The sequence below is a fragment of the Spinacia oleracea genome, chromosome 3 (genome assembly GCF_020520425.1).
Source record: "Spinacia oleracea cultivar Varoflay chromosome 3, BTI_SOV_V1, whole genome shotgun sequence".
NCBI classification, from domain to species: domain Eukaryota; kingdom Viridiplantae; phylum Streptophyta; class Magnoliopsida; order Caryophyllales; family Amaranthaceae; genus Spinacia; species Spinacia oleracea.
This window is the reverse complement of record NC_079489.1, coordinates 9680638-9741585: the sequence shown is the minus strand read 5'-3', so window position 1 is coordinate 9741585 and position 60948 is coordinate 9680638. Positions and strand designations below refer to the sequence as shown.

The following is a 60948-nucleotide window of genomic DNA, read 5'->3' as shown; positions in this document are numbered from 1 at the left end:
GCAAAATAAAGCCACACGTGCTTCTCACGTGCAAATCAATGGCCGAAAAAGCCCAGTCAATGCCGAAAACTTACTTTTGGTTGTCTTTCGCAAAACAAAATTACGTTAAGGTGTGATTTCACAAAAAAATATTATATAAGGTCCTTTCTCGCAAAAAAAAAAATACATTAAGGTGTGCTTTCACAAAAAAAGTTATATAAGGTCATTTCTCGCAAAATTTGGGTTATAAAAGGTCATTTTTAGCAAATTTGCCTAGTATATTATATAGATACTCTGTATTATGTAGTCCGTAATAGATTTTTATTGAGAGATAGTTAGAAAAAAAATATTTTAATTATTTTAAAAGAGAGGCCAATCAATGAGTGACATTTGTCATCACCACATTGATTTCCTCTCTTTTAGTATATTATATAGATGAAACCAAGTTAATCAATTAAAGTGGTCTTTTCGATAAGACGTTCTTACACAAAAGTTGCAGTTATACTTTTCTCCACTTTTCTATCTATTCCTATCATTTTCTATCGATCTATTTCCTATCATTGAACGATCAAACCCCTCAAACCCAACGAATTAAGATACAAAGTTGTGGGGATTAAAGACCTACATGTAATCTAATGGACTATTCTACGAAGTATTTTAGTATAGCCGTCGGTCTAGCCAACATTGCTGAACCTTGAAATTTCTATCTCAGTGTATAATTTTTGTCCTGTAGCAATTATTTGTGATCTTCTAGCTTTCGTGTATTCATAATTTCGTATGAATATATCATCCCGTTTTTTGTCCTTGGAATTATTTGTGATATTCTAGAAATTATTTGTATTTGTTTTTTTTGCGCAAGCATGGAGCATATATGCTTTTGTTAACTTCATTTCATTAAATTAATTTTAATTTTAATTTTTTTGAGGTTCAAACAGTTCCCAGATAATGAAATTGCTAACGTATCTTCAATATGTACGTTCTTAATTGGAATTGAACTAGCTTCTAACGTGTGCGATGCACAAGATTTCTCTTGATTTTAAAAGTACACTAAATACTAAGTAGTACGTAGTATATATGATATAAAAGAAGAAAATGAAAATGAACACTTAAAAGTTAAAACAATGGAAGACGACGAATTTGAAAATTGATATAATATTAATTGAAATTGGGATGTGAAACCAACAAAAATATACGTACAAAAGAAAGAAGAGGAAAAGATAAATAAAGAGTAACATTTGAGAGAGAAAATGAGGAGAGAAAGATCGATATAAGTGAGTAGGGAAGATAATTAACCTCAAGTCTTATATGTGACCAGCCACACCATCAATTTGATGTTGTGGAAGATCAACGGACACAACACTCTAAAAATCGAACGCCACTGCCGACACCCAAATTTTTTTTTTTGGCTCCGCCACTAATTACCTATCATTGAACGGTCAAACCCCTCAAATCAACGAATTAAGATACATAAGTTGTGGGGATTATAGACCTACATGTAATCTAGTGGACTATTCTACGAAGTACTTGAGTAAAGCCCTCGGTCTAGCCAACATTGCTGAACCCAACTTGAAAATTCTATCTTAGTGTGTAATTTTTGTTCTCTAGTAATTTTTTTGTGATCTTCTAGCTTTCGTGTGTTCATAATTTCGAATTAATATATTATCCCCTTTTTGTCCTTAAAATTATTTGTGATCTTCTAGAAATTATTGGTACCTTTTTTTGTGTGTGCAAGCATGGAGCATATATGCTTTTGTTATCTTCATTGCATTAAATTAACTAGTGTTTTACTCGGACGATGTCCCAATTACTACGTTGAACACCATATATGTGGTGTGCATTATGTAAGAAGTTGGTGTATATCATATGATTGGATGTATTTATCTATATTTATGCAATAAGGATCACATCTAATTAATGGTTGGCTAAGATGATAAGATATCGATTTTTCATGTGACAAGTTCCACGTTCGAATCTTATTACAAGAAATTTTTGATGTATGCTATATGTTTTTTTGGTGCAAATGAGCCACAAGGGCGGGGAGGAGAATCGATCCCATGATCACCTAAAACCGGGATGGAAGCTCTAACCAACTGAGCTATCCCATCACTCTCGATGTATGCTATATGTGGTATATATTCCTTGATAAGGAGATGATGTGACATATTAATTCTAGTGATTAGAGAGTTATACGTGGCACACATATATTATTAGAGACGTCTTTTAATATATTAGTATAAATTTTTTTGAGGTACAAACAGTTCCCAGATAAAAAAATGCTAAAGTGTCTTCAGTATTTACGTTCTTAATTGGAATTGAACCAGTTTTTAACCCGTGTGTGCACGCATTTTCACTTTCACTAAGTAGTCTATATGATATAAAAGAAGAAAATGAAATTGGAAACTTAAAACAATGGAAGATGATGAATTTGAAATTTGATATAAAATTCAATTAAAATTGGGATGTGAAACTAATATAAAAAGAAATACCCTCAAAGGATCAAATTTCTAAAATACCCTTGACGACAATCTTGAGATGAACTTCCTAAGCAATCTCGAGGCCCAAATCTTAGTCTCTAGAAGGCCCAGGGTTTCATACCCCCACAATTTCTCATATTTACTAACAATGCCCTCCTGCATTATTCATGGAATCAATCCTATAAAATACACTCCTTCTCTACTTTCTCTTTCTACAAGAATCTGAGTTGAGCGTTGGAGAGGGTTTTCTCGAAAACTCCGCGACCCAGCTCACGTGTGCCCCCGGTCAACGGAAACGGTGCACCTACTTGACGAAGCTTCCCCGAAATTTATTATTCTCATTTTCTTTGCAGAAACAATAATTATTTGAAAATGTATAACCAATGATGTACAAAAGAAAGAAATAAATAAATATAAATAAAGTACTTAATCTGTTTCATAAATATCGTACCATCATATATTTTTTACACTATTTACACTATACATTTGATCATCTTTTATGATTCATACCTAACAAAAATTGTAGTCATGTAAAATTTTGTTAGATTCATATCTCTATATATATTTTTTCTAAATATCAACTTTTTATAATTTTTACTTATACATAATTCGAGATATTATGAGTTAAAAAATATGTTGGAAATCATAAGGTCAACCACGGTGCAATATTTAAAGAGCGGAGGAAATATAACATTTAAGAGAGAAAATGAGGAAAGAAAGATCGATATAAGTGAGTAGGAAAAGATAGTTAAAGAGTAAATACGAAGTATAACAAAAAAGAATGGAGGTTCTCTTCAATTACGAATAGTTATTAAAATTTGAATTGAAACATCATTATAGAACGGAGGGAGTACGTACTAGTACAAATTACAAAAGACAGTGATGAATAATGTTTATCATTTGTTTTTAAGAAACTCCATAACTTTGGTATGAAAAGCAGAACAAGCAACACTAAAGCCTTGAAACCCTGCTGCTTTGGCTAAGGCCTGAAATTCCTTTTCTGTCCTCTCTTTCCCATTTGGTATAACCATCATTGTCGTATCGAACTGAAACATAAACTTGGCAGCATGGCTCAATTCAACTTCTTCTGGGAGGAAATACTCACAAACAATTACTTTACCGTCTTCCGGAATAGCATCATAGCAGTTCTTAAGGAATTTTATGCACTCCTCGTCACTCCAAGCATGACAAATCCACTGATATTCAACAATTTAGATATGATGAGAACGAAAAAGCTTTTAAATGTAACTTTTCAGGTATAGCTAGCTTGGTTAAATAAGATAAATACGTTAAACAGTAAGCCTTTAATAAAAAGTGTCAACTATATACGTAAGACTGTTGATATTAGAAAAGTAAGTACTCCTTATTTTATCTGACTAAAAATTAACTATTTACTATATAGTATTTGATTGGAGAGGATATTTAATAGTAGTAAAATATAACTATTTAATCACATTGAGTAAATATTTGATTAAAAGTAAAATTATTTAGTATAAAATTGGCTTTATAGGTACATATATGATGTTACCATACAGTCATACAGATTACGGACTACATTGTTGACCGTAACAACTACTTTTGTCAAAGAGGCCTTGACCGGCGGATTCACCTTCATAAAAACGGCATCAGCTCTAGGAACACTTGCAAACATGTCTCCGCCTACATGTTCAACACCTGTAGATCGAGCAAAATGTATACCCAAATTATTTGAGTACGATGTTTTAATTATATATATATATGTACGTAAAGATGGCCGTGGGCCAGTCTGACTCGAGTCTCCACCCGACCCGGCATGAAAATCCTAGTCCGGTAAATGCACGAATTAAGCACGACCTGGCACAAGGTCGAAGTCGTGGGCCATGGGTTGGAACTGAACCACATTTTTCTGGAAAAAGCAAAACAAGATACAACACAACCCGACTCAACACAATAAATTTAGTAAAATCAAGCTTATGCACGACGTCTCCGCCCGACGCGAGGGCATGTGCCCCATTTAGAAACCTTGACTCGACCCTAAACAAAGCGGGTTTGATGTGGGCCAGCCCCTCCAGACCCACAACCAGTGGGCTCGGCCCGGACAGGCTCACTACCATCTTTATCGTATGTTCATATATACTTTCTTACGTACCTGGACAGATTGGAGCGTCGTTAATGACATGAGGTAGATCGAAGTTGATACCCCTAATGTTGTGATACTTAGAGACTATCTTTTTAAGAGTAGCTCCATTTCCACCACCAACGTCAACCAAGGTTGAGAGACCATCAAATCCCTTATAGGTCCTAAGGATTTTGTCCATGGTAATTGTTGAGTGACTAGCCATTGCAAAGTTAAATTTAGCGTTCATATCTGGGTTTTGCCCGTTGTAGACATAGTGTGTCACACCATGTGCCCTTTCAAATGGATGCCCACCTTCCAAAATTGATGCCTTCAATTGATAGCTGCAGGAATCAAAATAACAGAACAATCGTTAGTTAAATTCAATTCCGATAAGTTGACTACTGCATGTATATGTTTGTGTCTCGTGTGTAAGTCTTTTGTGACTGCATTTTTATTTTTATTTTTATTTTTAATGTATAACGGAGGTATCCACCGCAAACAACAGTTTCTAACATTTGTATACCTTTTATTTTTATTGGTTGATATAATCTGATAGAGTATAAAATTAATATTGGGGTTTCAACAATGAGCTTATTTCAACCATGATCTTAATGTTTTGGTTGAGTTGGTCCTCTGACATAATCGACGACAAGAGCGACAATTGACACTGGCAAGTGGTACACAAATTGTTTAACATGAAATATATTTAGACTCGAGTTTAAGTTTCCGTATGTTTCAATAGAAATATTTTAAACGAAAATGATAAAGGTCGCAACATGCGACTTTTAAGCCGTGTCACAAGGATGACATGGCATGCTTATGTGTCATGATTTAAATTGGAAACTAAAATATTTAACTTATATAATATATTATACATGTTTCAAAAAAGGTAGAAACATCTTAATTTTCTAATTTGTTTCCTTATTTATATCGTCTACCTTATTTACATATTTTCATAGTAAAAATATTGAATTGATAGTAAAAATATTCTGATGACACATAGTCTACGTGGCGCCTATATGTACCAATTAAACTACGACACGTAAGATTGTGACACGTAAGAAAATGTTTTAAAATAATTGATTACGTACCTGCTATCAATAACAGGCTTGGAAATACTAGCCAAAGGAGCCAAGCTAACACCATTGTTATCCTTGATCATGAACTTACAAACGGGTGTTAACCCATATAGTCTCTCAACAGGACCATCAGGGAGGCTCCTGGTGGTGCAAGAGAGGACGGAATGGCTAGCTAAGAGGCGGAGCATGCGGTCCAACATGGTGGGCGCCTCCGGGTTCTTGGCCGGCAAGTGTGCCACCACCTCCTTGGCCGAAAAATGGCTTCCGAATGGACCGAGTTTCTTAATGATCTCGAGGACGTTGAGCTCGAGTACTGCTTGTAGTACAATTGGGGTTATGGAGGAATTTAGAAGGGATAGTGCAAACATTGAGCATGCATCTTCCTCTTCCTCTTCCTCGTCATATACTCTCCCTTCATTTTGGGTTTGCATACTATTAGGTGGAGACATTTTGAGGACAATTAATTTTTTGTTTTTTTGTTGGAGAAAAAAAATAAGTGTGTATTTTAACTAGGAACAAAGCTAGTTAGTTGTTAATAAGAAAATGTAATTGGAGCTGAGCAATATTTATAGTGTCAAGAACCAACACAAGTTGGTCAAGTCTTGAAAAACTTGTCTTAATACTTTTCTTACGTGCCATGTCATGTCAGCAATTCATTAATATTTGATTTATTAAGTTTTGTTAAGACTTTTCCAGACTTATTAAAAATTAGCTATTCACCCCCAAACTTATTTAAGACACCCCAATTAATACAACATCTTATTTTATTTTTTTATTTAACTTTTATATCGAGTCTTAGTTTTTCAAAACGTGATTTAAGACTTTGTTAAGACTAACCCACTTCAATGTTAAAAAAAAGATATGCTTGATCTTATGACCAGGTAAAACATATGTCACGTAAGCAAAATTCAAGTCTTAAGACTTGGGGCTGATGTTGCTCTAAGAGCATCATAAGTGCAGAATCTAAGACAATGTAACATCATGTAAATGGGGGGGCCCACATGTCTTAAGCCAAGGATGCATATTTTTGTCCATTGATGTGTTGGAATCTTAAGCAAGTCTCAATTGGAGTCTTGAAAATTCAAGACATGACTTGATACTTGTAGATGATTCAAGACATGACCCCCCTACCAAGTTCAGCCTCAATCAGCACCGAACAAACAGGCAATTAGTGTTAATTTTTGTCTCTAATTCTCTATTCCCCGCTTTATGCCGTAATTGCTTTTTCAGATTTACTTAAATATTTTTTTTGGTATATTTATCAGATGTCAATAAATAAATAAAAATCAGACGCATCACACAAACAAATTCAACAGATTCACGTCCGCGTGCGGGGTCGTTATTTGGGGCGAAAGTTAACTGAAATTGGTAATGACTAATGAACCAGTTGGAAAGGGGTCCACCGAGGCCCACATTTAAATATCCTAAGGCCTTAAGACCACCAAAATTGAAGGCCCAGACTTTTGGCCCATACTTCCGGCAAGTTTGGCAATTTGTCAAGTGGCAAGGTTGTGAATCTTTTTGAGTTTTTGGTTTCATACAGTTGGCAAATACTCCTCCCTCCATCTCTGTTTTTATTCTTTATGTTTTGTATAATGCACGCGATTTAACAATTTATTAATGTTGATAAAAATTCATCTTTTTCGGTATTTAAACAATGTAAATTGCGTTTATTGATAATTTTTTCACTTTTATCTAAAATATAAAATATAAAATTAAAAAAGTGGTATGTGTTTTGAAATATGAAACACATATCACGTGTATGTAAAATCTAGTATTTATGACTTTTCTCTACTTTTCTATCCATTTCTATCATTTTCTATCTATTTCCTATCATTGAACGATCAAACCCCTTAAATCCAACAAATTCTATCTATTTCCTATCACTGAACGATCAAACCCCTTAAAACCAACGAATTAAGATACACAAGTTGTGGGGATTAAAGACTTCGAAAATGATAAAGGTCGCAACATGCGACCTTTAAGCCGTGTCACAATGATGACATGGCATGCTTATGTGTTATGATTTAAATTGGAAACTAAAATATTTAACTTATATAATCTATTATATACCTTTCAGAAAAAGGTAGGAAAATCTTAATATTCTAATTTGTTTCCTTCTTTACATTGATTACCTTATTTATATATTTTTATAGTAAAAATATTGAATTGATAGTAAAAATATTCTGATGACGCATAGCCTACGTGGCGCAAATTTGTACCAATGAAACTGCGACACATAAGATTGCGATAACTAAATGTTGTCGCAACTTGCGACCTTTATCATCACCCTAAAGACTTACATGTAATCTAGTGGACTATTCTACGAAGTATTTGAGTATAGCCGTCGGTCTAGCCAACATCGCCGAACCTTGAAAATTCTATCTTAATGTATAATTTTTATTCTCTAGCCAACATCGCCGAACCTTAATGTACACGAAGTATTTTTTATTCTCTAGCAATTATTTGTGATCTTTAGCAATTATTATTTTTCGTGTATTCATAATTTCATATGAATATATCGTCCCGGTTTTGTCCTTGGAATTAATTGTGATCTCTAGCAATATTTTTTTAATTTTTTTGCAAGCATAATGGAGGATATATGCTTTTGTTATCTTCATTTCATTAAATTAATTTTAATTATAGTTTTTTTTAAGGTTCAAGCAGTTCCAATTTCAATTGATGACGAAATTGCTAGCGTGTCTTCAATGTGTATGTTCTTAATTGGAATTGAACTAGCTTTTAAAAACTCCGGTGATGCGAGTTTTTTTTCTTAATTTTAAAAGTTTACTAGATATGAAGCCCGTGCATCGCACGGATTAGTATGTTCTTCAATATATTTATTTTTGGCTTATAGGTTTAATTTGACTTATTTTATCTCATCAAATTCATTTTTACCATACGAATTTCGGCCAACTCAACATGAAAAACCACTTTGATTGAAAAAATTGCAAAGATTATTTTATTATTATTATTTTATTTTACTAAAAAAATTTAAAACAATTACTTGACGGTGTACGTTGATTTTATTAGTTATTGATTTTATTAGTATCTTCACATGAACCTAAAAAAAATGGTTATTTAATGAAAAAACAAACAATACATCACAACCTTATATCTAGTAATTCTAATTATTAGGTACAGAGTATATCTTAAAATACCACAACCTTACACTACAAAAAATTATACCATTAACGACGGGAAATCCCGTCGCTAAAGGCCAATAATGGTTGATTAATGACGGGATTTTCTGTCGCGAACCCGTCATAAAAAGGGGTCGTCGTTAACGCGTCATAAAAAAGGGCCGTCGTTAACCCGTCATTAAAGACATTTGCGACGGTTATTCCCGTCTTTGTTTGGTTGTTAGCCCGTCGTAATTAGGTTGTCGTTAAAGATACAATTATTGTAGGGTAATTATCATTTAAGTTACGATGCGAATAGATTTCATAATTAACAGAGCCAATATGATTCCGAATTAAGACAAATAATGAACCTCCATGTAAAAACTAATTTGAATTATATTTTAGCAAAGAAGAGGGAGGAAAACACAATACTCCACTTTTGGGGTCAAGGCTCGCCAATTTTGGTCTAGATTTGTTGCAGAGAGTAACTTGGACAGCACGTTATGCAAAACGGCCCGATTTGCAAAAATACCAATGAAAGAACACATAAGGAGGATAATAGTGGCAACCCATAAGGAGTAGTGCGGAGTAAACTGTACTGAAGGTCCCTAAACTTTGCCAAAAGGAGCAGTTAGGTCCCTCAAGTTTCAAAAGGAGCATTTAGGTCCCTCAAAATGGATGGAAAACGCTGCTTTTTGTTTTCCGTCACTAACGGCCGTTAAAATGAATATAATAATATTAAAAATTATTAAAATAAAAGGAGAATTAATATACACGTAGATTAATGATTGAAAACATATGATTTTGATGAAAATAAGCCTTTTCCAATTACTTAGAGGTTTCAACTTACTTTTTCAATGTGTACACGTGGAAACCTTCCAACTTCTCTCGTTTTTTCTGGTTCCTTCCTAATAATGTTTTGGCGGTAATTTTTTACTGTTCCCAACCCTATTTCCCCCCTTTTCACTTCCTATTTATATGGTCCCCCCCCCCCCCCCCATTTTCACTCTCAGTTGTCTTTTTGCCATTTACTCACTCAAACACTTAAGAAAATTTGAAGTTATTACTCTGAGTTTTCTGCAAAAATGGGCTCTTGAGTATCAGGAAAGAGGACTGCTGATAAGTGGGAATGTCGCACCCCCAAGAGAACAAGAATTTCCAGATGGGACGAAGGTATTTTCATTCAATTTGTCGGTTTTTTCAATAAATGTTTGTAGTTGAGCCATGATAAATTAGGGCTTTTTTGTTAAGTAACTTTTTCCCAAAATTGGTGCATGCATTATCTTGATTGTGGTGTTTTATATGTTAATTTAAACAATCGTGGGCTGATTTCGCATAATTTATCAATTGAAGTTGGAATTAGGGTTTCGTCCGTTTTTACTTTCCAATATTTAATTCGAATTGATGCTTGCATGTTCTTGAAAATGGTGTTTAATATGTTAAATTATACAATTGTTGCCTAATTTGGAATTAATTTAAACTAGATTTTGTAGTAATTAGGGTTTCACTTACTGTTTTTGATTCACTTAAATAAAAAACAGAGTTTGATTAATTCGAATTGATGCTTGCATGTTCTTGAAAATGGTGTTTATTTAAACTATTGTTTAATTTGGAAGTATTTTAATCTAGATTCCGTATAATAATTAGGGTTTACTTACTGTTTTATTGACTTTGGCCGTTACTTTGACTTTAGGAGACCTTGCTTTAAGGGAGGCACACCCCCTTTGTCATCATCAAGACATCCTCATCACCCAAATCTTCACCAAGCTGGACTGGGAGGGGCAGGCTGCTGTGCAGATGGTGTGCAAGCAGTGGCGTAGGTGGGCCAAGTTGCGGTACCGCCTCCCATACCACTACCCTCAAGGATGCTACCGCGCGTGGCTGCGGGAGTGGGTGATCATGGACATCATTGACAATGATGGCCGTGACTTCCACGCCTGGATGGACAAGGACATGACCGTCTACTTTGACGGCTTCCCCCTCCTTTTCAAGGAGGAGGAGTAGCTGGTGGTGGAGGCCATGCAGGGGTGGTGGTGGCGCTGGTGGTGGCCCCTCTTTTGTCAAGCTTATGATGATCCAGCTTGTTTATAGCTTTTTTTATTTTTAATTTTCAAGGACAATTACATTACTACTGTCATTGCAATTAGGTTTTTGTGAATGTGACAAATGTTGGTTTTTGGTATTTGTCACTGCTATGACAGTAGTTTATATCTAACCGTAGGCTTCTCCCTCAATAGTGGATTGAGGTTTGAAATGTTAGGGTTGAAGCCTACCCTTTTGTAAATGAATTCTGATTATGATGGATGGATGAATGAATGAATGCAATTTAACCTTTTGTTATCTCTTGTGTTGTTATTCAAGATTTGGTTTGGTTTGATTTCTTAAAGTTTTGTTTTTATAATTGATATTGTTTAACTTTGATCAGATGATGTTGATGATTTGACTTTGAACCCTTGCATATATGTGCATCATGGTGGTGAATGGGTTGTGCAAGGTGATATGGTTTATAGTGGGGGGAGGGTGGATGTCTTTGATTACATCCATGAGAATGCAGATGGCAAATATGTTAAGGAATTAGTCGATAGTTTAGGTTATAATGATATAGAGAAAGTACATTTCTGGGACCCTAGGAAAGAATTCAAGAATGGGATTAGGTTTTTAGGTTTTGATAGTAGTACTTGTGACCCTTTCTTAGCTTTACTCTTTGAATACAAAAGCATTCATATATACATTGAACATAAAATCAAACCTACCTACAACTTTAACCTAAACAGGAGTGGAGGAGGGGGAGGAGGGAGAGGTAGCTTCCTTGAGTTGTTGAATACTGATGTGGTTGACTTAAATTCTGATTATGTGGAACCACCTTTTACAGTACTCCCACCCAAACAACCTGAACCTCAACCTGAACCTCAACCTGAACCTCAAATTCAACCTCAAAATGTGCCTCAACCTGAAATTGATTATGATTCAGAGGGTACAGATGAGGATGATGATGAGTTAGCCACTGCTAGGTCTAAGATATCTGATGATATGAGAAGGGAAAAGGCTTATTTTGAGGAGTTAGTAATGCTGAAAAAACTAGCAGAAAGTAAAGTAGAAGGTGGTCTGAATTTGGGGGATGACTTTGATGGATACAGTGACTTAGACAGCCCTAGTGAGTCAGAAGATGAGGATGATGTTGGTTACTTAGTTGCACCATAACACCATAAGAGGGGGAGAGGGAAACAGAAGCAAAACAACACTGAAACTGAAGAGAGGGAAGCCAATTTTTATGTTGGGCAACAGTTTGAGAATCCAAAGACATTTAGGGAAGCAATCATAGATTATTCAATTGATAAAGGAAGAAACATTCCATTTTCTAAAAATGATTCCACTAGGGTTTGTGCAGAGTGTGAGCACAAAGATAAAGGTTGTAAATGGAGAATTTGGGCTTCATGGGAGAGAGGAAGAAGGTCATTTACAGTGAAAACATTTGTCAGTGAGCACACTTGTGGTAGGACACCTATCATTAAGAAGATGACTTCACATTGGATTGCAGAACACTACCAGAATCTGTTTAAGGTTAACCCTTACATGAGAGTGCAAGATATTCAGGAAACCATTTGGTTAGAAAAGGGTATAAGGGTGAGCAAACACAAGGCTGCCAGGGCTAGGAGAAGGGGTCAAGCACTCATTGTTGGTGAATACAAAGAGCAGTATGCATTACTCCCAAGGTATGCAGCTGAGATACTAAGAAGCAATCCAGGGAACACAGTGAAGTTGAAGTTGGATGCAAATGTGTTTGACAGACTGTATTTGTGTTTTGAGGCACTTAGGAAAGGGTTCTTGGCAGGATGCAGACCTTTCATATCACTTGATGGATGTTTCTTAAAGGGACCATTTGGGGGTCAATTGTTAGTAGCAGTAGGGAGGGATGGAAACAATCAAATGTTCCCTTTGGCTTGGGCTGTTTGTGAGGTTGAGAGCACTGACACATGGAGTTGGTTTCTAGAACTTCTAGCTACTGATTTAGGCACTAGTGAAGGAGCAGGGTACACTTTCATGTCTGACCAACAAAAGGGTTTACTTGCTGCTGTGTCAAATGTGTTTCCACAAGCTGAAAGTAGGGTGTGTGCAAAGCATGTGTACTGTAACTTTAGGGGAGTGTTTGGAGGTGGTTTAGAGTACAGAAAACAATTTTGGACTATTGCAAAAAGCAACACAGTAAATCACTTCAATGAAAACATTGAAGTAATGAGGGGTATTTCACATGAAGCTGCTGAAGACCTACTGAAAAGGAACTACAAGAAATGGTGTAGGGCATTCTACACTCCATTATCTTGTTGTGACAGTATAGACAACAACATGAGTGAGGTGTTTAATGCATACATCTTGAGTGCAAGGCACAAGCCTATTATTACCATGTTGGAAGATATCAGAGAGGGTTTGATGGAAAGACTGCATAAGAAAAGAGATTTCATTGGGAAAAAGGAGATAATGTTGTGTCCTAGGATCCAAATTCAGTTAGAGAAACACAAAATTTGGGCTAGGGGTTGGAATGCATACTGGGATGGTGGGTTTTGCTATGGAGTAAGAGAAGGTGCAACACAGGTTAAGTATGTGGTGGATCTGAACCAACATACTTGCAGTTGCAATGCATGGCAGGTGAGTGGGATTCCATGCAAACATGCAATTGTTGCTATATGGAATAAAGTAGACCACCCAGAACAATATGTCAATGCATATTTCTGCAAACAGACCTACATGAAGGCATATGAATTTTTGTTAGAGCCTTTAAATGGTCCTCAAGAGTGGCCTACTTCTGATAGCATTGTTGTGGCTCCAAAGGTGAAAAAGGTCAATGGAAGACCTAAAACAAAGAGGAGATATGGTGTTGGAGAGGTAACTGCATCTGGTAAGCTGAAGAGAACAGGTTGTTCTATGAAATGCAGCTTATGTGGTGTGATAGGCCACAACAAAAGGGGTTGCAAGAATGCCCCTAAGCAACAACAACACAGAAACAATCATGCTACTGCAGAGTAGACCACACCACAGCAACAACACCCAAGAACCAGTTCAGCTATACCAATGCACAATAGGGGTGTGGGTATTTATACCTACCCAAATGGGTATCAAAGAATAGCTACTGTAAGTCATTCAATATACTCAAATTCTTTCTTACATGTTACTTTACTGTACTGAAGCCAACTTGTTCCTAATTTGTTTTAATTAATGCAGCCTATATCACAACACTTCCCCACACCACAGAGGCAAAGACCTCCTGCAGCTTTCTATTCTGATCATGGGGGTGAGCAAACCATCTACTCCTTCCCTGCACATGACTTCCCATTGTCACAGACTCAACCAAGTCAAGGACACACAATATCAAGCCAAGCATTGCAGGATCTTGCAATGGCTAGAAGATTAGAAAAAAGACCATGAGGTTAGATTTTATTGAATTTAAAGTCTTCATTACATTTCATTAGTGCAGATCATTACATTTTACCTACCCACTTAACCCACTTAACTTAAAACAAACCAGATAAAAAAAAACAGAACCACTAGGATTACAACCCACACTTCACATTTCACACTAATAGGTCTTCTCATCTTGCTCATCACATAGTCTGCCTCCCTCTTCCTTGCATAATTGTTAGCTTCACTAAGTTTTGTCCTAAAACTATCAACTTCAGCAGCAAGGCTTTGTTTATCTTGCATTAACCCTAGTATGACAATTGTTTGCCAAGTTGTTGGTTCTTGTTCATCAATCCATCTAAAAAAAATGCAACCCCTTCTGTTTGTTTCAACATCATAATCTGGACAAGCAATGAACCTCCTTCCAGGATTTTCTTTTGTCCATGCCTTTTGAATGGATACTGTGAATCCACAGTAGCACCTCTTAGGGTGTTCATTATCACCATTGTTGAACAAAGAGATAGCCCTGTTCATCATTCTGCAAATAAATTACGTTTTAATAATTATTTCCTAAATATGTTTAATTATTGTTAAAATAAGCTAAGTTAAGATTTTAAAAAAATGGCAGAAAAATACCTTTTTGTTGAGAAGAGTCAGCTATGGTGGAGCAACAGAGAAAAAACACAGAGCAGAAGATGGAGAAGAAAGAATTTTGTTTTTTAAGTGTTTTATTGTTGTTTTGTTGTGCATGGAATGTTAAATACTCTGTTTTTTGAGAGCCTCAACGGCTATATTTTTGTAAAAAGCTAACTGAAATGAATTCCCCTTTATTTAATTATTGATAAATGGTAAATGTAACTGTTTTTTTATCGTTTAGTGCCTTTTATTTAGTTTCCTTTTAATTTAATTGAATTTTAACGGCCGTTAGTGACGGAAAACAAAAAACAGCGTTTTCCATCCAAACGCAGGGACCTAAATGCTCCTTTTGAAACTTGAGGGACCTAACTGCTCCTTTTGGCAAAGTTTAGGGACCTCCAGACCTATTTACTCGAGTAGTGCGCTATCTTTTTTTTTTTTTGGCAGTAGTGCGCTATCATAACGTAGATACCGATCATGAATTGAATGCCACCATGGTGCCATATAGGGATTGCATGAGTATATATACACCTCGATCGACCAATAAATATGACATACGGAGTATCATGGTTCGAAACCATGGACCATATCAAGCAGAACGCACCGGCATTTTTTTTTGTTTGACAAAAGCACAACACCAACATTGACGTACATACATTATATACTATAATAGTTATCTTTTTGGTAGAATTTTAATGTTATTGTAATTCTATCCCTAATTCTACCCCATATACTATTATTATCTTATTTTGACTCTTAGTAATGTTACATGTATTAGTTATATATTTGATGACGTGGAAATCCTACGTGGACGCTCTAAATGCTTTTGAAAAAACTCCCACATATATATATATATATATATATATATATATATATATATATATATATATATATATATATATATTTAGACTAGATTTTAGCCCGTGCGATGCACGGATTCTATTAAATTGTTAAGTTAAAATAAAAATGTTATATATATCAATTGTTATATTTTATATATTAGATTAGATAAGTGTTTGATGTTGGATTGAATATCATGTTAGATTTTTTTTTTAATTGTTAGAGTGGTTGATTTTGGATGAAGTTGTATATACATAGTATTTGTAATTATTTATCTACGTGACACTCTACTTTTTTTTTAATTCATAAATAATTTTGAAATCTTATTTTTCACCCGTCAAAACCACTAGATTTCCTACGTGGCGCTCTAATATTGAATTATTGTTTGATTGGATTGAATTTTATTTTAGACTAGATTTTAGCCCGTGCGATGCACGGATTCTATTAAATTGTTATATTTAAATAAAAATCCTATGTATATACCACTTTTATATACTCCCTCCGTATTTATTTAAGAGATACACTTGGTCGGACACGGGTATTAAGAAAAAGAATTGAATGAAATAAAGTAATAAAACAAGTGGGGTTGAGTAGATATTTTAATAAGTAAAACAAGTGGGGACTATGTCATTTTAAGGAATTAGGGTTGGGATGGGGTGTAAATATATTATTTAATTAGATGGTGGGGTTGATAAGTTGCTAAAAATGGCAAATGTATCTCTTAAATAAATACGGTCAGAAAAAGCAAGTGTATCTCTTAAATAAATACAGAGGGAGTATTAGATTAGATTAGTTTTTGATTTTGCATTGAATTTCATTTTAGATTATTTTTTTTATTATGAAAGTGTTTGTTTTTGGACGAAATTGTATATGCGTAATATTAATAGATAATTAATAAAAAATATCTACGTGAAAGTTAATCATTTCTTTACGTGGCACTTGACTTTTTTAATTCAAAATTAATTTTGAAATCTTACTTTTCATTGGCCGAAACCATTAGATTTTTCTATGTGGCGCTCTAATATTGGATTAATGTTTGATTTTAAATTGAATTGAATTTATTTTATTTTAGATTATTGTTTCATTTTGGATGAATTTATTTAGATTTATTTTTTAATTATTAAAGTGTTTGATTTTAGATGGAGTTGTATATATTAGTAATTAATTAATTAATTAAAATATCTATGTGGCACCTAATTAATTATCTACGTGGCAATCGATTTTTTTTCAATTATTAGAGTGTTTAATTTTCGATGGAGTTGTATATATTAATAATTAATTAATTAAAATCTCTACGTGGCACCTAATTAATTATCTACATGGCACTTGATTTTTTTAATTCAAAAAAAAGTTAGAAATCTTATTTTTAATTGGCCGAAACTATTAATAATCCTAAGTGGCGCTCTAATCTTTCAGCAAATATGCCTCCTTTATATATGTATATTAGATTAGTGTCTGATTTTGGATTGAATTTTATTTTAGATTAGTGTTTGATTTTGAATCAAATTTTATTTTAGAATTATTTTTTAATTATTAGAGTGTTTGATTTTGAATGGAGTTGTATACATTATTATTTATTAATTAAAATATCTATGTGGCACCTAATTAATTATCTACGTGGCACTCGATTTTTTTAATTCAAAAATAAATTTGAAATCTTATTTTTCATTGGTTGAAACCATTAGTAATCCTACGTGGCGCTCTAATAGTTCCGCAAATATACCTCCTTTATATATGTATATTAGATTAAAGAGGAATCAGGTCTAATAAGTAAAATAAGTTCCAAAAAGACTAATAAATTTCAATATTATTAATAATGATAATAAAATTATTATTATTATTATTATTATTATTATTATTATTGTTGTTGTTGTTACGTTGTTATTGTTGTTCTTATTCTTATTATTATTTTGATTGTTACTCTAGGTTGCACCAAAACGGATACAAATACGGGTATAGACACGATACGAGTACGAGAAAACGTCATATTAAAATTGACGGACACGAGAAATAATAATAAATAATATAATATATATATATGATTTTATATATATATATATATATATATATATATATATAAAATCACAATCATTAATTAAAAAAAATTATTATTTGACCATTAATACAAAGTATTTTATCTTATTTCTCTGTTACAAGCACAATATAAAATAACACAATTGATTAATTACACATGTGAAGCTGTAAATATCAAATCGACCTTTTATATACTTCCTTCGTCTTTTAATACTCGCAACGTTTGTTAGTTTCACGCATGTCAATGCACAAATTTGATAATTATATCTTAAATTCTCTTTATGCAAAAATTATAAAAAGTTAATATTTTGAAAATACACATTGAGACGAATCTAACAAGATCCCACATGACTATGTTTTTATCTTATATAAAAAACACTACGAATAGTCAAAGTAGATTATATGAATAGTGGTAAAAGTCCAAACGTTGCGAGTATTAAAAGACGGAGGAAGTATAAAATACAAATATATGCTTGTTAATTAAGAAAACGGAAGCAACATTAAGATGGAATATAGAGCTGAAGATTGAAGTATTGAAGGCTGCACCACAACAACAGTTACTTGCATAATGGCTAACTCCTGCATATTTTTTTTTACAGAATTTAAATACTCGTAATGAAAGCGTATTCACATAGCTTGATCGAAAGAGAGGGGTATGAAACAACCTGGAATAAGGGGTTGTGATAAATCCACAAGAACAAAAGCACAAATTTCTAGCTCCGGCGGAATTTTATGATGCATCCTAATATATTGTTGATGTCGATTAGGCAAAATAAAGAATGATAGTAACTGTTTGGGCTCCCAATTGACTCTCAATTGGGCCACTAAGTCCAAAGCCCAATGGCTCTAAACAACAGCATCAAACCTACCAATGGCTATTCAGCCATCCATTAAGGCCCAAGGCCCAATAGCAATAAATGACCTATGGGCATTTATTATGCAAACACTATAAATAGGCCGCCAAGGCTCACACCTCAAGGTACGTCCAATTTTCCGCCTTAAGACTACTCTTCTAGAGAACTTCTCTCTAGAATCCGAGCATCATTCTTACTTAGGCATCGGAGGGGCTTTCCTCGGAAACACCCCCGAGGCTAGTGGCTTTGCTCTTGTGCAGGTGAATTCGGACTCTACTCATTCAAACAAGCAAGATCTTCAACACATACAAAAGGGCCTTCATTCGAAGCCCATTGTTTCCATCTTTACAACACCGGAACAATTTGGCGCCGTCTGTGGGGAAGAACACTTCAAAGCCTTTGAAAGACATCAATCACCTCTTTCCGCGAAAATGGTGAATGATGTTGTTAACAACAATGACGACGATATGATGGTGCGGTCAGATTCAGAATCTGACCAAGAGGAGCACCCTCAATCGATGGCGAGGTCACAGCCAAGCAGAGCTACGACCGCCACAAATGTAGGACCTCCGATTCCAACTAGAGAAGAGCTCACTGCGGCCATGACCATCATGCAAAACTTCCTCTTCAATGAGAAGCAGCAAGGACTGGAAAATGACCGCAGAGAAGAGAGGAGGACCAGGCGAAGGCTGAACGAGCCACCCAGTGCGGAAGTGTCCAGACCCGAACGAGAACTCCTTCCCTTGACAGGTACACACTTGACGTCGAGGTGGATGGAAAGCACGTGGGACACCCAAAAAAGGGCACAACAGCAACCAGATTGGTTTGCGAGACCATCGCCTACTCCAACAGCTCTCCAAAGCGAATCGACTACTCGTAACACTCGGGTCCGAAGCTCGGTGCTCAGCAGGTTGATGCCCTCGGTCCACTCAAGGTTAAGACCCTCGATCCATACGAGACTCGGGGTGGGCGAGCCAAGCAGATCTGGCGAACGACCCGAGGTCAGTAGCCGAGAGAGAAGAAGAGACAGGAGGCATGATCGAACCCCTAGCCCCCATCGTACGCCCGAACGTTCTAATCACAGAACCTCGGCAAACGAAGGCATCAGGGCTAGACTCGGGAAAAGAATCATGACTCCCACGTCATCCCCTTTCTCGGACGAGCTGATCATGGAAGAAATACCGAAGGTAAGATTGCCAGCGCACCTGACCTACAGCGGAATCACAGATCCGAGGGATCATGTCATCTCCTACGAGCAGCAAATGTTCTTGAGTCCCTACTCCGAAGCATGTTGGTGTAAATATTTCCCAACCACGCTAACCGGAGTGGCGGGAGAGTGGTTTAGATCGCTGCCGAAGGGATCGATCAAGAGCTGGAAAAAGCTGAAAAAGAGATTCTGCACACAGTTCGTGAGCAACAATCGCCCCGAGCGAACCACAGCAGAACTGACCTCAATCCAACAAGAAAGAGACGAAAGTCTGAGAGAATTCATGGCCAGATTCATGAAGGAATCAACAAACATACCAAACTTGCAGCCAGACGTGGCCATCTTCGCCTTGAAGCACGCGCTCCAGGAAGGGAAGTTCCGTGACGAACTCTCAATGAAGAACCCCTCCAGAATAGCTGACGTGCTCCAAATGGCTGATGCGTTCATCAGAACCGAAGAGTTCAACAAGGCCGCTGCAAGACTGAAAGGATCGTCGGATCCGAGAGACACAAAGAATACCCAGAGCAAGCCCGAGGGCAGCTCAAGGAAGGGGAGAGAGAAAGTAGGAGCTAGAGAGATGAGCCCAAAGAAAGACGGGAGAAGGGGTGAACTTCAACCCAAGTACACCAACTACACTCCACTAGCTCTGCCCCGAAAAGAGATATTCAGCCTCAACAGAAATGACGAAAAGTGGAAACTACCTGGGAAGCTCAAGTCCAACCCAGCTCGGAGAAACAAGAACAAATGGTGCGAGTTTCATGATGACTTCGGTCACCACACCGAAGAATGCAACTCGCTGAAAGACAACATTGAGGACCTCGTTCGCCGAGGCTACCTGAAACAGTACTTGTTAGACCGAAGGGAGGAAAAAGAAAAGGCCGCAAGCGGCAAACAACACGAGCAACCCCAGAAAAGGGTCTACGAAGCAACAGGGCACAAGAAGAACGACATCCTAGTGGTGTTCGGGGGACAGAAGTCTGGCCAGGCCAGCAAAAAACACCTAAGAGCCCTCTCCCATCGGGTCAACTTCAGCGCGGTGGGAGATAACCAGCCACACCCCCCGAACATGACCTTCACTGCTGATGATTGCTTCGGAGTCCAGTACAAACATGACGATCCTCTGGTCATTTCCATGGACCTCAATAACCACAACGTACATCGAGTGTTAGTCGACGGAGGAAGTGCCGTCAATATCATCTTCAGAAACTGCTTCGAGCAGCTGATCCTCGAAGAGCCAGAGGAAGCACTGACGAAAGTCAGTTATCCTCTGATCGGATTCAACGGATCCGCAGCTATCCCTCGAGGAAAGATCACCCTGCCAGTCACAGTGGGTGAAGGCCAGGCAGCAAAAACCCTTCGGGACGAATTTTTGGTGATGGACTGCGACTCCGTATACAACGTAATCATGGGGAGAACCATGATTCACAAGATGCAAGCAGTCCCCTCCACATACCACCAGCTGATGATATACGTCTCGGATGCAGGATTCGCCGAACGAATCAGAGGTGATCAAGAAGTGGCGAGAAGAACCTGCCACACTGCTGTCCGAAAGCCCAAACTAGGGGACGGTCCCGAAGAAGAAAAGGGAGCTACGGGAGAGGAAAGCGAGGCAAAAAGGAGAAGAGCAAGCACGAGCAGCTTGTCTCCCGCAGAAGTTGATGCCCGCCCCGAAACCCTATCTCCCGAACCAGATCAAGAAATGGAGGATATCTTCCTCGAAGAGGATTCAGACAGGAGCGTCCGAATAGGCAAAGGCCTAAGCTCGGGGCTCCGAATCGATTTGATCCGATTACTCAGGGATCATAAAGACATCTTTGCATGGTCAGCAGCAGATATGCCAGGGATAAATCCGAATCTGATTTGTCACAAGCTGGACGTCAACGCTGAAGCTCGGCCAGTCAAGCAAAAAAAGAGGAACTACTCCTCGGAGAAAAACAAAGCCATCGCCGAGGAGGTGAAAAAGTTGCAGGAGGCCGGATTCATTGAACCATGCATGTATCCGAAATGGCTGGCCAACGTGGTGATGGTCAAAAAAGCGAAAGGCTCCTGGCGAATGTGCGTGGATTTCACAGACCTGAACCGAGCCTGCCCCAAAGACTGCTATCCCCTGCCAAGGATAGATCAATTGGTTGACTCCACCAGCGGCCATGCACTGCTCAGCTTCATGGATGCCTTTTCAGGCTACCACCAAGTATTCATGCACCCCGATGACAGAGCAAAGACAACGTTCATCACAAGCGCAGGAGTGTTCAACTACAAAATGATGCCTTTCGGCTTGAAAAATGCCGGAGCCACCTACCAGAGGCTAGTTGATCACGTCTTCGCCGACCAGAAAGGGAGGAATGTGGAGGTCTATGTGGATGACTCCATCGTAAAAAGCATCAAGGAGGAAGACCACGTCAAAGACTTGGCAGAGACCTTCGGAAATCTGAGGAAATACAGCATGAAGCTGAACCCAAAAAAATGCGTCTTCGGGGTGAAGTCAGGGAAATTCCTCGGATTCATGGTGAGCGAAAGAGGAATTGATGCGAACCCGGACAAAGTCCAAGCGGCATTGGATTTACCCGAGCCGAAGACCAAGAGAGATGTGCAGAGGCTAACCGGCAGGTTAGCCGCACTAACAAGGTTCATATCAAAAGCCTCGGACAAGGGAGCCCCCTTCTTCAAAGCACTGAAACCAAAGAACCTCCCCGGAGGAGAAGCAGAACCAGTCAAGAAAAAGGGGGTCCCGAGGAAAGTGGATCCCGAACTGATATGGGAACAGGAGCAAAAAGAAGCTTTTCAGCAACTCAGAGCCCACCTAGCTCAACTGCCGACACTGGCCAGACCAAAGGAGGGGGAAACCCTGTACCTATATGTCGCAGTTAGCCCTGGAACCGTCAGCGCAGTGCTTCTTCGGGAAGAAGAAAAGAAGCAACAGCCAATCTACTTCACCAGCCGAACACTCACAGGGGCCGAAACCCGGTACCCACTCATCGAGAAAGTCGCATATGCAGTAGTGGTAGCTGCACGAAAACTGAGGCCATACTTCGACTCCCACCAGATCACAGTGCTAACTGACCAACCGCTCGAAAAAGTACTCGACAAAATAGAGAGGTCAGGAAGATTGGCTGCCTGGGCCTTCGAACTATCAGAGTTCGGCATCAAATATCAGCCGAGGACAGCAATCAAAGCACAAGCATTGGCAGACTTCTTGGCCGAGTGCTCATACCAGGAAATGCTGGATGATACGAAAAGCACTTGGGAGGTCTTCACTGACGGATCTTCCACAATAAACGGCTCAGGAGCAGGAGTTGTACTAATCCCCCCGACGGGGAAAAGCATAGAGTATGCATTGAAGTTCGGCTTCAAAGCAACTAACAACGAGGCCGAATATGAGGCCGCAATCGCAGGGATAGAGATTTGTTTATCCCTGGAGGCCGAGCATGTTTGCCTCAAAACTGATTCCCAGCTTGTAGCCAACCAGATCCGAGGGGAGTATGAGGCCAAATGGCCCAGCATGACAGCTTACTTAGCAAAAATTAAATCCTTAACGTCAAAGTTAAGATCCTTTGAAGTCATTCTCATCCCCCGAGGACAAAACACGCAAGCAGACGCACTGTCAAAACTCGCAAGCTCAACACTCATCGACCTAAATAGGTCGGTCCACGTGGAGGTTCACCAAGAGAGAAGCATTGACTTGCCACCCACCACAGTATGCAGCTTACGTACCGAACCCAGCTGGATGGACGCAGTAGTTGCATACAAAGAAAGGGGAGAACTTCCCGAGGATAAGCTGCAGGCAAGAAAACTGAAAAGATTCAACAAGTGGTTCATCATCAGCGCCGAAGGAGAGCTCATGAGGAAATCATTCTCTGCTCCGCTGCTAAAATGTGTGGGTCCAACAGACGCTGACTACATCCTAAGGGAAATCCACCTCGGGATATGCGGAAACCACATCGGAGGCAGGACATTGGCACATAAAGCCCTTCGGGCCGGGTACTGGTGGCCCACTATGGTTTCCGAGGCAAAGCAGATGGCAAGGAAATGCGAGAAATGCCAAAAGTTCGCACCAGCCATCCATCAACCAGCTCAAACCCTACAATCAACACTGTATCCCTTACCATTCGCACAGTGGGGGTTAGACATCATTGGTCCCTTCCCCTCAGCGACGAACCAGAAGAAGTGGTTGATTGTAGGAGTCGACTATTTTAGCAAATGGATCGAAGCCGAAGCTGTCTCCTCCATCACCGAACCTCAGGTCCGCAAGTTCATATGGCAGAACATCATCACAAGGTTCGGCATACCAAGACTGATGGTCTTCGACCACGGGAAACAGTTCGACAACACCCCGTTGCAAAAGTGGTGCAAACAGTTCGGCATACACCTAGCGTACTCAGCAGTCTGTCACCCACAAAGCAACGGGCAAGCCGAAGCTGCTAACAAACTCATCCTCAATGCACTCAAGAAAAGAGTCGAGGACGACAAAAACAAATGGTTAGAAGAGCTACCCGGAACGCTATGGTCCCTTCGGACCACTGAGAAAGAAGCTACCGGGCAAACACCGTTCCACCTTGTATACGGATCCGAAGCTGTAATCCCTGTGGAGATCGGAACAGAAAGCCTGAGGATCCAGGCATACAACAGGTATGATGGGCTCCAAGGAGAAAGCAACAACCAACTTCTATCCGAAGCTCTCGATCTACTGGACGAAGCTCGGAACGATGCAAGGACACTCAACGCAGCCTATTTGCAGAGGGTCAACAAGCATTACAACCGAAGAGTCAACGCCAGACCCCTAAAAGTCGGTGATCTAGTACTCAGAAACGCCGCCTCGGTTCAGAAAGGACGGATCCATGGCAAACTCTCAGCCACTTGGGAAGGACCATACATCATCCATTCCGAAAAAAGGCCAGGCACGTTTATGCTGAAACAGTTAGATGGAACAATTTTGAAGAACCATTGGAATACCGATGTTCTCAAGAAATATTTTGTATGATCTCTGTCTGTAAACCAAGTAAGTTGTTTAATGAGAAGAGGAAAGCCATGGGCACCATGAGTTTCATTAAACTTATCTCTATATTTATTGTCCCTTTATATATACATGCAGCCTCGGATCTGATCAATCCGAGACTAAAAACAGGATTGACTTTGCCCATTCCTTGATAAAATGCAAGAAATGACCAAATCATACACTTCAGGGAATCGTCCAGAATCCTCGGATTCGCGGTACCCTAATAAAATTTGTTCGCAACAAACAGTCGCTCGAATCAAGTTATAAAACTCCGGCTCAGATCCACGGATCGCCGAAGGCATAACTAAGAGGCAGACTAGCGATCTCTTGCCCAGGTTTCCGAACCACAAGAGATCGGAAGAACAATCCAAACCTCTGAGCAGATCGACGGATTTGAAGAGTCTGGAAACTAAAGAGTCTCTTAGCAGATCTACGGATTTGAAGAACTCGCAAAACTAAAGAGTCTCTTAGCAGATCTACGGATTTGAAGAACTCGCAAAACTAAAGAGTCTCTTAGCAGATCTACGGATTTGAAGAACTCGCAAAACTAAAGAGTCTCTTAGCAGATCTACGGATTTGAAGAACTCACAAAATCAAAGAGTCTCTTAGCAGATCTACGGATTTGAAGAACTCACAAAGTTAAAAAGTCTCTGAACAGATCTACGGATTTAAAGAGCTCGCAAGATCAAAAGGTTTTTAGCAAGTCTACAGAAAGAGGAGCTCGAGAAATCTACGGATTTAAAGACCTGAAAATTGCGAAAGTACAAGTTGAAAAGAAGCAGCCAAGTAACAAACATTCATTTTTTATTCAATATTTGGGGGGAGTACAAATACATTGAAAGCCTCAAAAATTGAAAACAAAATGAAACAGTTAAAATCGGCAGCCATCAACAGACAATACCGGCCTACCGAAGTACTAAAGAAAACAAAAAGAAATGAGTACAACGCAGCGCCGAGGCAAAAGGGGGAAAAGCAAGCACATGTTCGGAAGTCCTCAACTGGAACCGACCGACTCTGAAGAAGACGACTGCCCGAATCCCTAACTCTTGGGAGTCTCAGGAGCATCCCCCAGGGGAGCATCCTTCGAAGAACCCCCAGCAGTAGTATCACCTTCGGAAGTCGCCTTCTGGGCCCGAGCCTCTGCAAGAGCAGCTTGGCGTTCAGCTTCAGCTTCGTCTCGATCGGCCTGGCACTCCACCAAGTGATCCTGGGCCCTCATCCAGAGCGGAACCTTCTCATTCCAAGGGAAATGAGGCATATGCTTCGCGAACATCCGCCGAGCGCCCAGGATGCCATTCCAGTATTGCTCCCTACACTGATCAGCAGTGTAGAGGTCAACTCTCTCTTGCTCTAATTTCCGAATGGCAGCATCCTTCTCTCGGATCTTCAGCTGGAGAACGGGCACCTTGTCAGCTTGGTTCTGAACAATCTCCCGATGCTTGACAAACTGCTGAAGCCTCGCCTCCGCTTCCTGGCTCTGCTTAATGACCGCCTCAAATTTAGAAGTCATCTCCTTGAGAAGACTGTCCTTTTCTTCAAGTTCGCTCGCAAACTTGGCGGCCATTTCTTTCCTCTCCTTGTCGAAGGAAGCTATCTTTTCAGCATCCTCCTCGACTTGGAAAGTAAGCTTCCCAACTTCGGCCCCGATCTGCTCAGCCGATTCCCTAGCCTCACGACTGTACTGAAGGTACAGTTGCTTGAGGCCCACCATCTCGGCCATGAGCTGCCCAGCCTTCTGGTCCAAGACAGGGATATCACGAGCATAAGCCTCCTGATACCTCCTCAGTTGCCTCTCCTCAACCGAGCTACACTCGGAAGCGAACGAGGACCAGAAAACAGCCTGGGAAAGAAGAAAAGACGAGAAAAGATGAGGAAAGAAGAAAACAACAAACCAAAAACGGAACTCAAAACAAAATTTCCAACACTTACCTCATTCAGATAATATTGGGCCATCATAGCTGGGTTCCTCTCCTCAGCTCCAGGAACCCTCCACTGCGGGTTGGCCCGAAGAAGATTCTCCCGTGCAGCTTCAGGACCCACCAAAGATCCCACGTGAGCCATGGGGTTCTCCCCCAAAACCGGAGCTCTAGCATAGCGAGCCATCGCCTCCCTTACCTCCTCGGGGATCCGTTTCAGCGGAACATCCGAGCAAGGGTCAGCGTGGATCAGTCTATCCAGGGCCGAGGTCGAAGTAGAGCCCAAGGTCGAGTGGCGCCTCTTCCTCGTCAGACCCTGCTCGGGTTGCTCCTCCTCAGCAGAAGGGACCTCCTTCTCAGCTTCGGGAACCTCTATGTGAGCTTCGGTGAGATCCACCATCTCCTTATCCGGACTTTTCTCCCTTTCGAGAGAAACGCCAGAAGATTCTTCCTTCTGCTCGGCCACGATAGGGACATCCGAGCCAGGAACAAGGTCGGCTTCAATTGCCTCCATCACCTTGGTTATATCCTGGATCTCGATCCCTAAAGCAGCAGACGGCTTCAGCGGAGAGGGGATGGTATCTTCCTCAGCCAACGGTTGGTCCACGGGCGGCGGTTCCGCAACCACCACACTCTTCAACTTCTGCCCTGGCAAGGGCATGAAGTGAAGGAGATTTTTGGGAGGAGGCATGACTTCCGAAACCGCTTCCTACAGGGCAAACGCTCAAAGGTCAGTTTCAGAGAAGAGAGAACGGACCACAAAAAGCTCCAAGTCAGAACAAATACCTTCTCCGAAGACTGAGAAGCTTTCGCTTTCTTCGGATGCGCAGAAGGCCTCAAAAGAGTGCTGCCCTTCCTTTTGCGCTGATCCTAAACAGAGGAGACCAAGGGTCAATAAATGTAAAAGAAGACAAAGGAAGGAATAAAGAAAAATCGCGAAGTACCCGGTTCCTAGATAAAGAGATATCTATCCGAGCCGGAGATGAAACCGAAGGAACGGCACGCGGCACAGCGTCAGTCCCAGGACCCTAAAAAGATGGTCCAGGACCAAGACGTTAGCCGACGGCCAACCAGAAAGAAAGACAAACAAAAGACTTCGAGATATAGAAACACTCACCGGATCCGAGGTTGTCCTCAAATCAGGGAGCACGACTTTCACTGGAACAGCTTCGGGAGAATAGGCAGAATCCCACGGATCAGCTCGAACTTCAGATATCCGAGCGACACCCGACGGAGACAGCACGTAATCATTCAAGCGAGGATTACGAGGATTCTCCTTCCCGAACTTGTAATCAGGGGCCGAGTCGTGAATGGTCTTCAGATCCAAAGAAATGCCCAAGACCACAGGATCAACGCAGCTAAAGCCGTACTCTGCAGAAACAAAGCACAAAGCAAAGTCAATAAAACGAGACAAAAAGGAGGAGGACAAACTTACTAAAGCACGGTCCCAGCCGAAAGACACCTACCCCTGTCAAAAATCCTGCTGAGACCGGCAACAGCAAGAATGTCCTCCCGCAAGATATAGTTGAGGTTCGGGAGCCAGTTGGACGGCAGTTTGTAGTTGTCCTCCCGAGCCAAAAACCACTGGAGGAGATCCACGTAGTGGTGATGGTTCCGATCCGGAGCAGCCACGCTTCGCATATCAGGATCAGGAGTCACAAACCACTTCGGCGGGCGGTAAAAATGTGGATGCTTCGGATCTGTGGGCACACGAACGAACAACCACTCCGTCTTCCAATTATGATCAGAGCTGAGGTAAGGGTAGGCCGTAATGTAGTTCGGCTCCCCCTTCCTTCGGGATCTTTTGTTGATGATGGTCCACCAACCATACCCATCCCCCTTGGAAGCGTGGTTGAAAGACAGATCGTGCAGATCCCGAAACACGGCAACAGAGCATGGAAAGTTAATAAAATCGCACACCCATCTAAATCCGATGATGTGCCTCATAGATTTGGGGGTAAGCTGGGCAAAACTGATGTTGTACGACACCAGGAGCTCGGAAACGAAGGGATCCAAAGGAAAGCGGAGACCGTTCTCCAAATGATGAGTATACACAGAGATGAACCCCCTCGGCGGATGAGTCACCCGAGGACGCTCCTGGTCGGGAAGCTCGCACCAGTACCCCAAGGCGTGCTGGATTCCGTATAACTCTTCGGCTCTCCGATGGTAGTTCCCCAGCTTCGCCTCCACCAACCAATCACCACTGACCGATTTTTCCAAGGGACCATCGATCTTAGTGGTCTCATGCAGAATCGGGGCATACTTGCCCTGCGGATCAGCTTCAGTCCAATGAACTGGAAACTCAGGGTAAGAGCGGCGCACACCCGAAGAACCAGCTTTCTTACCAGAAGTTGCGCGTTCAGACACGCTAGACCCGCCAACAACATCATCTTTTGAAGCATCCCAACCAGTCGAACGCCTCTCCACCGGCCTCTCCGAAGGCCGACCCCTCGAAGTTTTCGGTAACCTTCCCGAAGGCACGTTCTCCCTCTCACTAGAGGAGCCAACGACGAACTTGCTCTTGCCCCTATTGTTTGCCATGGCCGCGAATTCTCGGTCTAGGGTTGAGATTGAGGGGTAGAAGGAAAAACGAAGAAAAAAGGAGAATTCAGAAACAAATTACCTTTTTCCGAAGCGGAATTCGCCGATAAAACGAACAACACAAGTTCCCGAAGTCTAAAGTTGGCCGAATTTCGTAGATCTGAAGAAACAAATTGCACTGCGATCGCCGGAATTTAGAGAGAGAATGGATTTGAAAGAAGGAGTAAAAAGTTCGAAAAGAGCAAAGCACCCCGTATTTATAGAAAAGAAAAGGGGCGCATCAACTTCCTCAACCCACGATCTCCACAACACAATACAACTCCCAACACTTGTCATCAATGCAAATCATCCCTTTTCAAAAAAGAGAGGGAACTTTCGGACTTCTGACAGCTGGAAACCCACCCATTTAATTCTAAATGGACCGGGTCTGGGGGGCATGTTGTTTGGGCTCCCAATTGACTCTCAATTGGGCCACTAAGTCCAAAGCCCAATGGCTCTAAACAACAGCATCAAACCTACCAATGGCTATTCAGCCATCCATTAAGGCCCAATGCCCAATAGCAATAAATGACCTATGGGCATTTATTATGCAAACACTATAAATAGGCCGCCAAGGCTCACACCTCAAGGTACGTCCAATTTTCCGCCTTAAGACTACTCTTCTAGAGAACTTCTCTCTAGAATCCGAGCATCGTTCTTACTTAGGCATCGGAGGGGCTTTCCTCGGAAACACCCCCGAGGCTAGTGGCTTTGCTCTTGTGCAGGTGAATTCGGACTCTACTCATTCAAACAAGCAAGATCTTCAACACATACAAAAGGGCCTTCATTCGAAGCCCATTGTTTCCATCTTTACAACACCGGAACAGTAACTGTGAAGTAGTAGTATTTTAAGGGGATAGATAAGGAGAGTATGAAATGGTTTATTAAGAAGAAGACATACCAAAGAAGAAGGATAAACAAAGAAAACAGAGTAGGACAACACAGGAATTTTAATAAATGTAGCCGAAGAGGAAAACTTGATCCAAGAATCCAATCGCCGAAGTTCAACAGATGTCGAGAAATGAAAGCAAAAGGATGGAAAATTAACATCTATTAGACACCAACCAGATGAATTAGTGCCACTAATATCCAATTCAGAAGACAGGTGTTGAAAAAAAAAATTGACAAACAGTAAGAACCCCAACTATTGAAATAACTCAAATTACCGAAAGAAAGGAAATTTAAAAGTGGAATAGGGACAAGTATCATGAGGAAGAGAAGACCAGTGTTAGAATTTAATATTGGAGTTGCATCTGCAAAGAAAATGCTAAGTATAAAAATATGGGAAGTTTCGTCAACCAGGCTATTGTTTCCTTCAATCGGGATGTGTTTTTTTAGTATTTGGCGGCTGTTTTCCCTACAAAAGGGTAAAAGTGAACTGGCTAGGGAGGTTCTCGAGAAAACCCTTTCCGACGCTCAAGTCAGTTCTTGTAGAAAAAGAAAGTAGAAAGAGAGTGAGTTTTGGAAGTAATTGCATACCTCAGTAATGATTAGATGGGTCATATTTATAGTAATACCGGAGGGCATTATTAGCAAATATGAGCAATTATAGGGGTATGAAATATGGGGTCTACTATAGGCTGAGATATGGGCCCCAAAATTCTGGTCTGATCCCATTATAGTGTTTGTGTTTGAGGGTATTTGAGTAATTTACTTAGAAGGATATTTTGGTAATTTTCTTCTGATAGTGAGTCTCACTGAGGGGCCCGAGCATTAGCCTCACGCTAAATATACGAGATTGGTCGTCTCGAGGCTTGTGTGTTTGGCGGAGTAAAGTATAGTATTGGCGGGTAGCAGCATAATAGCAAATATTTAAGGCGTACTTCAATTTTTGGTATTTTGCAAGTGGTTAGTAGTGCAAATCCTAGCCGGCGGTTACTTTGCATTTGCTTCCAATAAACTTATTTGATTGAAGTAAAACACAAATTTGGTACAAGTATGAGCACAATAGATCAATCAAATTACTATTTAGATCATTATTTCGAAATGCAATCGAATATCATGCGTCTTAATTAATTATTTGTTGAGCTTGAAATATTCTAGAGCCGATTCAACACCATAATCTTGGCCAATTTTGGTGTAATGAGCATGATATTTTCCAACTGTGGTTTCTCTATAAATTGCTGGATTTTCATCGGATAGTAATTCCTTAATTGGTGCAAGCAATCTAGGGCTTTTCATGGCAGGCCTAAAGAAACAAGCCACTGAAATTCTTGGACCAACCTTCTTTGACTGCACCCTATGGATTACGCTCTTGTACTTGTCGTTACTAATTAGCTGCAATTACATAAAATCAATTCAATGATTAATAATAACATGACAATGTAATCACATTATAAATAATTAGTAATAGTATTATATGATTTCTAAATTAAACTACATTATCTAGTTAAGCAAGCGATATTAGGGTATCTGTATTTTAAAAAAAAATCCTCCATCGTTGTGTTTGGATGTAAGTTCCGACAAATTAGACATGTCCGTTTGACTAAAAGTATGGTTATTAAAATAAAGGATAGCATAGTTAACAACAATAATTGTTTGTACTTTCAAGATAAAGTACATGTTTTATTTTAATTTTATTTATAAAAAAAAAAAACATCAATTAAATTATCACAAATTCTTATTTACAATGGGTGTACAATAAATACTATACACCGGAGTAAAAGTTGACTCAAAATGCTTAAAAGTTACACTTGATATATATAAAAGTTATCTATTTTTTAATGATAAATTTTTTCATTTGAATAAAAATTATTTCTTCAAAATCACTAATAATGTATAAAATAATCATTTAACCCATTAAAATGTTTATCTAGCAACTTTTTAATTTTATAATATAAAAGTTACAGAAAAATATGTTAAAGTTACGAAAAATTGCATTAAAGCTATCTTGGTGTACAATAAATTATTGTATACCTTATGCGCGCAAGACCTTTTGTTAAATTATTTGGATTATAGTGCTGATTGTGTAAACCAATAACAAATGAGTAAATAACATTCCAAGCACTAATCTATACAAATAAAAACTGACCAATAAAATTTCTTTATATCTCAACAACGTCCAATATGATTACAACTTTAAAAATAAACAGATTACTCCCCAAATCAACATTTCTAACGGGGGTGTTGGGGGTGGTTAAGCACTAGTAACGACATACATAGTTTTTCTCTCAAGGGAATAAGGGAATGGTGGTTCGGGAGATTGATGAGAGCAAGATTTTTATTTTCCAGTTATTCACCCTTTCAGATAAACAAAAGGTAATGGAGGAGGGGCTATGGACCTTCGATGGGGCCCCGCTGGTTCTGAAGGAGGTTGAGGAAGGCGTGCAACCGTCCGAGCTGGTGTTCGACTCAATTAGACTATGGATAAAGGCGGAGGATGTCCCTCTGAACAAGAGAATTCCAGGTCGATGGCGTTGAAAATTGCAATGAGCTTGGGGAAATTAGTTAAGTATGATGACACTGACCCAATTGGATGAAGTAAATACATGCGATTTAGAGTTTACCTACGTCTGGATAAGTCGTTGAGGAGAGGAATGCGCATAGGTGTATCTAATGGATTAAGTTCAAATACAAAAAAATTGATCGATTTTTGTTTCACGTGTGGCTTGCTAGGCCACAACTATCATGAATCCCTTTTGAAACGTAGATTATTTTTGAAATATTTAATAATATTAGAATATAAATTCTTTACCTGCTTACTTGATTATGAGTAGTAATCTACTCCCTCCGTCCCTTAATACTCGCACCAGTTTGACCGGTACGGAGTTTAAGACAATTTAATTGACTTATTAATTTAATATGTGTTAGTTGATAGTGGGGTATTTTTTTAATATAGTTAGTGGAAAATGGGTAAAGGTGGAGAGTGGAGAGTGGTGAGTGGGAAGTGTGAATTTTTAAATGATTTTTTGTAGAGAGTAGGGGTGTAGGTGGGGTTAGTAGGTAAGTGAGAAATAATATAATATTGGTAAAAATTTCCATTTATAGAAGCGGTGCAAGTAATAAAAGACGACCCAAAAAGGAAAACGGTGCGAGTATTAAGGAACGGAGGGAGTAGCATATTCGACAAAAATATTACGGTTGTTAGCCATCTCGGTAAGGAATGAAGTTGCTAAAACCAAATTTTTGAACTGTTTGTATCCATGTTACATAAATTCTTTTGTGAGCTCGAGTACGTAGCTTTAGAAACCTTTATTGGTGTTGTGGACTTGTATGAGCACTTGTAAATAAATAAATAAATAAATAAGTTAATTTTGCTAAGAGCAAGATTAGCAGTAAGTTTTAAGATTTAGATTTTTGCTGACATGACATATGTCCCACCTAATTTTAAAACAAGACAACATAATTTGTAATATTGAAGGGGAGAAATTCCGAGTTAATCCCAATGATTGAAAAAAAATTCCAATCAAATGACATTTTCGTAAATATTTTGCTTGAAAACTGTAGGTGGTATAATGTTAGGTGTTGATTGTATATTTGTAATTAGTGACTGCATATTACTCGGTGTTGATTGTATACCACTTATCGTTGACTGTATGTTTTATGATTGCAAATGAATTACTAAAATGCAATATTGTTTATTGGTAAGTGATTAACTGTATATTTATAATTGTGGATTGTTTATTAGTAGAAGCTTATTTTATACTGCGAGCTGTTGACTGTATATTATATAGTTGTTGATGTATTATGAAAATACAATTATTACCGTACACGTGTCCCATATTTGATGACATGTCGTTGTACCTCAACCCACATTTAATGGCATTTTCGTAATAAAAACATCAATTATTTACGAAAATGCCATTTGATTGGAAAAAATTTCCAATCATTGAGATTAACTCGGAACAACTCCATTGAAGTGAGTGGATCTTGATAACGTCTTAAATTATTTTACTCAATGTGTGAGTTGAATAAAATAATAAAATAACATTTTATCTAAATTTTGAGGTTTTTAATGAGTTTTAAGGGTGAAAAACTATTCAAATCTAAAGTAGTCTTAAGTCTTAGTAATAATTTATTTATTACAATAATACTGAAAAGCTGACGTGGAATATACAAAATTTTTAACACAAGACTCCCCGTGAACTTGCTCCAAATTTGTACCTAAACTCTAAAAAGTTTGTTATATTTGATATATTCAAATCTTTACGTAACTTGTGTATATTTATCAATGAATTAATTTGCGCACTTAAAAAATAAAAACTTACTTGTAAAAGGTCTCCAGTGTTGATGACCAAAGCGCCAGGGATATAAGGAACATCATACCAAACATCATCATGAAGAACTTGAAGTCCGCCAATGTCATCTTGTAGGAGCACCGTGAGGATGTCATTATCAGCGTGTTGGTTGATTCCGATTGCCAATTCGGGTTGCGGGCATGGAGGATAATAATGGGTCAACAGCAAGTGTTCTTCAGCAGAATCCATGTCTTTCAAATGGTTTGGGCTTAGACCCATAGCCTCAGATAGTAGCTCCATCAATGTTAACCCAAGTCTCCTCACGCAATTTCCATACTCCATCATTATATCCCTATGTAGGTTCAGATATTGATTAGTAAGAGTCCGGATCCTCTAGAGTTTTAACAAAACTACAAGGTAGAGTTATATCTAAACCATACATTTTATAATCAATGACTCATATTGATGAGAAAAAATAGGAGAAATTTTGGAAAGATAATATATCAACCATTGATTTTTCATTTAATGGTTGATATGCTCTAACTCTACCTTGTAGAGGTAGAGTTATTTTAGAACTCTAGAGGATCCAAAACCAATTATTAATGATCTATTTATCATGTACTTATCAAATTTATACAGAGTATGGAGTTAACTATATTTGTAATATATCGTACAAAAATCCTCGGTATTAACCACTAAGCTAAACCAATACATCATTGGTAATAAAATGTTTCAATGCATTAATGTGATCTATTGCATTTACACAAGCATTCATTCATAATCATAGATAAATATTATACCTGCAGGTTTCCGAGAATTCTTCTGGCTTGGGCATTGGGTTCATGATGGCAATTGTAGTATCCCTCCAGTTTGTCACATGTCCAGTGTAGAGATAAAAATTGGATGTGAACACAAATTTCTTTTTAGGGTCAATCACACGACTATAGTACGATTTTTTGGCCTCGGCATCCAAGTCATGAAACCTCCTAGCACCTTTAAGCATCTCTTCCAACACATCTTGGGGTATTCCATGGTTCACGACTTGAAAGAACCCCCACTTCTCACACGTGTCGGATAACTCCTTCATAATCTCATTTCGTCTCTCAGGACCTCCATCTTCTAATCCTGCGAAATCTATTACTGGAATACTTAGTTGTTGAATGTTGTTCACCTTTGGCGAGATTGGGGATGGTGGTAGGTCATTGACAAAAATACGGGGTAATTGTGTTACCCCCGCATCAATAAGGCCCTTCACACCCATTTTTGACTCGTCGAAGGCCTTTAGTTCATCCTTGCGCTTGTAGTTTGTATCAACTACCATGTTTGGGGACAAAGCCGGAGCCATGTAGTAAAAAATGTGTGTAACAAACTATTACCTCCGTCCTAAAATTAAAGTCCTGTTGACTAAAAACACGGATATTAAGAAAAATGGAATATAGTGTGGAAAATTGAAATATAGTACATTGATAATTAATTTGTATGAGAAAGTAGAGTGTAGTACATGTAAAAAGGAATAAAGTACATAAGAAAGTAAAATATAGTGCATGTAAAAAGGAATAAAGTACATGGGGAAGGGGAATATAGTACTTGGGGAGATTTTCAATTTTTTATGTTGAAATAAGAAAATATGAATATAGTTATAGGACACCCGATTTAAAATACATGACTATAATTTCGGGACGAAGGGAGTATAACGTATAATGTATGTGTAGGCAGTGTCGTCACTGATAATTTGGTGACCCTGTGGTAATTAGCTTATAATCGAAGTCTCTATTAGGCCCCATCCACATCATTAATCAATGTCGTACTTTACTTGCAGCATCTACTTGAGAAACTCATCTTCGTCATTGTTATAGAAAAGGTAATAAAGTGGCTGAAAAATTAGCTAATTTAGGCAATGATCAGGAAGCGAAGCTTCTTTTCTTTGATAGCCCTCTAGGGGAATTAGTTAACCCCTGCGTGAGGATTTTGAAGGTTTTACGACACCTCGTTTAGTTATGTAATTCTTTTTTCGGGGTTTCTTTCCCTCTTTTGCACCCAAAAAAAAAACAAAATACGTATTACTGTTAAGTAGATACAAAATATTTATACCACTAAGTTATTATCAATGATAATATCTCAATAAAATTATAGATATAGATCTTTTATTACTTAAAAATACTCATCCTTCTACCATTCTTTGAAACAAAATAAGAAATTATATATTCATAAATCATAAGATAAATACTACCTGGGTCTTGATTGAACGCTCGCCAAGCGAAAGAAATAGAAAAACTTCGATGCTTCTAATACGAGTTCCTCCCTTTTGAATTGATAAAAAATCGAAATTGTGGATGTCGGTGTTTGAGAAATCTTGATACATATATAAAAACTTATCCGTTGAGCACCTTAATTTTAGGTGGGTTGTTTAAGAAAATGAATTGATGGATTCATATGAAAATAAAGATAAACGGTAATTTTTGCATAATTGCAAAAAAAGTAGGGGGAGAAATCATTAAATTGGAGTACTTTTAGGAGAGGTGATTAAAGGATTAAGATAATTGATTTTTTTTGGAAATCAAATCAGGGGAATTGAAAGATAGAGAGTTTGAAGAGTTTTGGACTTTTGGGAGGTCAGCATATAATTAGGGACTATTGTACACAGACCCTTGGTTAGAGGTTAAGACATCATTGGTTGATGAAATATTATATAGACGCCCATTACATTTTCATATCTTCTAAATGCAGAAAATATTTTTTTTTACACAGAAATTTAAATTAACAAAAGATCCCTAATTAATTAATAACAATTTTATTATTATAGAATTGGGAAACAACTATATGCGATAATTAGTGAATTGCATCCTACTTACGCGACTTATATTGGAAACTGAAAGGTCTAGATACATGAAGGCTATTTTTCTTTGACATTATTTTAAGGGCATGCTTCTTAATTACTCCCTCCGTCCCTTAATACTCGCTTTACTTTCCTTTTTGGGTCATCCCTTAATACTTACACTGCTTCTATAAATGGAATTTTTACCAATATTATATTGTTTCTCACACTTACCTACTAACCCACCTACACCCCTATTCATACAAAAAGTTATTTAAAAATTCAACCCCCAACTCACCACACCCCACCCCTTACACATTTCCCACTAACTATATTAAAAAAATTACTCCACTATCAACTAACACCCATTAAATTAATAAGTCAATTCAATTGTCTTAAACACCGCACCCCGGTCAAACCGGTGCGAGTATTAAGGGACGGAGGGAGTACTTGATTACCTAGTACATCAATTACTTGACTTGTAATATGTATAGAGCATGTGAACTATAGTATTGGATTACAACTTCATTTGGATACATTTATTATCTAAGCTCTATTTTGCAATATTCTCTTCTACAGTGAACTATGTCGAACTGTACAAAATTTGAATTTGAAGTTGAGTAATCTAAAGGAAATGTATGACCACAAAAGATTTATGATATTATCCAGAACTCGTTATGTTTGGTTAAATTTAAGAATATAAGACTTTAAGTCTATAAGTGAATATAACTCAGCTATGTTCAGAATTACTTCACAGTTGAAATTATGCGGAAAGAAAATCACTAATGTAGAAATGATGGAGAAAACATACTCTACCTTTCCCGAAAATGAAGTTGTCCTGCACACACAATACCGTGAAAAGAGATTTAAGAATTATTTTGAACTTGTATATTGTATCCTTGTGGATGAGAAAAAGAACGAGTTATTGATGAAAAATCATGAATCGCGTCCAACTGGTCGGTTCTGCTCCATTCCCTGGAGCGAATGTGACATCCCATAATGGGAAAGAAAAATACCACACAACAATAGTGGTCGATGACGTGATCATGGACGTGGGCGTGGATACAGTTATGGTAGAGGCTGAGGTCGAGCACTTCATCCAGCCTTAATTCTCAATTTCGACAAATTAATTTTTCGTCCCAAGGTAAAGGAAAATATATGCCAACTAAGGTTGATTATCCAAGTGGTTTCCATTGAAAGAAAAACTTGATTTAACCGGTTATATCAAGTTGTGGGGCCAAAATAAAATTCGACAATCAAGGGCAGGAAAACAATGTAGGAGTTCTGAAGAAATGGAGACTGGGCTCAAATCACTAGAACGGGAAACCCAATCTATGGAGCCTTATCAGATCCCTCATTTGGTAACTTCATACGAATAAAAGAAAAACAATAAAGGTTCTTCTATATCCTCTTCTCTGAGCATATTGTCAAGATTCGCTGCATACAAGAGTATGCAAGAGAAAGAATCTATAGCTGATAGAAATTTGAGAACGCACGCGTAAGTTTTGATGGACCTCAATTATAACAAATTTGCCTTTTTATTATTGATTACATTAATAAGAATTGTACAACAATATTTGTGAGAGCCCATGCCTCTCACTTATATCTTTGGTAGAACTCTTGTTTCTACCCCCCACTCATATTTTTTGTGGGAGCTCTCTTGATTGACCCACTTCTCAACTTATGCGCATACAACATATTTATAGTGGTTGTATACTAGTGCCTAGATTTTTCTATACTTGTCATTTTAGCTAGATTCCTCTTAACTAGATATTTCTTAAGTAAATTCTAGACATTATTTTAGCTAGATTTTTCTACACACTTTACTACTAGATTTTTTTATAGTACATTCTAGATTTAGATTTTACTAGATTAACATTTTAACACTCCCCCCTAAACTTGAAAAATCTTGTACTCCAAAATGTTTTATCTTTCGAAAATCTCGTTGATGCACTTGTCACCAACCACCAATCGATATGAACGCTTGAGTTCCATTAATGTTGGCACCCGTGTTACCAACTTCCATCTTCTCGATACCTTTTATTAACCTTGATGTTCCTGTCAAGCAATTCAAAGAACCTACCCTAGACATCAGATCTAACATTATTTAGGGAGTTCATGTGTCCTTTACTGGGATCTAATGCCTTATTACTTTGTTCCTTTACCACACTAAGCTTTTTAAAATTAACTAGAGTTTCAATCGGTAATTCAATTAACCTATTCTTAGACAAAGGTTGAAGAGTTGTGGAACTTACCTCGTTTGAAAGATCTTGCATTGTTCCATCAATCTTTTCCATGAGACACAGGTAGGCAGTTTCTTTTTCTGGTTAGTCCTCATCGTCCTCCGAGTTTGTAACTTCTCCCCATGCTGCAATCATTGCCTTTTTGAAGTTTGGTTTGGAAAGGTGGATTTGTTGTATCTTTCCTTAGGTTGTTCCTTTCCTTTGCCTTTCCCGATTTCATTTTCCCACTGAGGGCATTCCTCGATTTGATGGTCAGGATCACCGCACTTGAAGCATCCTTTAGTCGGATTTAGAACCACTTGTTCTTCTTCCGAAGTTCCTTCCTTTCTGATTTCCAGGTTTGAAGTTCCTGTATAATCTTTTCATCCTTCTGGCCAAAGTGGCAGCCTCTACTTCATATGGTTCTGAATCCTCCAGATCCTCAGCCTTAAGAGAAAGACCTTGGTTCTTGGGATTCTTAGGAACAACCGCTCTCAGATGTAATTCATGTGTCATTAAGGATCCTGCCAATTGCTCAATGTTGAAATTTGTGAAGCCCTTGTTTCAAACAATGCAGTGACCTTGGTTCTCCACCGATCATCTTGAGGCATGCTCATGAGGATCTTCCTAATGAAGGAAATATGTCCTTCACCCAAGGTGCATTAAGTCTAATACCAAGGTTCAGATTAATTGCAAACAATTAATTCAGTGAGATCAAGTGATCGGAACAGCTAGCTGGAGCAATGCTTCCGATCAGTGAGTTCTAATGGATATTGAACTCACAACTTACTCTTGACTGAACCTACAAGGTCACACCAATGACACGTAACAGATCACCGGATTAAATGAATCGAAAATTCATTTAATAGCTTTTCGGGAATTAGTTGGAAACGTATTATACGATACGACCTTTGTCGGAATCGTATATCGTATCGCGAATATTCGTAAGCTGGGCGACACGAATAAATCGTATAGTACGACGGTGATTCGTCGTATACGAAACGATAAATAATATATCGGAAATATATTAAATCGCGAATACGAAGGGCATCGGAGTTGCCGGCCCGTCGAGCAAAGCACGTAAGCGTGCAAGGCCCAACGAGCCAGCAAGCTCGCGAGCAAGCAAGGCAAGCCCATTGGGCGCGAGCACGCAACAGCAAGCATTAGCGCACAGCACGACGAGCGAGCAAGGCCCACGGCCCAGCTGCTCGGCGCGCGCGCTGTCACGCTGTGGGCTTCGGCCTGCAGTGTGTCGCTGGGTGCGAGCGTGTGTCCGTGTTGCTTGGCTCGCACGGCTTGCTAGCCGGCCTTGCTTCTTGCTTGGTCGGTTAGTAAGGTTAATGATATAACCTTACAACCTTGTTTCCCAACACACACACTATTCATACACTCAAACCCTTAAAGTTGATTCGATCGTTCTTGAAAGTTTGAATATTGTTAGCCCTTGATTTATTAATTTTACGAAATTGGATTGTCGTTAAAGTTTATTAAATCGTTAAAATCGTTGTTTTTCGAAAATAAAAATCCTAACTTTTTTTTTGAAAAATAAAATTAATGCAAGTTCGTGAATTAAATTTAATTTTAATTAAGTTGGTCCGTTTTACGAACCAAAAACACGAACATGGGCATGATGGAAGTATGGCTCGTCGAGCCATACGAGGCCATTGTGCTCGACCGACCAATGCGACACGGGCAGCAGCAGCTATGCTGCGTGCCTCGTGCGCGCTAGGCGAGGGAGGGGCAGGCGAGGTAGCTTGCGGGGCTGCGACGAAGCGAGGCGCAAGCCTTGCGACGTCTAGCACACACGATGCACAACACGCAGCGCAGGGGCAGCAATGTTGCGGGGACGCGGTGCGCGCGCGCGCGCGATGGGGCTGGGGGTGCGCGAGCTCTTGTCGTGTGCTCTTGGGCCTCAGGCAAGGCGGGGCTGGGCGCAAGCCTAGCCCGATTTAGCAATTGGACTTTTTTTAAAAATCGTTTAATTCGTTGCGCTTCGTATATTTGCATTAATTTGGGCTAACGGGATATTTAATTTAATATTTTATTTTCTTGGGCCGGGCCGCGAGTTTTAATTTAATATTTCATAATTAATTATCCGGATTAATTATTGGTTTGAGTGGGAGCCACTAAATGAAATTAAAATGAAATAATTATTTTTAATTATTTTCGTAGGTCGCATTATTTTAATTAAATTCAATTTTAATTAGAATAAAGTCTAAGGATTAATAATTTGGAAATTGATTAATCTTTTAGGACGCGTTTATGTGAACGTGAATTTTAATTAATTCACGTAAATACTTGCATATTAACATGGGCCATTCGTTTTAGCATACGAATGGGTGAATGCATAGAATATATATTTTATGCAATGCAGGTACTCCAAGTGACTAGTATGGCCAATTTAGGATAGTTAAATACGGTCTTCGTACCGTTCTATCTTTGAATGTAAAGTTTTAAATATTGTCTGCGTACCATGGAAATTTTGATGTGATTTTTATTATTTTCAAGTATTTCTAAGTTTATAACTTTAAGTTAGCATTTGAACGAAGATTCAAGACGATGCCAAGCTAACAAGGAGGTGATGAAGATTGGATGCTTCAACACAAGATGTTTTGGGGCATACTAGATCACCATTTATTTATGCACTTGTATATATATATATATTATGCGTGAATGTATGAATGTATGTATGCTTTGCATGAACAGGTTGTTTCCTATGAATCGATTAGTTTTAAGTTCACTTAATAATCGAACCAACATAGAAACAACTAGGTCCAAGTAATATTGAGTTTAAAAATTGCCTTCTAAATCAACACTTACAAAAATCTAGGGATCTAAGATAGTAGGTTTACGCTAAAGCGAGGTGCTATTTTAGTTGACTTAGGTGGTAAGGCGTCTTAAAGGAGCACGTTGATTGTGGTTACAACTCAAACAACAATGGCATTAAGTTGTGGCAATGGGATAAATTATGGCATTAGTTTATTAACCAAGAGTAATTTGGAGATTACTAGCAATAGGTTTTGATTACCTAAAATCTTAAACTACTTAAGACATGCTAAAGCTGCTTAAGGATTTAGGACTTTTGGGGTCTTGGAATCGTTTCATTCATTTTGGACCATGTTTTTTGCTTTTTGCATGAATGAAATGTTTTAATAGCTTTAATGATTGCATGTTTTGCTTTTATTTCAAAGTTATTGAATTGTATGAATGGTTATTTATTGCAAATTCTTTTCGATTGTAGTAATCAAAAATGGCCGCAAACAATAACACTTTCAACTTGCGTTCAATTCTCGACAAAGAGAAGTTGAATGGAAACAATTTCCTCGACTGGCAAAGGAACTTACAAATAGTTCTTATGCATGAGGAAAAGGAATATGTCCTTGAGGAAGAGTTACCGCAAGAGGCTGGGCCGGAGGTAACTCAAGCTGCCCTTAATCGTTGGATTAGGCCAACAGGGATGTCAAATGTGTGATGCTTGCATCCATGAGTCCTGAACTTCAGAAAACGTTCATTAACTCGGATGCTTACCAAATCATCTTGGAGTTGAAGAACATGTTTCAGGACCAAGCCAGAATCGAAAGATTCGAGACTCAGAGGTTGATCCTTGAGACTAAGCTCAAGAAAGGAGAACCAGTGAGCCCACATGTTCTTAAAATGATTGGACTCTTTGAGAACATGAGAGCTCTAGATTCTGACGTCTCAAATGAAATGGCTATTGACATCATTCTCCATTCGCTTCATAATGGCTATGATCAGTTCAAGTTGAATTACAACATGAACAACATGGAGAAATCTCTTACTGAGCTTCACGGTATGATGAAAACCGCTGAAAAGATGCTCAAGCAAGAGAACAAGCACGATATGCTTATGGTGCGTAAGGGTAAGAACTTCAAGAAATCAGGCAAGAATAAGGGCAAGAAGGGTAAGGGCAAGGCTTCGCCCTCATCCAAGTCCAACGGCGCTAGTTCTGGTAAACAGAAAAGGGCGACTCGTTCTCCTGCCGACTCTGAATGCTTCTACTGCAAGAAGAAGGGGCATTGGAAGAGGGATTGCTTGAATAAGAAGGAAGATGAGAAGAACGGGAACGTTACTTCTACTTCAGGTATGTATGTTATACATTGTAATCTTCCTAATTCTACTTCTTGGGTATTAGATACTGGTTGTGGCTCACACTTATGTTCCAATTCACAGGGACTAAGGAGAAGTAGAAGGCTTGATAAAGGCGAGATGGATCTACGCGTGGGAAATGGAGCACGGATTGCTGCATTAGCCGTAGGATCTTACTTTATTTCTTTGCCTAGTGGGTTTGTTTTGGAACTAGAAAACTGTTACTACGTTCTTAGTATCACCAGAAACATCATTTCCGTTTCAAGTTTGGATTCTAAAGGTTTTAGTTTTCAATTTAAAGACAATAGTTGTTCTTTTTCTTTGAATGGAATGTTTTATGCTTCAGCACAACAAGAAAACGGTCTTTATGTGCTAGATACGAGCAAACACATTTATAACATAAATACCAAAAAGGCTAAAACTGGTGATTCGGATCTCACATTTCTGTGGCATTGTCGATTAGGCCATATAAACATAAAGCGCATGGAATTACTTCAACGGAAAGGAATTCTAGAATCATTCGACTTAGAGAAGATTGATAAATGCGAATCTTGTTTACTTGGCAAAATGACAAAGCAACCTTTCTCAAAGGTGGGAGAAAGAGCAAGCGAACTACTAGGGCTAATACATACGGACGTATGTGGGCCTATGAGTACGAAAGCTAGAGGTGAGTTCAGCTATTTCATAACGTTTACGGACGACTTCAGTAGATATGGCTATATTTACTTAATGAAGCACAAGTCTGAATCGTTTGAGAAATTCAGAGAATTTCAAAATGAAGTAGAGAATCAACATGGCAAGAAAATCAAAGCTCTAAGATCGGATCGAGGAGGTGAATATCTTAGCCACGAGTTTGATGACCATCTAAAAGAATGCGGTATTCTTTCTGAATTGACTGCTCCAGGGACACCTCAATGGAATGGAGTGTCGGAACGGAGAAATAGGACCTTACTCGATATGGTTAGTTCAATGATGGGTCAGGCCGAACTTCCTTTACAGTTCTGGGGACATGCGTTGCAAACTGCAGCACTCACACTGAATCGTGCTCCGTCAAAAGCTGTTGAAAAGACTCCATACGAATTATGGACTGGGAAACTTCCAAAGTTGTCTTTTCTGAAGATTTGGGGTTGCGAAGCATATGTCAAGCGATTAATTTCGGACAAGCTACAACCTAAATCTGACAAATGTTTCTTCGTTGGGTATCAAAAAGAAACTATGGGGTATTACTTCTACAACAAGTCAGACAACAAGGTATTCGTTGCTCGTGACGGTGTCTTTTTGGAAAGAAATCATATTTCCAAATTGACAAGTGGGAGAATAATAGACCTCGAAGAGATTCGAGACGAACAACGAACTCAGAACTCTTTAGAAGCAGTTCAAGTTGATGAACCTCCAAGGTCTTTAGAAGAGCCAGTGGGAGTAGTTCCTCAAAACGTTGTTGCCCCTCGTAGGTCAAATAGAACTATTTTTCAGCCGGACAGATGGACAGGCGTCCTCTTGACTGAAAACTTAGACGTTCTCATATTGGATAGTGATGAACCTTTGACTTACAAGCAAGCTATGACAAGCCCAAGCTCCATTAAATGGTTAGAGGCCATGCAATCTGAAATAGACTCCATGTCTGAAAATCAAGTCTGGGATTTGGTTGATTTGCCGGATGGGTTCACACCTATCGGATGCAAATGGGTCTTCAAGTTGAAGAAAGACAAAGATGGAATTGTATACATATACAAGGCTAGATTGGTAGCAAAAGGTTACAGGCAAGTTCACGACGTTGACTACGATGAAACCTTTTCTCCAGTCGCGATGCTTAAGTCTATTCGGATAATCCTTGCGATTGCCGCTTTTCATGACTATGAAATATGGCAAATGGATGTCAAAACTGCCTTCTTGAACGGTGTTCTTGAAGAGACTATGTTCATGACACAGCCGGAGGGTTTTGTCGATCAAAAGAACCAAGGAAAGATATGCAAGCTTAAGAAGTCCATCTACGGACTAAAGCAGACATCAAGGAGTTGGAATAAACGATTTGATGAAGCAGTCAATAAGTTTGGCTTCATCAAGAATCAGGACGAATCTTGTGTATACAAGAAGGTCAGTGGGAGTAAAATTGCATTCCTAGTCTTGTATGTTGACGACATACTGCTTATTAGAAACGACATTCCTATGTTGGAGTCTGTAAAGACTTGGCTCGGGAAGTGTTTCTCAATGAAGGACTTAGGAGAGGCACAGTACATATTGGGCATCAAGATCTATAGGGATAGATCTAAAAGGATGATTGGACCAAGCCAAAGCACTTACATTGACAAAGTGCTAGCTAGGTTCAGTATGATGGAAGCCAAGATAGGCCATCTACCCATGTCACATGGCGTATATCTAAGCAAGAATCAGTGTCCCAAAACATCTGATGAGCGTAGAGAGATGAGTGGAATTCCATATGCTTCGGCTATTGGATCCATCATGTATGCTATGATTTGTACAAGGCCGGATGTTTCGTTCGCACTCAGTGCAACGAGCAGGTACCAGTCTGAACCAGGTGAGGCGCATTGGACTGCTGCCAAGAACATCCTAAAGTACCTGAAAAGGACTAAGGATCAATTTCTGGTTTATGGTGGTACAGATGAGTTGATTGTTAAGGGCTATACGGACGCAAGCTTTCAAACTGACAGAGATGATTTCAAATCGCAGTCTGGGTTTGTGTTCTGCCTCAACGGCGGAGCAGTAAGCTGGAAAAGTGCTAAGCAAAGCACTATTGCGGATTCTACAACTGAAGCCGAGTACATTGCTGCCTCAGAAGCAGCAAAGGAATCTGTTTGGATTCGGAAATTCATCGAAGAACTTGGTGTTGTCCCCTCCATTAAAGGACCAGTGGCTTTGTATTGCGACAATAGCGGAGCCATTGCCCAGGCAAAGGATCCTAGGAGCCACCAGAAGTCCAAGCACGTACTGCGGAGATTTCATATACTTCGAGAGATCGTTGAAAGAAAGGAAATCGAGATTTGCAAGGTTGGAACTGACGACAACGTCGTGGATCCATTGACTAAACCGTTGCCACAAGTGAAACACAACGCACATGTAGCAACCATGGGAATCAAGCATGTTGGAGAATGGCTTTGATTTTCTAAGTATTGTTTTAGAACATCTGTTAGATCTATGTTTAAAACAATTGGTTTAACCATTTCATATTTATGAAATTTATTTATTTCATATTCATTTAATTGTGGTTTAGAATTAAATGATAAGTCCATGTGATTCAAATCATTCAAATGGGATGTCAAGATGGATTATTTGACAAAGAAACACCCATAAGTGAACTTGAATATTGAAGTCACAAAGGATCCCTATTCCAGGTCATTGAAAGGTGGACGACCAATGACTAATGAAGATTAGATTGCAAGTAGATTACTTAATTCTGTTTCTTGAACTAGAGTGACTGGATGTCAGAATCTTTTGCATAGATACTTATTGGATCTTATATCGGATTGACCATGAGAACGCTTTAAGAGATTAAAGTCATGTCATAGGTAGTTCTCATTAATGGTGATTAGAAACCGTTCCTTAGAACATGAGCGATTATGTCTGCTCGTTTGAGAATTAGTTCGCTTTGATACTAGCTAAACGTCTCACCGTAAAAGGAGGCTATAAAAGCAGTTATCAGGCGTACTATGAATCAAAGTGAGTGTTCATAGATTGCAAGAATGGATTGTCCTCCTATCTTTGATAGGATATGGTGTTGTTGTGTAACAAGGCCTCTCGGAGAGTTAGATACTGTAAAATGCATGGCCGTGCTCAGAATGGTTAGGCTTAACCTTCTGCAAAAGTTTGACAGTTGAACTCTGTAATCCGAGAAACACTTCTGGACCTAATAAGGATGGCTTGGATCTTACCTTATGTTAAGTAAGTAACACTAAGTGACAAAGGAATGTGGATGCACACTTGTCTGAATGACAAGTGGGAGATTGAAGGAAATATGTCCTTCACCCAAGGTGCATTAAGTGTAATACCAAGGTTCAGATTAATTGCGAACAATTAATTCAGTGAGATCAAGTGATCGGAACAGCTAGCTGGAGCAATGCTTCCGATCAGTGAGTTCTAATGGATATTGAACTCACAACTTACTCTTGACTGAACCTACAAGGTCACACCAATGACACGTAACAGATCACCGGATTAAATGAATCGGTAATTCATTTAATAGATTTTCGGGAATTAGTTGGAAACGTATTATACGATACGACCTTTGTCGGAATCGTATATCGTATCGCGAATATTCGTAAGCTGGGCGACACGAATAAATCGTATCGTACGACGGTGATTCGTCGTATACGAAACGATAAATAATATATCGGAAATATATTAAATCGCGAATACGAAGGGCATCGGAGTTGCCGGCCCGTCGAGCCAAGCACGTAAGCGTACAAGGCCCAACGAGCCAGCAAGCTCGTGAGCAAGCAAGGCAAACCCATTGGGCGCGAGAACGCAACAACAAGCATTAGCGCACAGCACGACGAGCGAGCAAGGCCCACGGCCCAGCTGCTCGGCGCGCGCGCTGTGGGCTTCGGCCTGCAGTGTGTCGCTGGGCGCGGGCGTGTGTCCGTGTTGCTTGGCTCGCACGGCTTGCTAGCTGGCCTTGCTTCTTGCTTGGTCGGTTAGTAAGGTTAATGATATAACCTTACAACCTTGTTTTCCAACACACACACAATTCATACACTCAAACCCTAGAGACACAGAGAACCCTAATTCTCTCTGTGCCTCCAAAGTGAGTTATTCCCAAAAGCAAAGTATCTTGATCAATTGTCTAAGCTACAATTATCAAGACGGATCTGGTCGTGTCGGTGAACCAAGTAGAGGAACGACAAGTGGAGTTCTTTGTTCGTGTTCGTTGACAGATTATTGTGGAAAACACGCTTCGAATGTAAGTTTGCTTAATCTGTGCTTTATACATGTTTCATGGCTTTGGGGATTGTTCCATACATGTTATTATGTTTAACTGTATTCCCCTACACCGAACCTGTTCATCAGAGGGAATAATTCTTCTAAGGGAAATAAGTTCATTAGTAATGTTAGTGAAACGAGTAAACATCTCCTGAATTTTTTTCTTGTGGTTTCATTTCAAAACGTTCATATTTATACATCAGTAAATTTATTTTAGAACGCTTAACCTCGTTTGTTCCTTCATGTGCATGTTACTTGAAGGAGATCCCAAAATTGCTTTGCGCTCTTGCACCCCATAAATTTGTTGTGTTCAAGAGGTCCAAGGTCGCAATGCAAAATCTTAACTGCCATAGCATTGATTTTATATTTTTCAAAATCTTCTTTCACAAATTCAGAAATGGGTTTAGGAAGTACCTCATTTTCAGCATTGGTTTTTATTACCTCAAAATTACCGACTTCTATGACTCGCCAAACTTGATAGTTCTAAAATCAAATGGTTGTATTTTTCAATCTTTCTGACTTGCTCCTACGGAACCAAGACATAAAAGATTGAAAAAATAAGTCATTCGCAACCACTGATGAATGATTCCTCGAAAAGTTAAGGATTAGGAATCTATTTTAGAAATCGAATGTTAGGTTATGATACATATGACAATTCATAAATCATGCGGAAAAATCATAAAGCCAGGAAAACATATTATTTACACATAATCATTTAGCATAGTTTAGATGCATACTCTTTGTTGCGTGCCTTCCCTAGCTGCGCCCGAACCGAACAAGAACAAGTCTTTAGGACTCCAAGTGTCGTCCCTCCGTAGATAGTCCACAGCACGTCCGGATCCGCCTTAAGATTGATCAACTAGAATCGCCCTTAAGGTACTATTATTTTCGGCACTTTATAGGCAATTGTGTGACTGAATTTTGCTCTCAAAAACTCACTTTGAATAATTGAAAATTCTATGTAAATATGTGACCCTAGGCACCTATTTATAGAGTTATGGAAAAGGATTTGGAATCCTATTAGGATACTAATTTATTTAATTATAATCCTACTAGGACTCTAATTAAATAAACTAAATCTTTTAGGATTAGATTTAATCATATGACAAATCCCGGTAGCTTTAGGATTCGAGTAGCACACAAACACACACGCACGCACAGCAGCCCACGAGGGGCGCCATGCGCGCGCGCGCAGCCCATGAGCTCGCAGCCCACTGCCGCAAGCCCACACGCTGCCGCAGCCTTGGCGCGCGCTGGGCCTGCCTTGCGGTGGGCCTGGCGCAGCCTTGGCTGGTGCGTTTGTGGCGCGCTGGCTTGCTGGGCGATGGCCCGGCTTCGTGCTGGGCCTTCGTCTGGCAGGCCTCGTCCGATGCTAATTCGTACGATATGCTTCCGATTAATTTCCCGATTCCGGAATTCATTTCCGATACGAACAATATTCAACATTTCCGATTCCGGAATCAATTTCCGTTTCGAACAAATATTTAATATTTACGTTTCTGGAATTATTTTCCGATTCCGATAATATTTCCGATTCTGACAATATTTCCGTTTCCGGCAATATTTCCGATTCCGGCAATATTTCCATTTCCGATAATATTTTCCGATACGTACCATGTTTCCGTTTCCGGCAACATCTACGACTTGGATAATATTTATATTTCCGATACGATCCATATTTCCGTTTCCGGCAATATCATCGTTTCCGGAGTATTCATTTCTTGCCTGTGACGATCTCAGCTCCTACTGAAACCAAGATCCGTCGATTCCGAATATCCATAGATGGAGTATTTAATGCCATTAAATACTTGATCCGTTTACGTACTATTTGTGTGACCCTACGGGTTCAGTCAAGAGTAAGCTGTGGATTAATATCATTAATTCCACTTGAACTGAAGCGGCCTCTAGCTAGGCATTCAGCTCACTTGATCTCACTGAATTATTAACTTGTTAATTAATACTGAACCGCTTAACATTGAATGCATACTTGGACCAAGGGCATTATTTCCTTCATCGAAAAGATTCGGTCTTATACATATATATTCGAGGAAGGTAATCGAAAAAGAAAGAAGAACTCATCTTCTTTCTTTTATCACTTAGGTTGCGTTCTATTCACCTGATTTCCACTTATTTTTCCTGAACTTATCTTATCTGAACTTATCTGAACTTATTAGAACTATCAAAACTTACTTTAGTTATATATTGTACTTGACCAACCCTTATTTTTCCTGATCTTATCTTATTTGAACTTATCTGAACTTAATTTCCCTGAAATAAGTGGAAATAAGGTGAACAGAATATGGCCTTAGGAGCCGTACGAGATGAAAGTCTTGAAGGAAATAATGCCCTTGGTCCAAGTTTTCATTTAATGCTAAGTCTAATAAATGCGGTTCAGTATTAATTTACAAGTTAATAATTCAGTGAGATCAAGTGAACTGAATGCCTAGCTAGAGGGCGCTTCAGTTAAAGTGGAATTAATAAAATTAATCCACAACTTATTCTTGACTGTACCCGTAGGGTCACACAAATAGTACGTGAACGAATCAAGTACTTAAGTGAATATATTATTCATTAAAGTACTCTATTTATGATTATTCGGAAATGACGGATCTCGGTTCCAGTTGTCAAAAGGCAAAGTAAAGAATATTCCGGAAATGAAAGATATTGCCGGAAACATAAATATGGTTCATGAAGGAAATATAAATATTATCCAAGTCGTAGATGTTGCCGGAAACGGAAACATGGTTCGTATCGGAAAATATTAACGGAAATAGAAATATTGCCGGAATCGGAAATATTGTCGGAAACAGAAATATTACCGGAAACGAAAATATTGTCGGAATCGGAAATTGTTACCAGAATCGGAAATATTAACAGAAACGTAAATGTTGTTCGAAACGGAAATAAATTCCGGAATCGGAAAACGAATCGGAAGCCCGACGAGCGACAAACCGGCAAGCGAGCCGGCTCATCACTCGACGAGCAAAGGCCGCACACACATCGCAAGGCATAAGGCCCAGCGCCAGCGCCGAGCATAAGGCCCAGCGCCAACGCCGAGCATATATAAGGCCCAGCGCCAACGCCGAGCATATATAAGGCCCAGCGCCAACGCCGAGCATAAGGCCCAGCGCCAACGCCGAGCATAAGGCCCAGCGCCAAAGCTAGGCCTAGAGCCCAGCAATGGTGCTGGAGTGTTGTGCGATGGGCCACGACCAAGCAACAGCAAGCAATGGGTCGAAGGCCAGCAGCGAGCCTCGCTTGGACCAAGCCAAGTAGCGCGCCAGTGGGGGCCTGCAAGGCTGCGTTGGTGGCGAGTCCTTGTGCACCAAGGCTTGTGCGGTTTCTTCGGCACCAAGTAACTTGGGCCTTAAGAAATCAGTTTTCCTACTTCTACTAAAACTAGATATTTTGGATAGATTTGAAACACTTAGTGTTTAATTAATCCTAGAATTCTAATGCTACTAATTAATTAGAGTCCTAATAGGATTAGTTAATTGAATCCTAGTAGAATACTAATTCCTTATTTCCTACTCTATAAATATGTGATTAGTATTCACAATTTATAGACAACTCATAATATATACTTTACATAGATTGTGTTCAAGTGAGAACATAATTCATAGCCTAACCGAGGGCATAAAACCTTAGTAAATATCCTAGTAGGTTGAACCTAAGGCGGATCCGAACGTGCTGTGGACTATCTTCGGAGGGGCGACACTTGAAGCTCTAAAGACTTGTTCTTATTCGGTTTGGGAGATCAGGGGCCCGCCTAGGGCGTAAAGAACCTCACTCTCCGGTATAATGATCAACGAAAGCCAAAAAGCACAATGGATTCTTTTCTATAGGCTTGGAAGACAGGAAAGATGGCCCAAAGCGAAGAGATTGGATACGAAGCTCTTTATAGGATCGGGCCCTATACGATAAAGTAGTTGAAAACTGAAATAGGCAAACCAAATCCTCCACGGAAGACCTTCGGAAAGAGTGAAGTCAAGCTATCTCTTGCCATCTTTACCTATTGTCATCCTTACATGGATCGCTTATATCGAGCGATGGAAGAGTAGAGGACTTCCTTGGTTTCCCTCCAGTAACGGGTCGACTAGGTTGTTCTATTGAACGGGGTGGTAAGAGGCGGATATTCGCCATTGGTAACTATGTAAATCAACGGTTACTTCGTCCGGTCCATGAATGGTTGGCTGAAATTCTTCGTCGGGTCCCTCAAGACGGAACGTTTAATCAAACAAAGTCGTTGATTTACTTAGTTGGCCAAATATGTTTTAGCTTCGTCGGCTACCGACAGGTGACCTTTAGTTTTCTTGTTTGAGGTTATGCGGTTCATTTTTGGGCCCGCCTTCGCATCTAGTGTGTTTAATTCCACATTAGCATGCAATATATTAGACGTTTGTGCCTTCTAACTGCCCACTAAGTCTACTGCTGCTCCCTCAATGCACATCTATGCAGAGCGAAGGAACTTAAGGGGGTAGTTACCCAAGGGGGAGAAGGAATAGGAAGAGATTGAATAACAAAAGCATTAACGGATAGGGGATAGAGTCGACAAATAGCTTGGCTTGGATAGGTGTTCGGATCTTAGTAGAAGATAAGAAGTTCTCGGGTGGGAATGCTTGTTGACTCAGTCTCTGATTCCAATAAGCGACTCGAAACTCTATTCGCGGTTAGCTGATAATGTTCTTGCTTCTTGCGAGTTATCTCTCATTAGCTCGAAAGTGAAAGGTATAATATAGTATGACAACGGAACCATTAACATAGATAGAGGAGTTCCTTATCCCAGTACTAGGGCGAAGGTGGCGAATGGTATAACTGCTTCTTTCTCTTTTTATGGGTAGAATCCGCTATTTTTTTTTAATAAGCCTAGAGTGAGGGAGTTTTTACCGGAGAAAGCTTCTCTTCTACCTACCAAAGACAGAGGGTCAGGTGTTGTTTGATCTTCCTTGTGATATCTCTTCTTTTGGCTGCAGCTACGACTAGTAGAAAGAGTCAAAGCTCTTAGTAATCTTAGTATGCTTCCTTTCTTCCGTCCCTTGGGACCGCTCTTTGGTACTTAAATTACCTGATTCTCGTCCCAGAACCTGGGGTCAATCAGCCCAATCCCTGGCCTCTTTTTAAGGATTTCCTGAGATTTCAATAGAGCCATTGAAGTCAAACCGAAGACGATGTTACTGATGTCAATCTTTATCCGGCTTCTGCTTCAGTGCTAGAAGTGAGAGTCTTTCCGTCTGCTCCTTTTGTTTTAGGTGAGGCCGGAGCGCTCCTATACTATCACTATGGGAGATCCGCCGGACTACCTTTCGACTGAGCTCTGCTCCCGCGCTTGAAGTTTCGTTCTTTTGTTTCATAAAGACAAATACTGGGCTCTTTCAGAAAGATTCTAATAAGTGGAGAAATCATCAATTCAATGAGATTCCGGGTTCATTCCACTTCAACTAGCTGTCCTTAAGCTTAAGTGCTATTCCCTCTCAGCTTCAAAAGGGCCTTTCCCCGAGGAGAGGTATGAAGTGACTCGACTGTAAGGAGATGGCAGGGATTCCAATCTGGTATCGCAGAGTTCGTGGATCTTCTTCTTACTAGTGGTTACTCTGATCGATCCGGTCGATCTGCTACGTTCCCCTTTCTTCTATCGTGTTTTTTGGGGCCTTTAGTTGGGGTTTGTGACTGTCCAACTACTTATCTTCCAATAGAAGGCATCTCCGACAAAGCAAAAGCACCGGTTCAAAATCCTTTCCATAGCTGAAGTGATGCGATGATCGATTGTGTTGTCATAGCGCTTGAAGGGGACCTTATTCACAAGATTCCAGCTCGAGCGAGGTTGGGGAAGGAGCATCAAAGAGAGGAACTAGCAGACCAGGATAGGCAACTAAAGAAAGAGCGAACTAACTAAGCTAGTGTTGATGCCTTTGAGAGATTATAGGACCGAGAAGCTTTACTTACACAGAATTGTTGAAGAGCACAGCAGAGAGCTCAATCCATTGACGTAAATGACATTTTTCTACCTAAATTAGTCTTTTTGCGTCACTCATTACAATGAGCGACACAATTGTAGTGACGCAAATGAGCTATATTATAACCTCTGTTTCATAAAAAAAAATTACGATTATTATTTGCACAAATATTAAGAAAAAACTAATAAAGTGGTTGAATATAATAAAATATGGATAAAATAAGATAAATGTGTAAAAATGTGGGTTGGTGTAAGAAAAAACGAGTGAAAAATTGTAATTATTGTGGGTAAGAGGGTAAGTTAGTAAATTTTCATGTCTAAAAATAAAATAAAATAAAATAAAGTGAAAAGAACATTATGAAACGGATTAAACGAAAAGTGTTAAATATCATTTTGAAACGGAGGTAGTAGCTAGTTATGGTTTAAGTCTAATGCGACTATCGATCCATTTACCTATAATAGAGTACGTAATGTATACGTAGTAATGTATACATAGTACAAAGACATACATTAGGGATGAAAGGAAAAGACATACAATAATACAAAAGTGACAAATTACAATATGTAGGTGAATAGTTCAATCAAATTAAAGCAACATAGATTAAATTGTACCATCGAAACAAGCTGGGTACGTACAACATTCATACAAGCATACAGTAATATAAAAAATCACATACAAAGTACACCATTTGCGCTAAAAGCTTCCCTCGTGAGGAGGGTCTCCTAATACTTTCCTGTACTTTTACGCGTAGTGTAGTAAGCAGCACATGCATTACTACATTATTGAAAAAAAAGGAAATTTTACTTGGGACATTGTTGGGTAAAACAACATTTTGACTAGCATCTCGATCAAGCAAAGAGTTGCTATCTAGCTAGCTTGTATCCATCAAAGCTTCGACGACAAGGCTGGTGCCGCCGCCTCTTCGTCCACCACCGACAACCTTCTCGCCTCTTCCAACTCCGACTCCGACAAAGTAGAGAGGCTTATTTCTCTAACTGTATGGGTAAAAACCTCGGTATTAAGACCACTAAAAAGGCCGTCCTCCATGTGTTTGTGAACTTCTCTACCGTTAGGAAGGATGTCACGTTGTTCGTAGGAGAACGGGACGTCAACGGACCCCCTTCCTAGGATCAAAGTCACTATACTTTTAGTCATGGGTGGTACAGGGATAAACAAGTCCTTAGTTTGTGTTATAATTGTTTCATTCAACTCTGACCACTCTACTTTTCCATCATACGATGCCTCTAATGTAGCCTCACCTTCTACAAACTTGGGAATCACCGTAACCTTTATCTTTGAATTATAAGCCACTTTCCAAGAATGAGACGAGTTAAAAGTCTCTCTTGTTACCTGTGTGTATTTAAAACCAACCCTCTTAACAACGGGTAGTGGTGTAAGGTTGTACGTGTCCTGTGTTACATTCCCGCTTTCGAACGGTGCAACATTGTAGACACGAGATTCATCCATGTTGTAATGGATGTTGTAAATCTCTCGTTGTCGAACCGCCTCCTCCACCTCCATCACCGTCAACGGGCCCACGGTTGAGGAGGATGCAGTTAGGGTATCGACCAGTTTAGGTTGGCCGCCTTGGACCCTCCTCATACAGTACCTATTGTTACCAAGATTAAGGAGAGAAATTTTATTACCATCTAACTTTATTGGGCGGAAAACTGTGTTTATATCACTGCCTGTTCTATCATCGGAGTCACCAAATATCCATTCCGGGTTCGACTTCCTCCAGAATCTACCGAAATGGATGGACCTGAAACGGACGTTGCCGTTTCGTAGGGTTTGAGTCTGGTGGTGCACCCCGGTATCCAATAGGTTGGTGGATTCGTACTTGAGCCTATTTTGGGTCCGGATATGGCGTGAGTTCAAGTACCTGTTGTTGTCCCCTTTGAATGCTATGTACTCAGGCAAGATTGCCAAAGTGCTCATGTTTGTAACGTCGAACCAGTATGCAAATGGTGAGTTTCGAACTGCTTCATATGATTCAACTATATCAGATTAATATGGAAAGAGTACGACCCTAAGTAAACTTTTTTTTTGGGCAATTAAGCCAAAAGAAAAAAAAAACATTTTTCAAAAGAAATTCAATCATTTAGACCGGAACACTTCATTTTACCACTAAATTTCTCTAATTTTTTTATTTGTAAAAATGATAAAGTTGGAATTATGAAAATATGAATTGTAACTAATATGACAAAATTTTATATAATAATATTTGATTATTATATATGGGTAAAAAATTAAAGTCAAACTTAGTACATAAATAGTGTCAAAATTAAAGTGATGCAATTACAAAAAAAAAAAAAAAATAGGGGAAGTACAAATTACAAGTAAAGAAAACAGATTCAAATCTAAAACCTATATTATTGTACTGGGCTTCCAAGGTTTTATTTTCTTAAAGAAATGAGATGAAATTTTTTAGTTGCTCTAATGGAATTTAACAATATTGATCATAAAAATAAATGAAAGAATTAGTACAATTAATAAAACACTCACGCGATATAACTTAAATACACATTAGTGAACTATTAAAACACATCATTATTCTTGTGTGTACTTGGTCCACAATAATATTATTGTGGACCTAAAGTAACAATTTACTTGTTAACATGCATAGTGACTATAATAAATTAAATACCAACTTTTTTAGATATAGTAATCATTTTTAAATCAAAGTAAATTTTTGTTTTTAAAAGAAAACCGTGACTTAAAATCACATTTATTCAAGCACAACATGTACTAACGACGCCCAATAATTCTTATAAACATGTCAAAGTAAATTAGAGTCAAGTTGTTGACTTTTTTTATGCATGGTCTACAATAAATTTAGTGTGGACAGATTCATTCAAAAATTATTATAAAACACAATGAATAGATGTTTAAGATGATAAGACATCTAACTAAGTTCTTGTTCGTCTCAAGTTCAAATTATATCCCTTACATTTTTTATAATTGTAACGTACTATGTAGTTATGTTTTTGGCTTAAAGATCCCGTGGCATGTTTGCAATGGATAAGAGCGTTTCACATGTCACATATATACTTGATTAGGTCATGAACCTTTCCAGATATTTACATTTTTCGTTTTAGTCCGTTTTATAACGTTATTTACATTGTGTTTTGTCTATTTTTGAAATGAAAAATTACTATCTTAACCCACAATATTTACATCTTTCCATCCACTTTCTCTTAATTTATTTATTTATTTTTTCTTACACAATCCACCTTTTTACACATCTACGTTATTTTATTCATTTCTTATTATATTTAACTACATTTTTACACATTTATCCTATTTTATCTTAATATTTATGTAAATAGTCATATCATTTTGAAACGGTGTAGTATGTACGTCAGTACATGCAAAATGAGTAGTGTTAAAGTTTATGTTACCAATGCCAAGGGAACTATTTGAAAGGACTTGAACACTATGCTGAGCATTTGAGGATTGGAGCAAAAGGCTTAGGCGATTGTTGACGTAAGTAACCCTAAACAATGTGCATGACCATATGGAACGGTCTACCTCCGGCTCGTCTGCTTCGGCCACAAAAACATTACTTCCCTCGGACTCCAGCACAAGGAACTTGTTGTTGTAGCAGCTTCTTATGTGTACCATGTCCCGCCCAATAGTTGGTGGTGCCCTAACCACTTCTAACTTGGTAAAATTCCGTTCGCTAATTACCTGTTTTTTTTTTTAAAACGAAATTAATTCATTGTTAAAAAGTTATACAACACCTACAAACCAAAATATAGTTTATGCATCGGGGTGCACAATGCTTACTGACTCACTGTGCACCCTGTTTTTTTAATGAACATATACGGAGTAGTTCAAATACAAAGAACATATTGTTATACCCAAAGAACATATAGTTTAAATTCATAGAACATATAGTTTAAATATTTCACTAGTACATGTACATTGAAATCATTCTCCATGTTCATTAGATTTTCAATGAATGTTCAACGGGATGCACAATAAACATTGTAGGGTGTATAATCCAAATTGCGCCTACAAACAGATTTGAATTTAACAAAAACTAAGTAAAATTTCCTTTCACCTAAGCTACTATCGTTACGTACCTCCGGACTCGAGAGATGTAGCCTCCTATGTTGTGCTCCTCTTTCAACCACATACCGCAAGTAAGTTACTCCTCCTGTTGGTCTACCCAGCACTATGAACCTTGGAAGTTCACCCATTTCTTTAGTTTTATGTTATTTTTTTATTTGTTGCTTACTGTTCATGTGCTTATTCTATCACATTTATATAGAACGAGTTACGGACTTAGGGGTATGCAAAACCGGGTTCAGTTAACCAACCGGTCACGAGTTATTATTGTATGAAAAAGATATCCGTATCTATTACTCGATGAGTCAGGCAATAATTATTCTATGTAGTACCGTTTTTATTTGGCCGACCTAGCCACGCGTTTCAATTATTTTCTTGCTGAAAATGACTGCTGCTCCGTATCCTTTGTTTGTGGAGAAGGATATTAAACAAAAAATATTTCATACGTTTCGAAAATATCGCACCATTTATTTTTTACACTATTTATACTATGACTTTGGTCATTTTTTGTGATTTGTACGTGAGTTAATTTTATTAATGTGGGGTCATGTTAAATTCGTATCGATATATATTTCTAAATTTTTTAATAATTTTTACTTGCACATAACTTAACATATTAATAGTCAAAATAATAGTAAGAGGGGTAAAAGTCAATTATGATGTAATATTTCCGAAACGAAGGGAGTATGTGAATTAGTTTTTTTCACTATGATATACTCAAGATCAGAATTATCCCTGGTGCTTTGTTTTAGGCCGGATCTATTAAGGACAAGGTTTAGACAAATGTTTACCCTTTTTAAAATGTTATTACTATGATTTAATATCAAAAATAATTTTGTAGACTGGTGGAGTGGTGGTACTTGGTATATTGCATTTAAAGCTTTGTTTAGATATGAATTGTCGTAAGTTCAATCCTCATGCCTAACATTAATTTTCCATTTTAGCTTCAATTTCATAGTTTTTCTTACAACCCTTGATTTCTTTATTAGAATTAACTAGCTTGTTTAGGGGCCATGCAACATACATAAACTACTAAATTATTTGAACTCGACAATACTATTAAGTAAAAGTAAAATTTAACAAAATAAAATAGAATTTGACTTGTGAAATTGAAGTATATAGAAAATATCACTACAACAAAACAAGTGATTATAGTCCGATTTCACCGAGTGTTAACGGTCGATAAATTTAGTACCTACCATTTTAGATCGTTGGTATTAACGCGTTTTCTTGTAGTGTATTTAGTAGCGCTACTCCTTTCGTCTCTTATTATGTTTCTTCATAATACCAACAAAAAAGTAATTGGGATTTGGGAATGAATAGTTATAGCATGGTGCTGAATAATTTGCTTAAAAATAGGATGGAAAAAATAAGAAATAAGTTTGATAACTTTTGCAAAAAAAATGAGGATATTTTTTATGATACTTTCGAATTTTATTTATTTTAAAGGATATTTATGAAAAATATTACAAAAAGTTATAGGAATTATAAAAATCAATCATGAGTGAGTATTTCGTATCCATTCAAGTAATTAATTAAAAAATAACGTGTAACAAATAAATGGTTCAAAAACAATATGTAGTAGTAAAAAATTTGCCAGATTTTGAGAAAACTATAGCCCGTGCGTTGCACGGATTCTATTAAATTGTTAAATTAAAATAAAACTCCTACATATATCAACTGGTATATTTTATATATTAATATTATATTAGATTAGGTTTTTGATTTTGGATTGAATTTCATTTTAGATTTATTTTTTAGTTATTAGATTGTTTATTTTTGGATAAAGTTGTATATGCATAATATTAGTAATTAATCAATAAAAATATCTACGTGGCACCCGAATTTTTTAATTCAAAAATAATTTTGAAATATTATTTTACATTGGCCGAAACCATTAGATTTTCTACGTGGCGCTCTATTATTGGATTAGTGTTTGATTTTAGAATGAATTTTATTTTAGATTAGTGTTTGATTTTGGATGAAATTTATTTTAGATTTATTTTTTCATTTATTAGAGTGTTTGATTTGGGATGGAGTTGTATGATTGTATCTATTAGTAATTTAGTAATTAAAATATCTATGTGGCACCTAATTAATTATCCACGTGGTACTCAATTTTTTTAATTCAAAAATAAATTAGAAATCTTGTATTTTATTGGCCGAAATCATTAGCTTTCCTACGTGGCGCTCTAATAATTCAGCAAATATGACTCCTTTATATTTCGATTAGTGTTTAATTTTGGAATGAATTTTATTTTAGATTAGTGTTTGATTTTGGATGAATTTTATTTTAGATTATTTTTAAATTATTAGAGTGTTTGATTTTGGATGGAGTTGTATATATTAGTAACTAGATTAGATCTCGTACACGCACGGATTTTGATCATTCTTCTACTGCATAGTTATAACATTTTTAATATACTCATTTAAATTTATTCATCTAATATGCATATTT

The 60948-nt window shown here is 38.6% G+C and overlaps 5 protein-coding genes across 8 annotated transcripts; 2 read left to right on the top strand and 3 right to left on the bottom strand.

The window, feature by feature from the left end:
• Nucleotides 1-3227: 3227 nt before the first annotated feature.
• LOC110801392 (caffeic acid 3-O-methyltransferase 1) lies at nt 3228-6156 on the bottom strand. Its single transcript, XM_022006744.2, has 4 exons — nt 5643-6156; nt 4582-4892; nt 4063-4127; nt 3228-3649 (listed from the first exon to the last, which is right to left on the bottom strand). Exons 1-4 carry the CDS (start codon nt 6077-6079, stop codon nt 3350-3352), a joined length of 1113 nt encoding a protein of 370 aa, XP_021862436.2. The 5' UTR covers nt 6080-6156; the 3' UTR covers nt 3228-3349.
• A 5095-nt stretch (nt 6157-11251) lies between these two features.
• LOC130469461 (uncharacterized) lies at nt 11252-14174 on the top strand. Its single transcript, XM_056838793.1, has 3 exons — nt 11252-11929; nt 12038-13879; nt 13970-14174. Exons 1-2 carry the CDS (start codon nt 11252-11254, stop codon nt 13772-13774), a joined length of 2415 nt encoding a protein of 804 aa, XP_056694771.1. The 3' UTR covers nt 13775-13879; nt 13970-14174.
• A 7596-nt stretch (nt 14175-21770) lies between these two features.
• LOC130469380 (uncharacterized) lies at nt 21771-25285 on the top strand. Its single transcript, XM_056838640.1, has one exon. The coding sequence runs from the start codon at nt 21771-21773 to the stop codon at nt 24693-24695; it is 2925 nt and encodes a 974-aa protein (XP_056694618.1). The 3' UTR covers nt 24696-25285.
• A 5786-nt stretch (nt 25286-31071) lies between these two features.
• On the bottom strand, nt 31072-36978 carry LOC110801382 (1-aminocyclopropane-1-carboxylate oxidase homolog 1). 3 transcript variants are annotated; one of them, XM_056838642.1, is made up of 4 exons: nt 36614-36978; nt 35184-35787; nt 34414-34735; nt 31072-31483 (listed from the first exon to the last, which is right to left on the bottom strand). In XM_056838642.1, exons 2-4 carry the CDS (start codon nt 35726-35728, stop codon nt 31223-31225), a joined length of 1128 nt encoding a protein of 375 aa, XP_056694620.1. In that variant the 5' UTR covers nt 35729-35787; nt 36614-36978; the 3' UTR covers nt 31072-31222. The 3 variants fall into 3 exon arrangements, with proteins under 3 accessions (XP_056694620.1, XP_021862423.1, XP_056694621.1); XM_022006731.2 differs by having other exon boundaries at nt 35184-35780; nt 36614-36977; XM_056838643.1 differs by having other exon boundaries at nt 35184-35517; nt 36614-36977.
• Nucleotides 36979-54980: 18002 nt separating this feature from the next.
• On the bottom strand, nt 54981-58670 carry LOC110801386 (uncharacterized). Of its 2 annotated transcripts, none has more exons than XM_022006736.2 (3): nt 58505-58670; nt 57818-58106; nt 54981-56398 (listed from the first exon to the last, which is right to left on the bottom strand). In XM_022006736.2, exons 1-3 carry the CDS (start codon nt 58619-58621, stop codon nt 55302-55304), a joined length of 1503 nt encoding a protein of 500 aa, XP_021862428.1. In that variant the 5' UTR covers nt 58622-58670; the 3' UTR covers nt 54981-55301. The 2 variants fall into 2 exon arrangements, with proteins under 2 accessions (XP_021862428.1, XP_021862429.1); XM_022006737.2 differs by having other exon boundaries at nt 54981-56395.
• Nucleotides 58671-60948: the final 2278 nt, after the last annotated feature.

What these genes read in the sequence shown, in the direction of transcription:
- LOC110801392 (XM_022006744.2), bottom strand. Translation starts at nt 6,079, where the DNA reads ATGTCTCCACCTAATAGTATGCAAACCCAAAATGAAGGGAGAGTATAT. An exon ending in CGACGCTCCAATCTGTCCAG is followed by an intron (nt 4,128 to 4,581) that starts GTACGTAAGAAA and finishes CTCGATCTACAG; the next exon opens with GTGTTGAACATGTAGGCGGA. An exon ending in CTGATGCCGTTTTTATGAAG is followed by an intron (nt 3,650 to 4,062) that starts GTGAATCCGCCG and finishes GTTGAATATCAG; the next exon opens with TGGATTTGTCATGCTTGGAG.
- LOC130469461 (XM_056838793.1), top strand. Translation starts at nt 11,252, where the DNA reads ATGGTTTATAGTGGGGGGAGGGTGGATGTCTTTGATTACATCCATGAG. An exon ending in AGTCAGAAGATGAGGATGAT is followed by an intron (nt 11,930 to 12,037) that starts GTTGGTTACTTA and finishes GTTGGGCAACAG; the next exon opens with TTTGAGAATCCAAAGACATT.
- LOC130469380 (XM_056838640.1), top strand. Translation starts at nt 21,771, where the DNA reads ATGTGCGTGGATTTCACAGACCTGAACCGAGCCTGCCCCAAAGACTGC.
- LOC110801382 (XM_056838642.1), bottom strand. Translation starts at nt 35,728, where the DNA reads ATGGCTCCGGCTTTGTCCCCAAACATGGTAGTTGATACAAACTACAAG. An exon ending in GAATTCTCGGAAACCTGCAG is followed by an intron (nt 34,736 to 35,183) that starts GTATAATATTTA and finishes GAACCTACATAG; the next exon opens with GGATATAATGATGGAGTATG. An exon ending in ACACTGGAGACCTTTTACAA is followed by an intron (nt 31,484 to 34,413) that starts GTAAGTTTTTAT and finishes ATGTAATTGCAG; the next exon opens with CTAATTAGTAACGACAAGTA.
- LOC110801386 (XM_022006736.2), bottom strand. Translation starts at nt 58,621, where the DNA reads ATGGGTGAACTTCCAAGGTTCATAGTGCTGGGTAGACCAACAGGAGGA. An exon ending in TACATCTCTCGAGTCCGGAG is followed by an intron (nt 58,107 to 58,504) that starts GTACGTAACGAT and finishes AAAAAAAAACAG; the next exon opens with GTAATTAGCGAACGGAATTT. An exon ending in AAATAGTTCCCTTGGCATTG is followed by an intron (nt 56,399 to 57,817) that starts GTAACATAAACT and finishes AATCATATGAAG; the next exon opens with CAGTTCGAAACTCACCATTT.